This window comes from Pinus tabuliformis, chromosome 2_2 (genome assembly GCF_031772625.1).
Source record: "Pinus tabuliformis cultivar Carrire ecotype Pingquan chromosome 2_2, CPIR1, whole genome shotgun sequence".
Taxonomy (NCBI): Eukaryota; Viridiplantae; Streptophyta; class Pinopsida; order Pinales; family Pinaceae; genus Pinus; species Pinus tabuliformis.
In genome coordinates, this window is record NC_142300.1 from 517246725 (window position 1) to 517318813 (window position 72089).

Below are 72089 nucleotides of genomic sequence, written 5' to 3' on the forward strand. Positions count from 1 at the left end.
CATCACTTTTCATACAGGGAACAATGGAAAATTATTCATCATAGTACCCGATATTCATGGATAGCAGGATACCTTTTTCACACAGGGGTTGATCAGCAGATTCGGTGATGTATATTTGAGGATGAAATTTATGAGATATTGAAGGCTTCCCATGATGGCCCTTATGGAGGACATTTTTCAGATAAAATAATGGGCCACAAGGTGTTGTAAATGGGATATTATTGGCCTTCTATGTTTCAGGATGCTCGAGACTATGTCCAAAGATGCGGAAGTTGTCAACACATGGGGTAGCCTGGAAAATCCAATGAAATGCCATTGCAGCGAGAGGTAGTCCTCAAGCCTTTTGAGAAGTGGGTGGTTGACTTCGTTGGGCCATTTAACCCACCTTCTCATTAAAAGGCTCATATTATGGTCTGCACTGATTATGTGACTAAGTGGGTGGAAGCTAGAGCTGTTGCGAAAGCAACGGAACATGTGGTTTCAGATTTTCTTTTTGAAGAGATTTTTTCTCAGTATGGTACTCCAAGGGAGTTTGTTTCAGATGGAGGGGCATAGTTCACATCCCACATGATAGCAATTCTTATGCAGAAATATGGAGTCAAACACAGGGTGACAACTCCATACGATCGCTAGGCAAATGGACAGGTAGAAATTACAAACAATGTGTTGGAAAATATCTTGACAAAGAATGTAGCAAGCCATCATTGGGATTGGTCCCAGAAACTTCCTGAAGCTCTCTAGGCATGCTGGGTAGCGGACCCCCAGCATAATGGTTTTGGGGATCAAGGCCCACAGTTTTGGGTAAAGTATGGTAAAGGTTCCGCAAAGTGCGGAGCAAGAATTATAATGGGGTAAAGTCCAAGGGTAGTCTGCCCTAAAATGTTATAGGTTAATATAGAATTTATCGGCTTGCCCATGGTCCACGGACCATGGAAACGTATAAATAGAGCAAGGATCTAGGTTTATATGACAGTTTTTTGTGGGTAATAGCTTTGATGTATGGGTTTGTGAATGTGGAAAGCGCTCCAAGTCTATAAGTCCGAGTCATGGGTAGAGGTTAGAGTAGGCTCTACAGCTATGTGAACAGAGGCCTAGTAGAGTCTGTAGCTATGTGTGCAAACCCCTGCAATTTTGTGCGCAGGGTGGAAAGTGGAATGTACTAAACTGAAGATTAATAAAGATAAGTTCTCTGAATTATTCTGTATCTGATCGCAGATCTGAATGTTTATGCTTATGCTATAATTTTATGAAGTATAATTAAGATTTATAACTATGTGCACTGGGTTTAAATGTTAAATGTTTGCTTAAAGACCTTAAAGAATAAATCAGATCTATAATAACAGTAATAAGACTAAGGATCTACAAAATTCCCCTTCGTGGATCTTCGCAAAGGCCAGACTGCTGCACGGAATAGTAGAAGTGCGTACATCGGGTTGTGAATTCTCTAGACCGCATCAAGACATCCCTAGGGTGTGGAAACCTAGTTCCAGCACCCTCCCATACTGCCTCAGGTGAGACTTCAATCTGTGCTCCGCGGATTTTTGCCGAAACGGTCGGTAGTACGGGATTTGTTTGGCTAAAAACTCTTCTGAACCTGGGTCAGGGCCCAATAAGCCAAAAGATGGTTCTATTGTCGGGACCGGGATCTGCCTAAGGGATCTCTGATGTCAAGACGTTGGAACCCTATGAAGAAAGAAGTTGAAGATTGGTGGAATCGGATGGTTTATCACTGAACTTGTGATAGACACAACTGTCAGCTACAGCAAAGCCAAAGGACTTTTTCTCGAAAGATTGTGAGTAGAAGGAGCTTCAAAAGGATTGAAGGGTTAATTTCACCACCGCGAATGAGTGAGGAAGAGTGTGCATAGGTCTCTCCACAAAGTGTGGTTTAGCATGGCGAATGAGGTCAAGTTTCCTGTATTCAAAGGAGTCGGAAACGAGAATCCCGATCAGTTCTAGTTTGTAATGAAAGCAGTATGGGAAGCGCACGGGGTTACGGATGATAACATTAAAAAGGCCACATTGGTAAGTGCATTGCAAGATCGCGTGCTGACTTGGTATATCAAACACTCAAATGATCACCTGAATGTTGGAATAGAGGAAATCCAAAATGCATTGAACAGAGAGTTTAGTCCACCGAAATCGCAGACATTATCGATTATAGGATTCAACGAGATCACGATGATTCCAGGTGAAACACCCTAGGATCTAGATCAATGGTTGAAAGGTATGATCCGCGAGGCTAACATGATGCTGACGGACACACGGCATCGGGTGTTGTTTGTGGCATCGTTAACACCACACCTGAGGACAACACTTTCGCAACAGAAGCTCTCAACCCAGGCAGAGGCATTGGAAATAGTGATGAGGTTGCACGAAACACCGATACAGGATCCAGGGTTGGGAATCCAACAAATCCATGCACAATTACAAAACCTATGTTTAGAGATGCAGAGTTTAAAGAAGGGTAGGGTGCCATGGCCAGAAGTGCACGAAGAAGTGTGGTGTATAAAATGTAAGGGCCAGGGACATGATAAGGATCACTGTCATGTATTCGTGACCTATTTGGCAGGAGGGGCACTGATGCCATTAAGACTAGAGATGTTGGCTGGTCTGAGTACGTCCGCCGCTCTTTGGTGCATGATTTCTCAAGTAGGAGGAAAGCATGCGACGAACAATTGTCACCTATTGTATAAATATACCCAGACTCTGCAGCAACTGTACTGTAATTTCTGTAGATCAGTGGGTCATGATGAGTGAACATGTCGAAGTTATGAAATAATGATGGATATAACTCTAGCCTATTGAGTGCATACGGAAACGCGAGGGCCCGATCTAGCTGCAGCAATAGCACGGGGTGGCTTCCAAGGGCGTGCTCAAGGATGAGGAGGGATGGGACTAGGACAAGAGTGCGGATAGTTAATCTGCTACAACTATGGAGGACTCGGGCACTACACACGTGACTGTATGAATCTGACAAGAATAAGTTTCCTGTACTATGAATAATTTGATCATGAAATGATAAATTATCCAATGCTGATCGCCCAAATGTACGAAAAGGGGGTGTTGTAGCCCACTCTGATGCAAAACGTCCAGATGATGAGATCCAAACCACGTGAAGAGGAACCCAATGTGAATATGATGCTTAGAAGTGGCACAACCATAGGGGAAGATAAGGGGAAGAAGCCTAAAGAAGACACCTGGGTACATAAGGCTCCTATAAAGGAACATGAATTTGATTTAAACCGTACAAAAGAAACATTTATGCAAGCTAAGAAGAGCTTCACGGAGGTCTCTACTTCAGGTAGTATGGATCAAGCAGAGATGGATCTGGACCCCTCGCTACTAACTACATTCTTAGAGACATGTATGAAATTGTTGCATGATAATAAGGCAGTCAAAGGGCTACAAGAATTAATCGCTAGATGCGCAGGGTCCGGGGAGCCGCGCGTAGTCCGAAAATTGGGGAAGCATGCCCTATGCACCGGACGGGAAATGAGGTTGACAGTGCAAATTGGTGAATGTGAGATGGACCAAGTAATCTTAGACTTGGGGTTGGACGCGAATGTATTACCGAAGCAGACTTGGGAGCGCATGGGCAAGACCACGCTATATTGGCCTCCCATTCAATTACAAATGGCAAACCAACAAAAGATCTTGCCCATTGGAAGATTAATAGGAGTAACAATAGATATTGATGGCACGAGCATGCAGACAGATTTCGAGGTAACAAAAATTGTGGATGACAGTAACCCTTACCCTGCATTACTCGGAATAGACTAGGCAACGAATATGAATGGAGTTATTAATCTAAAGAAGCGGAAGATGATTTTTGAGAAAAAGTCCCTACCTGTGATGATGTCATTGGACCCTACCGAAGGACAACGTTACGCAGAGCCCGTGCATGACAATGGAAGCGATGAAGAGCTAGATTGTATCTACAAACTAATTGTGCAGAACCAGGATCAGTTACACCCTACTATAGATGAAAGGACCCTGTGCAGGCTTGCGGAATCCTGCCTGTCAGAGGCCGACGAAAATGATGAACAATAGCACAATCGGTTGAGGGACATGATGATGCTAAATTCTAATATGATGACCAAATCCCTGCATTGCGTAACTGCCCAGGCGCGATATCTACCAACCTATGATGGACTAACAATGGTGGGAGAATTCTTGCACCAATATGAGAGTGCAATACTAGAAAAATAGAGGTTCAATGCATTAAAATGGGTGTTGCGCGCAACTCCGGCATGGTGGTGGGGAACACATGAAGGGAATTTTGAACACTGGAAGGACTGCAAAAGGATGATGCAACTGAGATTTGGAAAGCTAGAACTACGAATAACCGAGAAATACGATGGACACGAGCCTATGGAGAGGAGCCCCAACCTGAATGGGTACATTTATTTTATCATACCTTGGATGTCATCCCCAGAAACTGGTATACTGAGACAGAGCTTTGACATGGTATGGGTAAATGGGATATCTTGCGTGAAGGATTTTTATTAACATTCTTATTTGAGGACCAATGGTTGGATATCGTTGACGATGCACTACAATTTTTAAAGTCCACTATCTTCAAATTACCGCAAGAAACAGAACAAATCGTTAAACCGGAATGGACACATCAGGTAAGCCATGCCTTAGAATGTTACAACTTGCAAGTGGAGGATGATGATGATGATCCTTGAAACATTAACATTTCTGAAACAGAAGGGAGACTCGAAGTTCGAGGACCAACGATCGAGGATCCTGACATCACAACGCCACTAAAAATGAAACAAGTGAATATTGGTACAGATGAGGAGCCGAAGTACATGACTCTGGGGGACTATTGGGATGATGCCATGGTGGATAAAGTCATCGAGTTACTGCACGAATATCAAGACTTATTCCCGACCAAACTAACAGAGTTGAAGGGGATTCTCGGCGATCTGGGGGTGTTGAAGATAACTCTGAAGCTAGACGCGAAGCCGATTAAGTAGCATCCCTACCGTTTGAACTTGAAGTATAAGGAAAAGGTCCGTGAAGAATTGGACAAGATGCTTGCAGTAGGAATTATTGAACCTGTCGAAGAATCTGACTGGGTGAGTCCTATGATAGTACAAGAGAAGAAATAGAAGGGTGAAATTTGAATCTGCGTGGATCTCTAAAAACTGAATGATGCCTACGTTCATGACCCGTTCCCAACTATGTTTATAGATGAAGTCCTGGAGAACGTTGGTGGTCAGGAAGCGTACTCGTTCATGGATGGGTTCTCAGGATATCACCAGATCAAGATCACACCGAAAGATAGGAGCAAGACCACCTTCGCGACCGAATGGGGATGCTTTCAGTACATTGTGATGCCCTTCGAGTTGAAGAATGTGCTAGCGATATTTTCACACGTAGTAGTGGATGTGTTCAAGGAATTCATTCATCAATTCATGGAGGTTTATTTTGATGATTGTACTGTATTTGGGCTAGTCAAGAAACATGTGGCAAGCTTACGATTGATGTTGGATACATGTCGACGACACCAGATTGAACTAAATCTTAAGAAGTGTAAGTTCCTCGTGCCTTTCAGAAATTTTCTTGGCTATGTGGTCTGCAGACAGGGCTTGATGGTGGACCCTGCAAAATTGTTGTCATACTCAATCTGCAAACACTGCGTAGTGTCAAACAAATCCATACCACGTTGGGACACACTGGGTACTACCAAAAGTTTATTAAGGGCTACGCACAAATCACGGCACCAATGGAACAATTGTTAAAGAAGGATGCTACATATTGTTGGAATGAGGATTGTAAGAAGAGTTTGGAGATTCTAAAGGAAAAAATGGCCTCCACCCCCATTTTGGTTTTCCCAAAATGGGACATTGAATTTCATGTACATATGGATGTGTCATGTATCACACTGGGTGTTGTACTCACATGGAAAGGAGCGGAAGGCATCGATCACCTAATCACGTTCACGGGTCGGTGACTATCTAAAGTAGAAAAGAACTACTCCACCACTGAGCGCGAGGGATTGGCGATGGTATATCCGCTCCAGAAATACTGCCACTATCTACTTGGTGGGCATTTTAAAATGTATACCGATCACTCCGCATTAAAATACCTGGTGAACAAGCCTGTGTTGGGGGGGCGCATCTATAGATGGTTGTTACTGTTCCAAGAGTATGACTTCGAGGTTGTCGTGAAGCCAAGATGCCTAAACGTAGGCCCAGATCACCTGTCTTGAATTGAGAATGATGAGGAGCCCACAAATTTAGAAGAAGGACTACCTGATGCCCAACTCTATGCAGTACATGTCGTGTATGGTCACTTTTAAGATATAATTCACTTCTTAACCACAAGGACTGCACCACAGGGGTACTCAATTCAGCAGAAGAAAGAATTGGTGATACACACGGCAGACTTCACTGTTATCGCAGGACACCTCTACAAAATGGGAAATGACGAAATATTATGAAGATATGTACCTAAATTTGAATGGGGACAGATCCTCATAGAAGCACACGATGGGGTTGTAGGAGGACATTATGCGGGACGGGTGACAGCGCAAAAGATTCTTCGCACCAGACTATGGTGGCCAACTCTACATCAAGATTCAAAAGCATACTATCTGGCCTGTGACGTATGTCAATGGACTGGGAAACCATCGTGCAGGGATGAAATGCCACTCAATCCACAAGTGATGCTGCAACTATTCGAGAAAAGGGCGATCGATTTTGTGGGGCCCACCATGCCTCAGGGAAAGACGGGTGCGTGCTATATCATCACCGTGACAGAATACTTGACTTGATGGGTGGAAGCACAACTGGTTAAGGACTGCACGGTTGCTACAGCTGTGAAATTCTTGTTCGAGAATGTGTTGACATGGTTTGGATGCCCAAAAATTCTAATGAGCGACCGCGGAATGCACTTCCTAAATGAAACTATCAACACACATACTGAGGAATTCCATGTATATCATCAACAAAGTATGTCGTATTGTCCATAAGGGAATGGGACAGTGGAAGCTTTCAACAAGATTTTAGAGACTGTGTTGACTGAGATCTACAACGTGAAGCACAACGATTGGGATTTGCGCGTACCTGTTGTGCTATGGGCATACCGAGCTACTTGCAAGCAATTAATGGGTTAGAAACCTTTCTGATTAGTCTACAGCATGGAGGTCATCATGCCAATGGAAAACATTGTACCTAGTTTGCAAATCGCAGCAATAACAAGCATGGCAGATCGTGGAGCATTTGAAGAAAGGCTCGCTCAACTGGAAGAACTAGTGGAGGAATGGTTTTTGGTAGGATTCCATCAGCGATTACAAAATCAGTGTGAAAAGGCTTCGCACGATCTCCATATCAAGTTGTGCACATTCAAAGAAAACAATTTAGTATTACTATATGACAGTGAGCTCGAGAAATTCCCTGGAAGGCTCTAGATGCATTGCTTAGGACCATATGTCATCAAAGAAGTCACATATAGAGGCACAGTCCAGCTCAGCAAACTTAATGGAGAGTCCTTCCCTGGAAGAGTAAATGGTAGTCCCCTGAAGCTCTACATGATCCGGCTGACTGCTTGACTAACCGACCGAAGTATATTCTCACCTCTCCGAATAGTTGAAAGAGAGCAAGGGATGATAAAGCAGTCTGTGAGGGAGTTGTGCGACAACAAGGATGCGCGTAGAATCGAGATGTCACAAGGGTCACGGTTGCATAGAAGGGGATGTGCTGCTACATGGACAAGTAAGGAAGTGACTATTTCCATCATTGTTCATGATAAGATGTCTGAGTTATGGTGAAAAGGAGTGGGCAGTGGGCCATTAAGTTACAGAGTACGAGCAATCTATAGTCAATCTAGCATTAATGGGCCAGAAAAGGAGGGAATGACTGAATTTGAATTTCGACAAACCTATAAATCACAGTGGGGCACCTATCGTGCAAATTATAGTATCTAGAGGTTAGATATGGAACCCATGAACCCTGATGGTGGAAGACTGAGCCAGGTGTTTCCAAAAGAGATGCAGGACTTTCTGAACAGTGCAATGTCGAAAGTTGGGGGCGCCATGCTGCGCTCAACACCAATGGTGGGAGATGTACTGAAAATTGTCAGAAAAGTAGTAGGACCAATTCGGATGCTGCTCCATAAACCATGGTTTGGAAAGAAATCTATGAAAGTTACGGGAAAGACGATGGATTATGAGACAAATGACGGAATTTTGCTTACAAGTTCATCTCTGACAAGCCTTGAAGATTGGGATCTCATGAACATCAACATCTTTCTTGCAAAATTGCAACACAAGGTGCAACAGATATTGAGTACATGGGACCAAAAAGTGGAAACTTGTTGTATCTGCACGAAGAGTTTATGGCTCTGGCGTCTCAGCTAGAGCTAAAATCCTAGGAGGATCCACTTTGTGTTAACCGAGCAGAGTAGAATGAGCATCATCAGTTCAACGAACTAGTAGGGGCAATGGAGTAGGAGCTTGAAGAAGCATGCAAGAAGTAAGGATGGAATGACGAGGTGCAGTATGTCACTCACAGGGATGGTGAACCGTGAAGCCTTGGCCATGTGTCTCGCCGCACCGACGAGTGACTCAAGACGAGTCACGATGATTATGTTGGGGGGTTTTTGGGTAGTAGACCCCTCACGTAATGGTTTTGGGGCTAAAAGCCCACAGTTTTGGGTAAATTATGGTAAAGGTTACGCGAAGTGCATGGAGCGCGAATTGTAATGGGGTAAAGTCCAAGGGTAGTCCACCCTAAAATGTTATAGGTTAATCTAGAATGTGTTGGCTTGCCCATGGTCAGCGGACCATGGAAATGTATAAATAGAGCAAGGCTCTAGGTTTATAGGACAGTTTTTTGTGGGTAATAGCTTTAATGTATGGCTTTGTCTGAGTCTATAAGTCCGAGTCGTGGGTAGAGGTTAGAGTAGGCTCTGGAACTATGTGCACAGAGGCCTGATAGAGTCCGCAGCTGTGTACACAGACCCCTGCAATTATGTGCACAGGGTGGAAAGTGGAATGTATTGAATGGAATATTAATAAAGATAAGTGTCTCTGAATTATTGTGTATCTGATTGCAGATCTGAATGTTTATGCTTATGTTATGATTTTATGAAGTATAATTAAGATTTATGACTACGTGCACTGGGTTTAAATGTTAAATGTTTGCTTAAAGACCTTAAAGAATAAATCAGATCTATAATAACAGTAATAAGACTAAGGATCTAAGAAACTCCCCTTCACGGATCTTCGCGAAGGCCAGACTGCTGCACAGAATAGCAGAAGTGCGTAGATCGGGTTGCGAATTCTCCAGACCTCATCAAGACATCCCTAGGGTGCGGAAACCTGGTTCCAGCACCCTCCCATACTGCCTCGAGTGAGACTTCAATCCGCACTCTGTAGATTGTTGCCGAAAGGGCCAGTAGTATGGGATTTGTTTGGCTAAAAACTCTTCTAAACCTGGGTTAGTGCCCAATAAGCCAACAGGGCATACAGGACAACATGGTAGAATACAAACAGGTTTTCATCATTTGAGTTAGTCTATGGGAAATCCCCCTTATTTCTAGTAGAATTTGAGATCAGCACCCTCAGGACAGCTTTGGAAGTAGGATTGGACTTATCATAGGCCCAAAAACATCGGCTGAAACAGTCGTGTGAGTTAGATGAAATCGGTTCATTGGTTGTCTAGAAAACTACTACAATTCAACAGCAGAGAATTAAATGGCACAATAAATTTATCAAGAATAAGGTGTTTCATAAAGGAGATTGGTCACTGATCTATGACTCCCATTTTAAATATTTTAAAGGAAAGCTTCACACTCACTGGATGGGAATCTATGAATTGGACACTGTGTTTGCCAATGGTACAGTCATATTGGTTACAATAGATGATACTTGTACTTCCTTCCTAGTGAACAAACACCGTCTGAAATTATACCACTGTCCAACTTCTAAGGATACCTTCATCAAACATCTCTCTAATAAATCCGGTTTGATGGTTGTTGGTGTGGAGAATGCTTCCTCTACATTCTCTCCTTAAAATAATACATATATATATATATATATATATATATATATATATATATATATATATATATATATATATATATATATATATATATATATATATATATATATATATATATAGATATATATATATATATATGTTGTTACTACTCACTTGTTTGTCTTTTGCGGGAATAACGATCGAAATCTGATGATGAGGAGCTGACAAAAATTTACCAAGTAATAGTTGATGTTGTAACTCCACCATTGTTGTTACTTTGCTGGTTCTGTTACTCCGCCACTTCCACTACTCCTAAATTTTTTTCTAAGTGTCGGGTGTTGTTACTCTGCTGGTGTTGTTACTCCGCTGGTGCTGTTACTCTGTCATTGCTATTACTCTATTTCTATTGTTACTCCACTTTTTTTGTTACTCTGTCAGTGTTGTTACTCCACCACTACTGTTACTTCACTGGTTACTCTACCATTACTCTGCCACCAGGTAGGTCGTGAGGTATATCTCCATCGACTTTTGCGGATTCAATTAAAATATTCCATCGATGAGACATATAAGTGTCATGGATGGATACATTTAAGTTAAGGGGGTCCTGTCATAAGTAAATGATAGTGTATTCAAAACCACAATAATGACATATCACGTATCATTATTAAATCTTGTGCGAATGGTACACCCATAAATTCCATGATTTCGTAATAATTATTTTAATGCATTGGAATTTGAATTACAAACATTTGATAACCAATCAGTCTTTTCAATCCACATGAATTAATTATCGTAATCATTTCATCACACTTACCATGATTCGTCATCATTCTCTGTGTTTTTCAAAAAATTACCAACCGCTTTCACCGCCTTTTACCCTATGTCCCACCATGTCGTTACCATCACTATTAATTTGGTTGTTATTACGCTCTCCCCAACAGCCGACTGCGTCCAAGTGTTGTTACTGTTTCTACAACAATGGGTGGGTTGGTTGTACATCACGAGCCGAAGGATACCACCTTGGTCTGTAACAATAGAGAAGTGTGGCAGGTTTTTTTCAATGCAGGCTGAGACATCTACTTTAACAGGTTGCAGGGATTTTATGAGGGGATTACAGTGGAATTTGCACTCAATTTCAATGAGAATTTCTCTCGAGTTAGAGAGATAGAAATCCCTATTATAGAAGAAGTTATTGTAGAAGTCAGTGGATTGCCTCAGTAGGGATAGAGCTGGTTTTCACGAAGAACTTCCCTCCCAGAGTTCCCGAAAGTATTTCTGCAGGCTGGTGAGGGAGTCATTCAAAAAGGTCGGGGGTATGAATGGAACTCTTGGCCGCATTCGTGGGGAGATGTAGTAGGTTTTATTATGAAATACATAACTTGGGAAGGATGGTTCACCACTGTGTTCAAATACCATTTCAAGGTGTTAGCTTGTCTTCGATCTCCATAGTTAGAAGTATTCTCTTTGAACATGCCTTTCCTTTTTCTGAAAATCCTCCAATTGATGGCACAGTTTTCCCGGCATTTGCGACAGGTTGTAGCAGTCATCACTAATCACGGGCTGGTTCGATTACTAGTCATGCATGCATTGACCCAATATCAAATTCCCTGGGTGATGTTTCAGGAATCAACAGAAGATGAATTAGCAGCTACAATAGTAGCTAGAGAAAAGGAGTGCGAGAGAATGGGGGAACCAGTAGAGGATGAATATGTAGACCAAGAAGAGCCTGAAGAGATGGAAATGGAAGAAGAGGAATTGGAGCAAGAAAGGGAGCTTGAAGTGGAAGAAATAGTCAGTGCTACAGCTGAGGCTATTACGCAAGAACCAGCCTCGACTGTGGAACCAATGGAAGAGGAAGAACTAGAGTAGGAAAGGCTTGAAACAAAAGAGACAGTCAGTGCCACAACCGAGGCTGCTGTTAAGCTATGGAAAATGTATGTATATCTTAGTTATTTCATCATTATTTTCTTTAGTTATATTCCTTTTATATCCTAAAATGATAATATATCAAAGGATTATGGTGAAAACAAGGAAATTATCTATTATCACAAATTAGTTGATTGTTGTCCTTCTTCATACAGGAAAAAGACGAAATGGAACAACTGCCATCCCTAACCAAGGAAAGGAAAAGGAAGAAATGGAACAATTGTTGTTCCCTAGCCAGGAAACAACGTACAAGTAGCAAGCCAAGGATAGGAGCATGCAGTTATGGATAAGAACAAAGGATATCACAACATCAGTGCAAAACACAGGAAGTTAACTGAAGATGGAAGATTGCGCAAATCCCTCAGGATCTCTTGATCCTGAGGGATTGCTGTTACTATTTTATCTTTATTATTGCTTGGCCATTATAAAAGGCAGCGATTGTAAAGAGAAAGGGGATTGGAGATTATTCAAAAATTACTCTTGTATTTTTACTTTAATCATCGACTCTCATTGTTGAAATAGAGTATGAACTGGTTGTAACTATTTTTCAAATTATTAATATATAATACAGTTGTTGTTCCTTCACTCATACTGAAGTAATCCAGCGGTGTTCATTGGCAGCTAAGGGCCCAACCCTGGTGGATTCACTTGTTTTTCATGTATTATTGTTTTACAATTTATGCCATGTGATGGTTTGGTTTGATTTCCATTTATTGTAATCACATTGCTTTGCTATTTCATATTCTCAGACTTACTCTGTTTTACATGCTACAGAAGTATTGGTTGAAGTTGTTATTTAATTACCTATTTCAGTATTTCCTTGTTATGATTTCAAATTTAATCATTTGAGTTTAGCATTCTATTTCCAATTTAGTAATTTAGTTCAGCATGTTATCTTGAGATTCTCCACTGTAAAGAGCATTGGCTATTGTTGTCTACGCTCTCAGACCGAGATCCCTACTGTTCAGATTAGAAAATACTTTTGGAATATCAATCAGTTAAAAGAGAAATGAGTTATTGTTACTGTATTCTTGACTGATACTTGAATGAATGTTTGGTTTGGTTTCGTTAGCAAGTTAAGCTTTCTTTTAATTGTAATTTGAGTTCACTAGTTGCATCCATTTACTCTTGTATTTGAAAGCATTGTGCTGCAATTTAGAAGTATTACTCTTGAGTGAATAGCTGCCACACATTGTGTACACTCTTGAAATAGAAAGTCTTACCCGGATTGATAACTAATGTGAAGATAATTAGGAGTTAAAAAGACACTTTTTATACCTCAACATTTTGGCGCCATTTGCGGGAAGAGTGTAGCCATTTCTGAAGAGTAGTATACATTTGATGTTTGTCTGTTAGGAGAGAATTGGGTATTAAAAATGAAAGGTAAGAACCTACGTACGGAGCATGTAAAATCCTTGCTCCCCCACCCGCTTTCCAGCAGAATTGTTAAGAACTTAGGGTAGAAGTAAATATTTGAGTTGTGTGTATGACTAAGAAGAAAAAACTTGAAAACAATCCAAATCCACTACCCAAATCCAACAAAGCTAAGGGACCGGTGACCCTTGGTCGATTAACCTTCATAGATGACATCATTAAGAAAGTCGAATCTCAGCCATCAGTAGGTCCTAGGAAAGTTGCTTCCAGACAACCTACTAGCTCCCTTCGGGCCACAAATTCACCATTTGTAGCCTTTGCTAAGGTACACAGCAAAACATAAGATACTGAGCAAAGATTTCAAGAAATTGAAAATTCTCGACCAATTTCTTTACAAGAAGGGAATTCTGGTAATCTACATGAAGGAGGAGGAGAAACAGGGGAAACAGAGGAGCCAAGATCCCCTTAGGTAATAATTCAAATAGGAACACTCAACACCCTAGATAAAGGGAGTGTCGTTAAGTTCATTCAAGAAAAAACCAAGGAAACTGAGGAGCCAAGATCTCCCCAGATAGTATTTCAACAAGGAACACTCATTGTCCCAGACCAGGGAAGTGTTGTTAAGCTCATTCCCATCCCTTCTAGCAATCCTAGGAACAACTCTCTAGAAATCCCAGAAGGGTATTGACACATATTCGATCAAATGGCCCAGAACCAACAAACACCTCAGACCTCCACACTATAGTATCCCATCGTTGATACAACGATCAACGCACCTATGAAAGCCATTCCTCTCCAGAATATTCCTACCTTTCATGGGCTGACATCAGAAGATCCAGATGCATTTCTGTTTGAGTTTGATGTATTGTGTCGGGGGTATGACTATACCACTGATCCCCAAAAACTAAATCTATTTCCCTCCACATTGAAAGGGGCAGCTTTACGATGGTTTATGGGATTAGGTGGGGGCACTATAAATGACTGGGATCATATGAAAACTATTTTCCTAAAGAAATACCAGAACAATTGCAGATTCAAGGAATCAAAGGATGAGATATTTCAAATGATAGCAAGACCTAGCAAAACACTGGAGGAATATGTAGAACACTTTCAATACAATCTCCAGAGATCTCCCTATGCATCTTTGCCCTTGCCTGATAATGTGTTAAAAACTACATTAATTAAAGGGATGAAAGAACAATGGATTGAAACATTAAACATTATGGGTAAAGGTGACATATATCAGGAAAACTTTGTTGACACCATTAATTTGTGTATTAGGTGTTCAAAAGGCAGCACAAGACTGAAGCCAGCAGAGCATGACATGATCACTAGGGATAATAAAGTCTTTGGTGGAGGAATAACTCACAAAAAAATTGACAATATGTTAGAGGATTCCAAAACTGATATCCTAGGGACTATGATAATGCAATTGGACATTATGCAAAACAAACAAAAGAAAGTAGAAGCAGAACAAAACTTGGTGAAGCATAGCCACAAAGAGTGTCTGCTAGATACGGTCCAAATCTGCGCCATCTGTACGAAAGATCACTCAACATAAAGCTACCCATCACTCCCAGGACTAAAAGAAGTCTACAAAGAATCAAAAGAAGAAACAGAACTGGTTTACCTACTAAATCAGCTCCGCTAGTGGCAATCGCGACAAATAGGTATGCCCATTGTTCCATCCTCTTCTTTTCAGCCTCCTCAATATAATGCTCAGCAATATAATGGAATGTGGCAAAATCCGCCACCTATCCCCAGCTGGTCACAACAGCCATTCCCCATGACACCATGGCCAAATCAAACAAATCAAACCAATTGGCCGAACTTTCCTTATTGTCCACCATTTTTTCAAATAACACATATTCAACACAATGGTCACCCTCCACCTCACAGAGTCAAAACTGGCAGTCGAACTGGCAGAAACCTACAAATCAGCCAACAGGAACAATCCCCCTATCTCAACCCACACTGCTAGCACCTTATACATTGCAACAAAACCCCCAGAACAACTTAAGACCACAGCTCCCAGCCCAACCCAACCTGAACCCCAACAATAGACCGGTTCAGTCTGTGCAAATTATTGAAGGACCAGAACCAGAAACCAAGTTAAGGGAGTGTAATGACCTTCAATTAAGATCTAGGCATATAATAGAATCAGAGGGGGATAAAAATGTTCAAATTGAAAATCCATTACCTATAGAACAAACACCACAAGAAGAGAATCTGGTTAGACAGAAAACTCATGAACAAGAAACCACCTCTTCTCCACTATTCCCAGAATGATTAATGATACCTTGCCCAATAGAACACCCTAATTTTGATCTTCTTAGAGAATTGAAAAATTTGTGTATAAAAGTACCACTCCTCCAGGCTATTCAAGGCATCCCAATTTACGCAAAAACTATTAAAGAATTATGCATGAAAAAGCCAAAGAGGAAAATAACAACAAATCCAACTATTCACGTAGGCGGTACCTTATCTGATTTATTATCAAGAAGAGAAGCACCTACAAAATATGAAGACCCAGGCAATCCAATAGTTATCGTGCAAATAAATGACTACTCCTTTCCTAATGTAGTAGTCGACTTAGGAGTAACAATTAATATTCTTACCACAACAACTTGCCAAAAGCTCGGCATTACATCCCTAGACCCAACCACAACCTTGCTGGAATTGGTTGACTGCTTAGTAATTAAAGTAGAAGGCACATTATAGGATGTAATGGTGTCAGTGGATTCCTGGGAATACCCAGTAGACTTCCTCATCATCAATCCCAGAAACCGATTAGAAGGACACCCACTCACTTTCGGTAGACCTTGGTTGGCAACCCGGATGCCTATATCAGCTACCGAACAGGCAGCATGACCATAACAAGAGGAACAAATGTAAAAAATTTAGCCTTATATCCTCCTTCAACAGCCAAGTTTAACAATAATCAAAACCAGAAAACAACCTGTATCATATCTAATTGAAAACATTAGATCACCCCAACCATAGAAGATGCTTTCGAATTTAAAGATCAAACAGAAGATGACATCATCAACACCTACATTAACCAACCAGAAATCAGATCCGAACTCAAACGTCACATGATCGAAGCAACATTCGATAATGAAGTAGAAGAAGATCCCCTAAAAGATACTAATGATAAATCAATACCAACCACCTCTATTTATAATAGCAAAACCATAGAAATTGAGCCAGGAAAAACTTTGAACAATAACAAAAACCTGACTGCTGACCAAGAGCAAAAGCTGGTTCAACTCCTGAGAAAATATAAAGAAGCCTTTGCATGGGATTACCTAGACATGAAAGGAATTGATCCCCAGTTGTGTATGCACCACATCTATACAGAAAAGGATGCTAGACCCGTTCGCCAACCCCAACAGAGATTAAATCCTCATCTTAAGGATATTGTGAAAGCTAAATTGCAAAAACTTTTAGATGTAAACTTTATCTACCCAATATCTAATAGCAAGTGGGTCTCTCCATTAGTAGTGGTGCCAAAAAAGAATGGAAAGTGGTGGATATGTGTTGACTATAGAGAACTGAATAAAGCAACCCAGAAAGACCACTTTCCCCTTCCATTCATTGACCAGGTCTTGGACACATTGGCAGGGAAGAAATTCTTTTCTCTCCTAGATGGCTTCAGTGGATACAATCAGATTCAAATTGCCCTTGAAGATCAGGATAAAACTACCTTTACCTACCCTTGGGGAACATTTTCTTACAGGGTCTTACCCTTTGGGATGTGCAATGCACCTGCCACATTCCAGAGGGCTGTACTCAGCATTTTTTCAGATTTGATAAATGAAGGGCTCAAAGTGTATATGGATGACTTCACACCTTATGGGGATGACTTTGAGCCATCATTACAAACATTAGAAAAAGTGTTGTAAAGATGCATTTCCACCACGCTCTATTTAAGCCATGAAAAGTCTCAAATGATGATAACCGAGGGACTTATCTTAGGTCATTATATCTCAACAGCTAGAATACAAGTAGATCCAGCTAAAATTCAGATAATTCTCTTAATATCTACCCCTACCACACAAACAGAGCTACGCAATTTTTTGGGATTTTCTGGTTATTATAGAAGATTTATAAAGAATTTTTCTCAGATTGCTGCACCATTATATGCACTAATAGGAAATATTGATTTCATTTGGACAGATAATTGTGACAGTTCTTTTGAGGATTTAAAAAGGCTTGTATCAACAGCCCCAGTGCTAAGGGGCCCAAACCGGGATTTGCCTTTCCAGATTTCATCTGATGCTTCAAACACAGCAATCAGAGCAGTTCTTAGGCAGGAAGAAGATAAAAAGCCATATGCAATATATTATACTAGCAAAAATCTATCTCCTACTTAATTAAACTATACTGTGACTGAAAAAAAAGATATTTTAATTGTAATATATGCTGTAAATAAATTTATACATTATATAACTGGATATCTTGTAGTTTTATACACAGATCACTCTGTCATTAAATATCTAGCAAATAAACCTGTTACAAATGGAAGAGTGACAAGATGGTTGATTCTTTTGCAGGAATTTGACATCACAATTAAGGATCGACTTGGAAAAGAGAACCCTGTAGCTGATTTTCTCTCATGAATGTCAAATCCAGCTGATGCAGTAGCAGTTGAGGATCGATTTCCTGATGAAAATTTATTTTTTGTTACTGTCAGAACACCATGGTGTGTAGATGATGAAAATTACTTGGCAATAGGAAAATTACCCAAGCACCTAACACCTAATGAAAAAAAAATAGTGCAGCGCAGTAACCGATTCTCTTGGATTGGGGGCTACTTATTCCACACAGGGGCATATATGCACATTAGAAGATGCGTCTAGGAAGCTGAAGTGTTTGACATTCTAAAAGCATGCCATGAGGGGCCGTGTGGTGGACATTTTGCAGACCGCAGAACCAGTCACAAAGTCTTACAAATAGGTTATTACTGGCCCACTATCTATAAAGATGCTAAAAAGTTTGTTCAAGCCTGTGATAGCTGCCAGAGGGTGGGATGCCATGGATAATCTAATGAGATGCCTCTGAACTCGTAATTAGTAATCGAGCCGTTTGAGCAGTGGGTGCTAGATTTTATTAGTCCTATTCACCCATCATCCAATCAAAAAACATACATACTAGTTGTAACAGAATATGTTACTAAATGGGTTGAGGCAGAGGCGCTACCAAGAGCTACTGAGGATTCAGTGACACATTTTATTTTCCAATTATTTGTGTGATATGGCCTGTAGAGAGACATAATTACAAATGGAGGACTGCAATTCGTAGGTAACAAGATTGCTGCAACATTGAAGAATTACCATATTCTCCACAAAATTACAACTCCATACCACCCACAGGAAAATGGCCAAGTAGAAAGTACTAATAAGGTAATTGTGGCAATATTTACAAAGACAGTTGCATCACATAGACGTGACTGGGCTTCCAGATTTCCAGAAGCCTTATGGGCATACCGCACAACATGGAGAAATACCACAGGATATTCACCATATCAGTTAGTATTTGGTAAAGAACCCATCTTCCCAATCGAATTCGAGATTCAAACATTAAGAACAGCCCAGGAGGTGGGTTTGAATTTAAATGAAGCCCAGATCAATAGATTACAACAAATCAATGAATTAGATGAAATCAGGCTATCTGCTCTTCAACACACTGCACTAATCCAACAGCAGAGAGCGAAATGGCATGATGCCCTTATTATAAAGAAGATCCTCTACGAAGGAGATTAGGCACTCCTATATAGTTCCAGGTTCTAGGATTTCCCCAGAAAACTCCAGTCCAGATGGTTAGGACCTTATGAGATACAAAAAGTGCATGATAGTGGCACCATTACATTGGCAATCATTGATGGATCTAGCTATTCTTTTAAAGTGAATGGTCATCGAGTGCGACTGTATCAAAAACCGCTTACCAGGGAGTTCTTTTGTCAACAGTTACGGGAAGATTCCAGCATGAAAATTTTTGCTAAAGAGGATAACCCATCCTCAGCATCAATCCACTGAACAACTCATTTGTTTTTTTAGATTTTGTATATAGAATTTTCTTTCTATTTTGCTTGTATAAACTGTATTTTTTGTACAGATTTTGATGCTATTCCATTTAAGGAACAATGATTGTTCCTCTTAAGGAACATCAATTGTTCCATTTAAGGAGCAACATTTTTTCTCTTTATTTAATTTTTGTGCTGTTCCATTTAAGGAATAGTTGTTGTTCCTTCTAAGGAACAACAACCGTTCTATTTAAGGAACAACATATTTGCGTGTGTTTTCTTATTTCTGTTCCATTTAAGGAACAACTGTTGTCCCTGTTAAGGAACAACAACTATTCCATTTAAGGAACAACAGTTCTGCATTTGTTTTCTTTATGCTGTTCCATTTAAGGAACAGTTGTTGTTCCTCTTAAGGAACAACAGTCATTCCATTTAAGGAACAACAATTTTGTGGATGTTTTCTTTCTTTTGTCCATTTAAGGAACAACAGATTTGCGTGTGCTATTCCACTTAAGGGAACAACAATCTCAAGTGTTTGTATTTTTTTTGTTCCATTTAAGGAACAACAATCTTGTGTGTTTGTATTTCTATTGTTTCGTTTAAGGAATAGCTGATGTTCCTCTTAAGGAACAACAACCATTCCATTTAAGGAACAACAATTGTGCGTGCATTTCTTCCTTCTATTCCATTTAAGGAACAACTGTTGCTCCCTCTAAGGAACAACAGTCGTTCCATTTAAGGAACAAAAGTTCTGTGTGCATTTGTTTTCATTTTTCCATTTAAGGAACAAATGTTGCTCCAACTAAGGAACAACTGCCATTCCTTTTAAGGAACCACGGCTTCATCATTTTTTGCTTGTTGTTGTTCCTTCTAAGGAACAACAATTTCACTTTGGTTTGTTTTAATGTTGTTCCCCCGAAGGATCAACACTTTCCATGTTATGTTTAAGGAACAGTCGTTGTTCCTCTTAAGCAACAACAATTTCGTGTGCCATTTTTTTGTCTTTTTGCTGCTCCTCTTAAGGAAAAACAATTTTGTGTGCGATTGTCTTTTTGCTTTTCCTCCTAAGGAACAGTGGCGTTCCTTTTAAGGAACATCACCCTTTTTGTGTGCATTTTTTTGTTGTTCCTCCTAAAGAACAACACACTTTTTGAGAATATTTTCTTGTGAATATTGTTTCACTCTTCATGATCCTTTAGAGGCAAGAATACAAACATTTATGCAAGGATACAAAATTTAAAGGTTATTGGAATAAGCAAATCAAAGAAAAATTATCATCTTTAATGAGATTTCTTTGTATTGATTAGTAAAGGGGAAGACACAACTATCTATATCACTTTGCTATCCTTATTTTCACTATAACTCCAATTGATTGATTACTTGTACCATGTTGGTTCTTCCCTAATTCTCATAATTCTCTTTGCTTATTATTATTGAATGAAAATAAGGGCATATTTTTTTCTATTGATATGTTTCGACTTCTTCCACCATCCCTACTCTTAAGGAGTGTTGAGCCATCCTCTATATATAAATATGAAGTGCTATACAAAAGAAAAGAAAAAGAAGGAAAGAATATATATATATATATATATGTTTACTAACAATTCTATGATTTGTCAGATGAAGGATAGGGGGTCTCATCATGAGCCAGCCTACCATGATCATAAGGAACTAGTAAAGTGGCATTCCCACTATGGCCACCACACCAGGGATATGATCCAATGGACACATCAGAAAAAACAAAAGTCCTTGGAACAAGAGGTCTCATCACGAGCCGGCCTGCCCACCTTTCACTCCTTCCCAGTGAATGGCATTGTGATCCATCTGGTTACCAAGCTAGCACAATGGCCTCCACTCTAACATCACAAGGCACTTTCCTAAGTATACATAAAGGAACATGGTTCCAAAAGGTGAAAAACCAACTCTGTCAAGCTTATAAACACCTATGGGCAATAGAGCTATGCTGATGGTATTGGAGTCATATTTTTCAACATCAATAGTATTTATAACCCCTTTTATTATTTCTTTATCTTTATTTCAAAATAGATTATGTTCCCAATTCCTTTTGAACCTTTATGCATGAAATATCATTTAAAAAGTCAATCATAACAATTTAAGTGGAATAATGACCGCATAGCATTTTACCCACGTCAAATGTCCTTTCCCCTTTTCAAATTACTCCATGGCATCTCTATATGTATTCGTAATTCTCATGCTATGCATTGATTTCAGCAACTCGATATTTTTTGTGATCTTGTCATAAATATGTACAGCTTACCATTTTTACCACTTTACAATTGTCGTCAATACATCGTTCCTACATTTAACCAATCGAAGGTGACCTATCATTTTTCAGGGGGGCGTGGGTGACTTCCAAAGAACTTTTGTATACATGTCAGTCTTTTATTTGGTTGTACCGACCTACATGATATCCCATAATAGCAAGTTCTTAATGGTATCTATGTTAAAAAAGTATTATCTGAATTTAACAATTTGTTGTTCCATTGCTAGCTCTATGTATTTCTGTGTTACCCGTGTTAAAGCTAACAGAGTGCAGAATTCAAAAAAAATGGGAGGACGATCTGTATGTAGCGAGCCAAAGACGTTAGTTGTTTTCGATGCCGCCCGAGAAATTATATTGTGAGCTAGATGGGTCGCATATTTTACGCGACTGCAGCAACCCAATGAAACCATGGCTATCAAATTTTTACAGAATTTGCAGGGTGATCATTCTATAGTAAGAGGAAGGCGAATGACAGTAACAGATGCAGTAATAGCGGAGGTGTCCAGATTTCCAGTAGTCGAACCCATATGGACGCATAAAAAATTGAAGCTACAAGATGCCATTGCCACCTTTCGGGATGAGGGATAGAACCTGACTGTTAAAGGCAAAGGAGTTCAACCTTAATATCTAGGAGCACCATGGACAGTGCTGGCTAGAATCATTCAGAGCTATATCACATGCGACGGAAGAAAAGAAGTGGTAAGACCATGCCACCTCAAATTATTAGCAGTTTTAAAACAGAAATGTTCTGTGAACTTGTCTGCATATTTGAAATTCTTGTTGCATGACGCTGCTCAAAGCATAAAGAAATATCGGCATATAGAAACTGTTGTAAGTCACCATTGTTTGATTAGGTTGATAGTCAACTACAATCTAGCCCAACAGCAAACCAGTTGGGAAGAATTAGTGTTTACTATAGAAGGGGGGTTAGCCTTACCTGCCCCAAAAAGGAGAAGGACTAGCAACATAGTAAATAGACCACAAAAATGTAAAAGATATGTCGAGGCAAGTTAGGGAATAGCTGAAAACCTTCTAGGGAGTAGTAGCCAACCCTTAGAATTATCTAGCCCTAAAAACGAGCAACCTTATAGCTGGAAGCAAGGGATAACCTATTGTCAGAACTTGAGGAGGAAACAAAGCATACTAGTGAAGAAGAGAGGGATGAAACAGAACCTCCCTTAACTCCCTGCACAAGTCCACCACAAGATTTACGACATTATGCTAAATTGCTTCAGATTTTGGCCAATATGAGTGAATGTGTACACCCTGAAAGTCCGCTCGGCCTCTATATTGAAGCAACACAATTAGGGGAAAAATCTGCCCAAAATTGGAAAATATCATAAGAAATAATTGGTGAAGCAGAAACAGGGGCAGAAGCCATTCAGGAAGATGTGGACCAAGCTAGGGATACTACTCCAAAAGAACCTAGTCAAGTCAATTTAAACACAGAAGATGTGGGCCAAATGAAGGAAATAGAAAACACAGTCAGGATAAAGACATAGCCCTTGGATAACAAAACCCAAACGAACAACTGAGCTCTGTAAGAGTAGAAACAGTTAGTGAAATATTTGTTCCTCCCAGAAAGAAGAAAAGAGAAATTAAGAGATTGAGAAAGGAATAGCAGAAGCTGCAGAATTTAGTGAAAAGACTCAGACAAAGGATAAGGACATTAAAAAGGAGGAAAATTTCAAGAAGAACCCCGAAAATAGTGAATTCAGCCATTCAAACTGAATTCCACGACACAAGGGTTACTAGGACTCAAACCGAGCCCATATTCATTCAAATTAATAAGGAACAACATGCAACCATTACAGAAGCAACTACCCAAATAGAGAATGTACATTTTTGTAATGTAGTTGTTCAAATGGAGGCAATATCCTCCAACAGTGCGGCCACCCAGACAGAAAGACCAATTGTCCATAATAAAAGAATGCAAACTTTAAGCATTCCATCCCATGATAAGAGTATTCAGACTACAAGTCCTCAGTCTCATAATAAGAACACCCAGATAGATATCCAAGCCAAAGATGTTTTGATAGACAACGATCCTAGTATAACAACTCTTCAAGAGGATCTGGCACAGGCTCGACTGACCATAGAAAGGATTGAGGAAGAGACTGTTCCCCAACAGAGGTACCAGGAATTACAAAGGCAATTGCAGGAAATCAATGCGTTAGAAAGTGAGGCCTTCGAGAAATGTCAGAGGGCAGAAGAAAGAAATGAGGAAATAAAGATCAAACTAGAGGCAGTCATGCATCAAAGGGATACTCTCTGTTCCCTGTACACATATATTTCAGAATGCAGGTCCCCTGCCAAGAACTATGCTTTATTTTTGTTAGAAAGGTACTTACAGTTAAAAGTTAAGGTTGTCACGGTAGGGAAATCCATAGAATTGAAAACTGTGGATGATTTCATAAACTGCTATAATCACCATGGAGTGAAAGTTCAATGATTACTCAGTGAGTTTTATTTGCACAATTTTGTATTGGAAGAAGAAATGGAAAAGAATTCAGGCCCTTTTGTGGGGGATATACAATTTCAGGCTTTCATTTCATTTGATGTTAACGAGTTGAAATGGTTCAAAGCCCATAATACTTTCCAGAGGCAGGAAAATGGGTTGGACCTTTGGGTCAGGGTTGAATCGAAAAACCCATTGCAAGTGCTGGCCAACCATAGAATTTTGATGCTAAAGGAATGAGTAATCCAAGTATTGGGGCCCATTCACAAAGAAATTGTCTAGCAGGGGTAGAGTATTTTATCTCTGTCAAAGACAACTCCTTCACAACAGCTAAATTCAGATGGAAAGTTTCCAATTGTAATGTGCAGGATAGACAACCATTCAATTACAAAAACTTTCAATTGGCCGCAAATCGCTTTGTTACTTATAGAAACCTCATCTTCATGGAAGGTCCATTCTGTAGATTTCGTAGTCCTATTGTCTGGTATCCTGCAGAAGACTATAAAGCTATATATGAATTACCAGAAGGATAGCTAGGACACATTTTTGAAACCTTGGCCAAAAATCATGGTTTCAGACCACTTCATGACATTCGTTCCCTAACCTATTCCTTGACTGCTTTGCATACAAATTACATGGTTTTCATGAGGGCATCAAAATGGGTAAGGAGGGGAGTGTGTTGAGCTATGGAAAAGGTATGTATATCTTACTTATTTCATCATTATTTTCTTTAGTTATATTCCTTTTATATCCTAAAATGATAATATATCAAAGGATTATGGTGAAAATGAGGAAATTATCTATTATCACAAATTAATTGATTGCTATCCTTCTTCATGCAGGAAAAAGACAAAATGGAAAAATTGCCATCCCTAACCAAGGAAAGGAAAAGGAAGAAATGGAACAACTGTTGTTCCCTAGCCATGAAACAATGTACATGTAACAAGCCAAGGATAGGAGCACACAGTTATGGATAAGAACAAAGGATATCACAACATTAGTGCAAAAGACAAGAAGTTAATTGAAGATGGAAGATTGCACAAATCCCTCAGGATCTCTTAATCTTGACGGATCGTTGTTATTATTTTACCCTTCTTATTTCTTGGCCATTATAAAAGGTAGTGATTGTAAAGAGGAAGGGGATTGGAGATTATTCAGAAATTACTCTTGTATTTTTACTTTGATCATCGACTCTCGTTTTTGAAAAAGAGTACGAACTGGCTTCAACTATTTTGCAAATGATTAATATATAATACAGTTGTTGTTCCTTCTCTCATACTGAAGTAATCCGACGGTGTTCACTGGCAGCTAAGGGCCTGGCCCTGGTGGATTCACTTGTTGTTCTTGTATCATTCTTTTACAATTTATGTTGTGTGATGGTTTGGTTTGATTTCCATTTATTGTAATCGCATTGCTTTGCTATTTTGTATTCTCAGACTTACTCTATTTTACATGCTGCAAAAGTATTGGTTCAAGTTGTTATTTAATTACCTGTTTCAGTATTTCCTTGTTATGATTTCAGATTTAATCATTTGAGTTCAGCATTCTATTTCCAATTTAGTAATCTAGTTCAGCGTGTTATCTTGAGATTCTCCACTGTAAAAAGAATTGGCTACTATTGTCTATGCTCTCAGACTGAGATCCCTGTTGTTCAGACAAAAAAATACTTTTGGAGTATAAATCAGTTAAAAGAGAAATGAGTTATTGTTACTGTATTCTTGACTGATACTTGAATGAATGTTTGGTTTGGTTTCATTAGCAAGTTAAAGCTTTCTTTTAATTGTAATTTGAGTTCACTAGCTACATCCATTTACTCTTGTATTTGAAAGCATTGTGCTGCAATTTAGAAGTATTACTCTTGAGTGAATAGCTGCCACACACTGTGTACACTCTTGAAATAGAAATTCTTACCTATATTGATAACTAATGTGAAGATAATTATGAGTTTAAAAGACGCCTTTTATACCTCAACAGTTGTTAAACAAGAACCAGCCTAAACTGTGGAGATGATGGAGGAAGAAATTATGGACACAGTAGATGGGATTGACACAATGATACAAGAATCCACTTTCATTAATGAAGTGCAAGGGGAAACAATTCCATCATCATCTGTTTAGGAAGCGTCAGATACGGGTGGTGGTGCCACACAAGAACCACCACCAACCCTTCAGGTCTTGGAAAATGTAGAAAGAATGAGTCCTAAGGTTGACACTCTTCCACAAGAACCAGTGTCAACTGCAGGCCAGGAGTTAACACAAGAAGGAGCCTCGAGCCAGAGCAGAATTGTCGCAAATGAAGGGAAGGAACTCAAGGTCACAGGCAAGGTCGGTATAGACCAGGAAGAGGACATATTCCATTCTCCTTTTTGTGCCACCATACCAAGAGGAGAGAGAGTGTCTCATTCTCCCCAATGCTCAGAAAACGAGGTTGATGTTCCTCCCATTTTAAAATTTGATGGTTCGGTAAAAGGTTCGGCCATTGTTAATTTGTTGGTTGTTGATTCTCAGCAAGGCCATTTAGAAGAATAGCAGGAGGAGGAACACCTTGCATAAGAATGGGAACAACGAATGGATGAAGTAGGTGTTGTTTAGGCGATAGATGTCCCAAAACCTAGAATGGAGTAAGAAGCAATTCATTATGAGAAATGGCAACTCGGTAAGGAAACCCTAATTGGTGGACTGGTGGATGCTCCTCCAAGTGATCCACCACCTGTTGAACTAGTTGTAGGGCTAACTGAATTAATTGTCAAGGAAGAAGCAATTACTTTCGAGGAAGGGGAGCTGAGCAAGGAGAGCTCGGTAGAGGGACCAGTGGATACTCCTCTAGGTAATCCACCACCTGGTGAACCAACTACAGAGCCAAAAGAATTGAATGTTAAGCAGGAATCGATAGAACTGTGTGATAAGAGGAGGCCACCCCTTAAAAAGGAGTATCAGCTATAATTCAGAGAAACGATGCAGTTGAAAGCAGAGGTTCAAAGGCTGATAGGATAGGTGCATCGACTTAAGAAGCAGGTGAGAAAGTATAAATGGTAGGCTAAGAAGCCTAAGGTTATGGTGGCTGAAGCAGCAACACAAATGGACGATGTTCCCATGATTTCTGCTACCACCCAAACAGGTCCTATCAAGCATTTGTTCGAAAGCCGTGAATTCGCTTTAACAACCAAGATTCAAACTTGGAAATCTACCATGGTCCATTATCAGAATGAGGTGAAAAGGGTCCAAGAGCAATCGTCCGAAGCTATCTTTGAGTATGTAGAGCGAGTGGACATATTAGGATTGAGGTATGCAAAGCAGTAGCTCAAAGTAGAATGGTTGGAAGGACAAGTGCTGGAATTGAAGACTGACAAAGAACATATGTTCAGCTTGGCACAACAGGTAATGGCATGTCGCCCTCCTGCTTCTAGTTATGCCTTGTTCTTGCATAAGAAATTTCTTTTGTTTTGTTTGGAAAGTATTAAGAAGGAGGTCAGTCATGGGATCGAGGACTTAGTACAATTCCTCCGTATACTAAGAATCCATGACTTGGTAACCCAATATCTGATGTGTGAGCTTTATTTGCATGGATACTTCCTATGCATGGACAAAGAGTTTAATCCAGTCCCATATGTGGGGGAGATTCATTTAAGGGCTCCTACCTCCTATACTATCAACCAGATAAATTGGCAGAAGTCTTCTAATACGTTTGAGCCGAATCAAAACACGAAGTCTCTTATGATGAGAGGGGAGCACGAACGCTCCGTGACTATATATAATAAGCAAACCACCTTTTTACAGATTGATGGAAATAGAGAATGGATGCTAAGGACAAAAAAGTGGTGTATTTACCTTTTTGTCAAACAAATAGTCATTTTTCAAGATGAGGCCCTTAATAGTTTCCAGAAGAGGTGGATGATGTCACATATAGCTATCTGGACCAAGGAACCTTTTGGAGCACCAAATTTTGCACGAGCACTAAGTTGTGTGCCAAGATATGTAGCATGCATCAAAACATGTGGGGTCTAGTGGATGGGACTCCGATTCAAGTTCCTCATCATTTGGTTGCCAACAGAGTATTACACCCCAGCTTACAATGTACCAGGCGATTGGTGGAAGGATTTTCTTCTCACAGAAGGATACAAACCCCCAGGAACAAACATGGCAGATGAGTATGATCTTTCCTAGCTCCACACTGACTACAGTCGTTCCAACCCAGACCTACGGAAGCGGCGAGATGCATGAGAGCATGTAGAAAGCTAGTTGGTGGGAGATGTTGGGCAACAAATCTGCCTATCTTTTCCTTACATTTTCACCTTTCCCTTCATCCTTTTTGCACCAAATGATGTGCATTAATTGTGATAAACCTACAAGGTAACCCTCCCTTCTAACATCTCTTGGAATATTTAATTCTTGAAGTAAGGTCAAGTTGGTTTTGCCTATGTGAACTACTAAACTTTGTTATTTTTGCAAATTCAGGTGAACAGATATAACATTCATAGCTCACAGCAATAGTCTTGCATTTACAACAGTTGTTCAGCAACGCTGCAACATCATAACGAAATCTTAGCTGCTTCTAGGACTATTTTGGATATTTATTGTTCTCTCTCTTGGAAATTAGTTGATGTTCTAAACAATTGTATATTTTTGGGCATTAGTTGCCAGATTTAGGGGATATGTCGTTCCCATGTATTTCTATAAAAGGGGTTTTGTTCCTATGCGAGGGGTTAGCTGTGCAGACACAATATTGTAATAGTTTTTTATATATTAATTGATTCAGATTTAAACAAGAATGAAACAAATTACAGATGTAACCATAAATATAGAGATGTAGTAGAAATAATGGTTCATTTCATTAAAGTAAAATACTGAAATATGCTTACAAAGAGAAATGGAAATAAACCAACTAGGGCGATGATCGCTTATCTCTGAGAAGAGATGTGGAAGCTACATGCCTCTAAACTGTGTTACAATGAGGCTCGAATGCCTATTTATTTTTGAGAAACAATGGAAAACCCTAAACATCCAAAACCCTAACCCTAGGAGATGAAGTGCCAAACTATGGGCCCTGTTTTGGGTAAATTGGTACATCAACTTCCTGGTGTCATAACTTTGGCATACGATCTCCATTTGACACACACAATAGCTCTTTAGAAAGATCTATCTGAGGACTACAACTTTGGGAAGAGAAACATCAGTCTATGGACTGATGTTGCTACGAGATTTCCCAAAAAATGTCGTTTAGGGCCTTAAAATGACTCTGGAAGTTCAGGACCTGAAAAGACTGCTAAAAATAGTAAATTGTGCTATAATAAAGGAAACTAAAAAACTGAAAGAGACAATTGTGGGGGTCCAAGTGGATAGGTGGGTGGCCACCAACATCCACCTGGATCATTCCTCCCCCCTTAGGAGGAAATGGTCCCCATTGTGTTGAGCTCCTCCGTGAGATGAGGAAACTTCTTCTCAGTTGCGTCCCTAGTGAGCTATTCTACAACCTCTGATGTGTCTAGTAATGGTGGGAAGAATAGTCAAGGGTGGTCGACATTGAAAATGAGGTATAAGCAAAGGAATGGGGGCATGCTATTCTCCAAAGCATTGTTTCCCACAGCCTTGGTATGGGCTCTTGTAAGGTGTTCTTTCTGCCGATGCAACCAGACTTTGTCGCCCACTTGAAACTTATGTGGTACCCCTATGGGTGAGGAGAAGTTGTTCATGTGTCATTTCATGAATGTATCCCTCTCCTGTTGCTGCTGCATGGAGGAACCCTTTGCGGCGGTCATGGATGTGACGACAATCTTCCACTTACTTTGGGAGCGAACCAGACAGAAAATGAATTTCTTAGTCAGGGAGATGATCTTGCTGCATTTCTTAGCAGTGATCAAAGAGGTGGTTGTAGGTGGGCTACCTCCGATATCCTGTATAATGAATTACCCAAAGAAATAATAATAATGTGAGGCCTTGAATCATACACAACATGTCTCCTCCAAAAGTATGGTTGGCCTAATGGTACATCACAAACATCAAGAGGTACAACATCACACAATACCTCATTTATGAAGGGCTTGATGCTGTAGGGAAGGCGGAACTGCTAGCGGACTCGGATATCTCATCCTTGGTGAAGCCACCCGATACTCTACAGTTTCGGGTGTGGTGTAGTCGGTAGGCCCAAACGGTTCACTACCTCTACTGAAATTAGGTTCTTTTGGCTGGCACTGTCAACAATGAATTGCAGCAGTGAACCCTTCACCCACATCTGTGAGTGGAAAAGACGCTCCCCCTCCTTTCGATCTTTGGACTCATTCTTCTAGACCTTGGTGGTGGAAAAAGTGGTGTTGGGCTCTGCATCAATGGTTTGCTTCCCTTTTTCATTCCCCTTGTCAAGTTTTGACTCAGGGTTGGAACATGCATCTAATTCAGAAGCCTTCAACTCAGCCACCACCGACTGCTTGGTCTGACACACACTTGTGTTGTGAGTGGGGCTCTTATGGAACTCACACCACTTTCCTGTGTCCTTCTTTGACTTCGTGGTTTTTTTATTTTCTTGCAGCTTTGATGGTTTGTCTTGGGTCACCCCGCCTTCGCTTTGTCCTTTGTTCTTCGGATTCACAGATCCAAAGTCTCACTTCTTTTGTTTAAAATTCTACTCGTTTTTTACAGTGTATCGATATGCCGTGTCAAGCGAGGATATGTTTAGGAACTCCATCTCATCCTGGATGTACCTGTGTAGGCAGTTGCGGTACTTGAGTACCAAATGCAGCTCAGAGTCCTTGATACCCAACTGTGTACGAAGAGTATGAAAATTTTTTGTGAACTCCGACACATCTTGGTCCCTTCCTTGCCACAACATGGTCCACTTTATGTATTTTTCCTCATAGTTTTTGACGGGGTAGTACTACTCCTTAATGGCATCCCAAAATGAATTCCAAGTGGGTGCGGCTGAAAACAGCGAGCCCATACTTTCATCCTTCTGCTCGCAGTAGGTTTCCCACTAGTCCTTGATGTGGGGGGCTACTTTGATAAGAGCGAAAATAATCTTTTCCCAACTGGAAAAATCATGAACAGAAAAATACCCTTCTAGCAGATTTAACCATTTATCTATGGCATATGTGTCTATTTGACCCTTGAAGACAGGGATTTCAAAATTAACTTGTACCTTAAAGGGTGTGGCGTTTCCAGAGTAGTTGTTGAAGTTGATGCATCACCTATGGGTAGATGATGAAGGATCTAGGAAAAGTTGTCCATCATCGCGTCCCTTTGTCACTTGAGGGATTATTCGAGCATGATTTTGATATGATCTCCTACCCCAACGTCTTTCTTTTCATCTGCCATGAGAGGCCATTCGGATTTTCAGTAGGCTGGTCTTGCAAAGGTTCGACCAGTTCAAGCCCTAACTCCTTATATCCCGACCTCGTTGGGGACATGCAAAGAAAAACAGAGAAAAAGAAAAACGCTCTGATACCACTGATCCAGATTTAAACTAGAATGCAACAAATTACAGATATAACCATAAATACAGAGATGCAGCAGAAATAATGGTTCATTTCATTAATGTAAAATACTAAAATATGCTTACAAACAGAAATGCAAATAAACTAGCTAGGGTGATGGTATCTTACCTCTGAGAAGAGATGTGGCAGCTACATGCCTCTGAACTGTGTTACAGTGAAGTTCAAAGGCCTATTTATTGTTAATAAACAATGGAAATCCCTAAACATCCAAAAGCCTAACCCTAGGAGATGAAGCAACACACTATGGGCCCCATTTTGGGTAAATTGGTACATCAACTTCGCGGGGTTGTAACTTTGGCATATGATCTCCGTTTGACGTGAAAAATAGCTCATTAGAATGATCTATCTGAGAAATACAATTTTGGGAAGAGAAACATCGGTCCATGGACCCATGTTGCTCCCATATTTCCCAAAAAACGTCGTTTAGGGACTCAAAACAGCTCTGGAAGTTTAAGACCCAAAAAACTACTAAAATAGTAAATTGTGCTACAATTAAGGAAACTGAAAAAATGAAAGAGACAATTGTGGGGGTCCAAGTGGGATAGGTGGGTGGCCACCAACATCCACCTAGATTATTAATCAAATATGAGCAAGTTTTTGTTCTCTTCTTAGCTGTGAGTTAACACATCCCTGATTAGAGAGTTGCACCCGCTCTTCTGATCATGTGCTGTGTATTTCCTTTGTGTGTGATGTTTCTATTATGGTGCATTAATTTCTTACTGCTATTATAGATCTTTATTGATTGCTGTGAATGCCTTTTTAAGTTCTACAAATTATTTTTTAATTATTGTTACAACGATGCTTGATTCTTAGTTATGAATCCTTGTTAGATTTCAGATTGTAACCTTGCCCCTGCATATACCTTGCACGTTACCTTTGAAATTGTATGCACTCAGATTGAAGAATTAATGTGGAAAAGGGTAGAATAGCGTATTCACACCCGGACACTAATAGACTGCACGTAATGAACATCCTTTAATAAAATGTGACACACTTTCAAGCATATGAGGCCAATAACAATAGCTATGTAGATGTGCCACCTTCTTACTTATACCGAAATGACTAGCAATAAGAGAAGTATGTGTCTCTCTTATGATGTTGACTCTTTCTCCCTGTGGAATATAAAGCTTTCCAAGATGTTACAACGAGTTATCATGGAAATGATAATCCAATTCCTCTACTTGGTTACCTTGACTCAATCTTGCATAATGCATATTTCTCAATACAACTTTCATGCAGAATTGAATTATGCTTGAGTAAATTAGTTGCACTAGCAATAGGCCTAGAAAGCATATCAACAACTTTATTGTAGATACATTTCTTATACTTGATTACCAAGTGGAATTTTTGATGAAAACCCATCCATCGGAAGTTCCTTGATTGTTGCTACTTTGATTGAGATTGCAAGTATTGCAATGGTTGATGATTAGTGTGAATGATTGTTTCCTTACCCATCAAGTAGTGTTTCCACTTTTTCACACTTTGCACCAATGCATATAACTCCTTGTCATATGTAGGATAGTTAATCAATGCACCATTGAAATTTTCCAAATGAAAACAGATAGGCTTACCATGTTGCATCAGGACTACACCCATGGCGTAGTCACTAGCATCAGTATGAATCTCAAATGACGGTATCAATTATGAAAGTGTCTGGCACTGAACTGATCTTTTCCTTCAAAGGCCTTTAGTTTTTTTCCTCCCCACTGAAAAACCTTTTTCACACTTGTCAATGGATGCAAAGGAGCTTCTATAGAAGAAAAGTTAGCAATGAATTTCGTCCAATATTGGGCTTCTCCCAAAAAACTTCTTACCTCAGTAACTGTCTTGGACCTTTGCCAATTCCAAATGAAATCAACCTTGGAGGGATATATTTTCAACTCACCTCCTCCAACAATATGACCCAAGTAAACTAAAGAAGTTTTTCGAAACTCACACCTTGACATCTTAAGATACAATTGTTCTTTCTTTAAGACATCAAGTACTTTTCTCACATGCATGACATGTTCATCACGATATTTACTGAAGATTAAGATGTCATCTAAGTATACTATAACAAATTCATCAAGAAATGGCCTCAACACATCATTCATCACACACATGAATGTAGTAGGAGCATTACATAAACCAAAAGGCATAACTAGCCATTGAAACAAACCTTGTTTTGTTTTGAATGTTGTCTTCCAAATGTCTCCTTCAACAATTATAATTTGATGGTAGCCGCTCCTTAACTCCAACTTAGTAAAATAATTTGTATCTTTCAATTGATCAAGTAAATCATCTATTCTAGGCAGTGGGTAACGGTTCTTTACTGTAATTTTGTTTAATGCACAGAAGTCAACACAAATGTGCCATGTTCCATTATTATTTGGCACAAATACAATAGGTTAACCACATGGTGAAGAAGATGGCTTGATGATCCATTTATCCAACAAATCTTGAATTTTCTTTTTAATTTATAAACTATCCATCACGGACATCCTGTACATGCCAATGTTAGGAAGAGGACATTCTTGCTACAACTATATCTCATGTTGGATTTCTCTCTTGGGAGGAAATCCTTTTGGTTCCTGAAACATATCATCATATTAGTTAACTACATCAACAAATTCAGATTTAAATTTTGAATCACAACCTTTAAAAGCTTCATTATCAACATCATTTTTGGGTTTGATCATTAGAAGCACAAAATTCTTGCTTGAATTCACTAGTCTTTTCATCTGCCCTGCATTAACAAGTGAAAGATTTAGTTTTTTGCTATGAGCTTTCATAATATATTCTACTACATCTTTAAAACAAATGGTATTTGTTTTCATGTCTATGGAAGATAGCTTTTATGTCATAGAGGTACGACTGCCCAAAACTATACCACATATGTCTAATGGCACAACATCAAGCTCCACTTCATCTATGAAATTTGGAGTAATGGCGAATTTCAGTTTACACGTTTTAGTAACCTACAATTGTGCATTGTCACACATCCATCCAAGTGGATGTGGTTTATAATGTGGAATGGTTTCCAAGTTTAAAATTTTGACAATATTTTCATAGATAAGATTGGCTTGAGAGCCACTGTCAAAAAGCGTATCAATTTTGCTATGTTTCAAGATCACCCTTATGTGAAAAAGTTATATCCTCCTATTTTCATTTGGAGTTTCATTGTGTGAATTTAAAGTACTAGTGCTTGAAATGGATTATTTTCCTTTCATACCGATGGCTGTAATTTAGTTTCATCACCCGAATCGGATCCCAAATCTTGTTTAGTGATTACAGTTGTCTTTTGTTTTCCCATGTTGTTGAATTTATTTGGTTTTATTTCCGGATGAAGCTTCCAAATATGAGCTTCATTGTGACCCTCTTCAGAACAATGTTTGAATGTTAATTTCTCTCCTTCCTTCTTAATAGATGCATTTCTCTCTCCCTTCCCTTTGAAACCCTTTTGTTTTCCTTTACCCGTAAATGGATTTTTCCTACCTTCTTCTGGAGTGTTAGCTATATTATCAGCATTAAACATTAAGATAGTATGCCTAAGGTAACCGTGTAAACCCCTATTCACTTTAACAATGTGTCTTATGATTGAAAATCTACACCTAACATTAGAGACCTTTGTCTGAATTCTTGGGTGTAATATTGCACATTTTGACCTTTAAGTTGCCTAAAGTCCTTCCAATTCATGACAACTTTCTGAATATAAGCTAGAGGGTAGAATTATTTTAATTGCAGAAATGAAATTAAACCAATAAATTGAGATCTTGCCATGTTTTTTTATCTCCTCTTATGTCTTTGATTCCCACCATACTAGTGTTGCACCGTCCATTATCAAGGAAGCTAACTGAATCTTTATGTCATCCTCTTGAAGGTTTTGAATTTTGCAATATACCTCCAATCGAAGAATCAAATTATCAAGATTCTCTTCATTCACTTCACCTTTATACATGTGTAGTTCAAATTTAACATCAAGTCTTAATAAGGGTGATTCACCAGTTCCTTTTGAGGTATGATGAAGAGTATGAGTAAGGGTTGTGTTAGTGGAAGAGGGTGAAGATGCCTGTGAAGAAGAAGATGAAGAAGATGGTGGAGAGGGTGGAGGTTTACCTCCATTTCCATTACCTTCTTCTGAATAACCTTCTCCTCTGGGGGTTTGGAGCAATCACCTTGCAGTTTAGTATTCCTCTCTTCATAAAGGACCTTCACCATCTTTGTCATATCAAAGAAAGCCTTTTTGAAGACCTTCTCATCTTATTACATGTTTGTAGGTTCTCCCTCATGATACATGCTCACTGGAGTCTCAACTGCAACTTGAGGAAGAACTGGTGTTGGAGATTGTGGCAACCTTTCCCTCCTTCCCGTTGACCCAACTTCAGGGCTTCCAACCAACTTCCCTTCTCCTCTTTTGAGTTTTAACCTTGTAATCATGACATAAACTTGAAAATAGTTAAATTCTTCTTGCACAAAGAAAACCTAGTGCTTTGATACCAAAATAATTTAATTAAGAATATTAATTTTTCTATGCTAAAATCCTTCGAAGATTATAAACAAAATGTTATTCATGTGCTTAAGGATTCATGAGTTTATTGCAAGTGAAAATGAGATTTTATGTTAATTTTCTGAGCAATTTTAACATAAATAAGAAACTGAACAACAACATATAAACATACAGAACATCACCAACAACACATCACTAATAGGAAAATGATGAAGGAGTTCGCCCCTCCTGGGCTATGTCTCCTTGGTCCAGCTTTCTATGGTTTCTGTCTCTCTATTATGCTCAAATGTGTAAAAAGATGTGTTTACAACGGTCAAATGCTTATGTAACCTGCTCTAATGAGTCCATAATGTCCAAAAATGGCTACCTATCCTCTTTTTGCACCCAATTTGGTCGAAAACTGGAGACATTATGACCTCTCCTAGTTTCTCCATTATTCACTCTACAAATTGACCAAAATTTGGCATCGAACCCTCATTTTCACCCAGATTTCCGCTAACGGGCCACCAAATCCACCTAAATCCAAGCGAATTTGTCAGATAGTTAATTTAGCCATCAAGGCCTAAAACTTATGAGATTAACTCATATGGGGGCCATGCACCTAAGGGCTAGCCCCCGACATTGGCCCTTTTTCCTCTGATGGTTGGATAACCCTTGGTGGTTAGGCATAAATGTTGGTGGCTAATGAGAGTGGTGTTCACATTGAGCGGTTAAGTCCACACCAATCCCCAAACTATGCAGAATTAAGCTTATAAAACATATGCTTACATATTGGTTAAGTAACATCCACGTGGTGAATTGGCAATGGGCTTTGTTGTGTGTTGGGAGGTTGTGGGTTCGACCCTCGTTGCCTCCTCCCGGAATATGGAAACATTATGTTTGGTCATCGTTCCAACTAATAAAAACCACTAAAATCTGACCAGTCAGAATGTGCCACTTAGCACAATTTCATTAGTCGAGAAGCCCTTTGACCAAGTCAACATCCACATCACCTGCTCAGTCAACGCCACGTCAGCAGTACAGACTGCTGACTAGGTTGTCCTTTTTTTTTAATTTTCTTATTTGGGAAAGTGAAAAGAACTTGTTTCTAGAGTCATACAGAGTCTGTTTTGTGTGAAACAAGTTGCACCAGATTATGGATGAAGAGCACTACGCAGTTGTCCAAGTTCCACACCAATCTGAAAATTTTGAAATTTGAGCTATTTTTTGAGCACTTGATCAGTATGAGACCTGTGTACTTAGTTATGTTGTTAAGACCTATCATTTTCATGTTTGTGACATGTTTTATGGAATTCTTGTCATGGCTACTAGGGGTCCAGTCTAGTCCTTGTTTATGTTTTTGCAAATGTGTCATTGTTTTGTTGTGTAAATTCATTTCTGAAGGTTCAATTGAGTTATGGCTAGTGACCTGGGCTCTGGGCCTAAAAAAGTGGCACAAAATCCTAGAGACACAAGCATAGGACTAAGGAGAAAAGTCCCTATCCACACCCATTCCTAGTTGTGCGAGCAACTAGGGCCTCCCTAATGCACCCTTGTCCATATTAAGGGAGCGTTCGGAGGTTTAATGGTCTAAAAACTTAGTGGGAACCATGGACTCATCATGGGGATGAATGGGAAGGCTTCTAGGAGTCCTATAGCAGGTATAGAAGTCTTTTTTTGTGGGTTTCTATTGATTCCATTTCCTTAGGGTCACCTAGGAGGTTGAATCCCATTATAGTGGCCTCTCATCACATATTTACCCCATTTGGCTAGTTACTTGTGTAGATGTTGGATGATGGTGTTACATAAAAATAGGCAAGTTAATTAGGTTGAAGCCTTTAATAGGTTGTAGCCTAAAGAAATTGATGTAATCTAAAGTCATCGCTTTAATTTGTAGCATAATCAAAATAAATTGTGGTTTTCCCACTTGGGTTTCCACATTAATATCATGTGTCAAGATTTCATGAGATTTGTGTGTTATTATTTATTACTATGTTCCTACAAATTTTGACTTTGAGAAAGGAAATTTTTAAAATTGTTAAAACATCAATTCACCTCCCCCCCCCCAATATTTTCCTAGTTTCAAACAATTGGTATCAGAGCCAAGTTCCTTTAAGAACAATATAATATCTTTAAGGTATATTAGAGATGATCTATAACCAATATGGAGGTCATACCAGCAAGGCTCCTATCATTGATGGAATAAGCTATACATTCTTGAAGGTAAGGATGAAGACTTACTTACAGTCTCTTGGTGTAGTTGTTTGGGACATAATGTAATATGGTTATACAAAGCCGCCAACCATGCTTACCAAATATGATAAGATTGAACTCACTTATAATACCAAGGAAATAAATGCACTCCTTCCTAGACTTCATGAATCTGAATTGGTCAAAGTTATGGATTGCACCACTAGACATGCAATATGGGACAAGATCAAAAGTTGCTATGAAGGAAACAAGGTAGAGAAGGATAAAATTCAAGGCTAGAAAATGATGTTTGAATCCATAAATATGCATGAGGATGTGGAAATAGTTAATTTATTCCTACGAGTGGATGAAGTAGTTAATACAATAGGAGGATTTTATGAAAAGGTCATTCAGTCAGTTGTGGTTCAAAAAGTGTTGAGGTCACTTCCTAAAAGACTTAACTCTAAGGTGTTAACTATTTACGAAATGTGAGATCTCCACATTCTAACATTGGATCAATTGCGTGGAACATTGACTCGACATGAAATGAGGATTTCAAAATGAATAACTATGTCAAAGGAGGCAACTTGTAGGCTAACACAAATTCCAAACAAGATCAATATGACTCAAGCTATGAAATAGATGAAGAGGAGGAAATTTTTTTCCAGAAAAGTGAGAAGTGGATATGGTAAATAAAAATTTAAGTTGAAGTTTAAATGTTTTAACTATGGTATAGTAGGCCATTATGCATATAAATGTCCAAAAAATAAACATAAGACTGAACATGAACATACAGATAAGTATAAAAAAGTACAAAAGGATAAGAATATAAAAAAGAAGAGTTTTTATACTCAAGATTGATATTAGTCCCTCAAAAGATGAAGATGAAAAATCCTATTATGAGGAAAGAACTAAAGGAAGAATAAAAGAGTTCAAGCTCATGGCTTTAGACACTCTGGAAGAGGAACATATAGAATGAAGAAGTGGTTGATGTAGACTTGGAAGGTGAATTTATCAATGCTTTAGAAGAAATTAAAATACTAAGGAAAAATAGTAAGATGCAAAAGGAGATGCAAACTTTGAAAAATAAAAATATAACTTTGAAAAATTGGCACATCTTTTTCTAAAAATTGAGGAAGAAAATAAAATTGAAGATACATTGTTGGAGAAACTGAAAGAAAAAGGAAAGGAATTTAAAAAGCTTGAAGATGAGGTAGTCTCCCTTAGAAAAGAGTTATCAAAGTCTAAGGAACAACTTAGTCTAAATAATATTTTTATCATAGGGACTAGTAAATTGGAAGAAATTCTAAAAGTTCAAAGATCCCCTCATATCAAAACTAGTTTGGTCTATGAAGGAGACTCAAGGTCAAAAGCACCTGAAGGAAAGGAATCCATCAGATTTTTTGAAGAAGTCAAGGGACCAAATAATAGTGAAAAAATAAAAATAAAAATTCTCACAAATCATAGGAGCAGTGAAGAAAAAAGAAGGATAGAAAGATAAAAATAATTGAAAATAAAAATTAGCAACAACAATTAAATGCAATAAAAAACCACAAAATTCAACAAAGAACTCTCAAGCCTCAAAGAAGACAAATAAACCAATCAATCAACAAGAACATTTTTCTCATGTATGAGAATATTTTTTATGGTTATTTCTTTACATGGAAAAATTATGGACAAAAATTTGCAAGTTGTAGAGCATGTAGAGCATGTTTTAGAAATGGGCAAATGAGAAATCAAAGAAACAAATCCTATAAGCCAAGTAGGAGACTTTCCAATTTAAAATAAATGTTCTTAGGGAAAACAATTGTTTTTCCCCTTTGTTTGATTTTATTAAATGCTAAAACTTCCATAATTATGGGCATAATGTAGTTGACTGCAACATCATAAATTTCAAACCAACTCCTAACCTCAAGCAAGCCAGAAAAGAGCCCAAGATACAACAGTAAAAATGGGAAGAAAGTAGTGAAGAATGTGGCATTCTTTTGTATGCCCAAAATGAAAATAATCATTAGTATTATGGAAAGTGGGTGTTCAAAATATATGGTAGGTGCCAAGAATAAATTATTGTCTCTAAAGAACACAAAACACGTAATTTTAGTTTCGGTAATGATGCTCCAAGTAAAATCATGGGAAAAGGTGTAGACAGTAGGGTAAATGAAAAAGGCAAAGCTAAGAGTGTGTTATTTCTAGATGGACTTAGCCACAAGTTTTTGAGCATGAGTCAAATGTGTGATCAGGGATATGATGTCTTTTTACAATCCAAATATTATGAAATAAAAAAATCACGGATGGGAGAAATCATTTCCAAAGCTACCACAACTAAAAGCAATGTATATATTTTAAATGAAGAGAATGAGAAATGTTCTTTAGTAATGTATGATGAGAGATGGTTATGGCACAAAAGGCAAGGACATATAAACTTCAACCATATTGTGAAGTTGGGTAAAAAGGAAGGTGTCAGGGGCTTGCTAAAGATCTCCAAACCAAATAACACAATTTGCTTGTCATTTGTTGGGTGTGGAGCCTAATTATCTTCTTTTTTTAGAGGTATCACTGCATTAGACCACAGTTCGTAATGTGGCGGCAACACAACCTATAATATTTTCACTGAAAGGGGGGTACAGCGGGGGGTGGTAGTGATCGTTAGGATCCCCCCCCCTTGACAGGGGATCAGGGGTAGTTCCCCTTAAGCTAAAAATAGATGTCAAACTGCCTTGTAAAATGTTGTAATTTCGTAGTCAATATGGGTCGTTCATTAGGCAGAGATCTAATGGTAGAAGTTATGTTTAATTTAGGGCTTTTTTCCCTAGAAGGAAACCCCTCACTATATATGAGGGAATTGTATTGCGTCTATGTATATCTATATTCTAAGTGAGAAAGAGAGAGGAGATTGCGTGAGAGCGAAGATGGAATTACAACGGATCTACTCTAGGTTGTATCTCTTTAGTTTGTTGGATAATATAAAAGGAAGGACTGGTTGTTTCCCATGGACATAGCCCAAATTGGGTGAACCACGTATATTCTGTCTCTCTTGTTTTATGTGTTTATATTTCTGCAATATATCTTATGTGTTCCATTGCTCTGTACTATATAATTTTCTAACAACTTGTATCAGAGTCGAAGGTTTATTTGACTGATAAACTCGCAAGAGAGAAGGGTTCTTGGTTCGAGTAGGAGTAATGGGGGAAGATGGAGGTTTAGGGTCAAAAATTTTAACAGTGAAAACTACCAACTATGGAATATGTAGATGGAGTATTATTTGTACCAGAAAGAACTGTACCAACCATTGAGTGGAAAGACAAAGAAGTTGATGAGTATGACAGACACAGAATGGGATATTCTTGACAGAAGGGCACTTGGAACAATACGGTTGTGCCTAGCGGCGTCGGTAACCTTTAATATTTCAAAGGAAATGAAAACAGAGGATTTAATGTCAGCATTGACCAAACTATATGAAAATCCTTTGGCCTCAAATAAGTTATTTCTTATGGAGAATTTATTTAATATGAAGATTTCAGAAGGTGGATCTATTGTTGATCATTTAAATGAATTTAATACATTACCAGTTAGTCAAGGGGTAACTTTTGATGATGAAGTTAGGGCTCTTTTATTTCTGTTTTCGTTGATAGAAAGTTGGAATGGTTTAGTTATGTTCATTAGTAACTATGTCTCTAGATATAGTATGTTGAAGTTTGATGATGTTGTTGGTGCAATCCTTAGTGAGGAAATGCAATGGAAAAGCTCTGGTGAGACATCAGGTAATGCTTTGATTGCAGAGACTAGGGGAAGAAAAATGGAAAGAGGAAAGAGCCCAGGATATCTCAGTAAGTCAAGGAAAGGCAGATCCAAGTCCAGATCGGGGATAGTGTGCTAGAAATGTGAGAAGAAAGGACACCTAAAGAAAGACTACAAGTCTCGGAAGGGAAAAGAAGGAGACGCGCAACAAGAAAACAATCATGAAGAGAATGTGACATGTGATGTGTTGCAAGATGCTTTGATTATTTCATTAGAAAATATTATTTATGCCTGGGTGGTATATTCAGAGGCCTCATTTTATACCACACTTGATAGGAAACATTTTCATGATTATGTTCAATTATATTTTGGATAGGTTCGATTGGGTGATGATAAACCCTGTAAAATCATTGGAATGGGTACAGTTTTCATAAAAGAGCGGAATGGAAATAAATTGCTATTAAAGGAGGTAAGGTATGTTCCAGATCTGAATAAAAATCGAATTTCAATAGGGTAGTTGGGAGGTGAAGGTTGTGTTACCTTTACAGATAAAGCGTGGAAGGTCACTAAAGGATCCCCAGTAATAGAAAAAGGAGAAAAGGTTGGTACATTGTATTTATGCAATGGTATTTCTAATTTTTTTAATGCTTTAACCTCTACAGGAGAATATATGACATTGTGGCATCATAGGCTTGGGCACATGAGTGAGAAGGGGATGCAGATTCTTCACTCAAGAAATTTATTTCCATGTTTGAAGCATGTTGATTTAAAATTCTGTGATAATTGTGTTTATGGAAAACAGATGAGAGTCAAATTCCTTAGAGTTGGGAAAGAAAAGAAGAGAAAAAAATTAGAGCTTGTGCATACAGATGTATGGGGACCTGATCAAGTATCATCTCTCAGTGGCTGTCATTATTATGTTACTTTTATTGATGATGCAACCAGAAAGACCTGGATTTATTATATTCAAAATAAATTTGATGTATTTGATACTTTAAAGAAATGGAAAGCTTTGGCTAAAAATGAGACAAGAAAAAGGTTGAAGTGTCTTAGATCAGACAATGGAGGTGAATATTGCATAAAAGAGTTGGATGGGTACAGTTTAGAGAATGGAACTCGCAGAGAGAAGGCATTTCTAGGAACACCACAAGAAAAAGGTGTTAGAAGGATGAACAGGATAATCATGGAGTGTGCAAGGTGTAGGAGATTGTATGTAGGATTGCCTTTACAATTTTGGGCAGATGCTATAGATACTGTTGTTTATCTAATAAATAAAGGGCCTTCAAGTTCCTTGGATTATGGTATTCCAGAGGAGGCATGAACAAGTAAAAAGTTAAACTACTCATTTTTAAAGACTTTTGGTTGTGAAGCCTTTGTCCACATTAATAAAGAAAATAGAACAAAGCTTGAGGAAAAAACATAGAAATGTACCTTTATTAGATATGGTGTTAAGGATTTTGGTTATCTCTTTTATGATTATGAAAAACTCAAAATCATTAGCAGCATAGATGTCATATTCAATGAAAAGGTTTTGTATAAGGATTAGCTGCAAGAAAAGAAATAGGAAAAATAAAATAGAGAATACATAGTGCTTGATGAGATCACAGAAAAAGTGAAGGTGCTTGAAAATCATAATGATCGACAGCTAGAACAAAAACAAAAACCACAACAACAATAAGCACTTGAAATGCCTGAAAGAGGTGTTAGAGGATCTACCAGGATAAGTAGACCCCCTGAACGATACTCTCCTTCATTATATTATGTATTGTTGACTGATTCTAGTGAACCAGAATGTTATGAAGAAGTAGTGTAGGTAGAAACTAGGGAGAAGTGGGAGCAAGCCATGAAAGAAGAGATGGAATCCTTAGCACATAACCAGACTTGGGACTTAGTCAGGTTTCCTGCAGGTAAAATAGCATTGCAGAATAAATGGGTTTATAGGTTGAAGGAAGAAGATGGAGGTAGAAAAATGTACAAAACTAGATTTGTGGTGAAGGGGTTTTCATAGAAAAAGGGTATAGACTTTGATGAGATATTTTCTCATGTTGTTAAAATTAATTTAGTTAGAACTATTTTAAGTCTAGTAGTAGCTTAATATTTGCATCTTGAGCAGCTAAATGTAAAGACAACCTTTCTCCATGGGGATTTAGAGGAAGAGATATATATGCAACAGCCACAAGGGTATGATGTAAAAGGGAAGGAGAAACTAATGTGTAGGTTGAAGAAGAGCTTGTATGGCTTAAAACAGGCTCCAAGGCAGTGGTATCTAAAACTTGATAGGTTTATGTCTGAACAACGTTATATTAGATGTCACTCTGATCGTTGTGTTTATCTCAAAAGGAAAAATGATGGCAGGTATATTATATTGTTATTGTATGTAGATGAGATGCTTGTTGTAGGAACTAACATGCAGGAAATAAATGTGCTCAAAAGAAAATTAGTGAACTCATTTGCAATGAAGGATTTGGGTGCTGCAAAACAAATCCTTGGTATGAGAATAACTAGAGACAGGAAGAATTGAAAATTAACATTGTCTTAGAGTGAGTACATAGAAAAGGTGTTGAAAATATTTAATATGCAGAATGAAAAACCAGTTAGTATACCTTTGGCTAGCCATTTAAAACTAAGTAAGGAGGTGTGTCCCAAGACTCGGGAAGAAATGGCTTATATGTCTAAAGTTCCATATGTATTAGCAGTTGGAAGCTTAATGTATGCAATGGTCTGCACAAGGCCTGATATTGTACATGTAGTGGGAGTTGTAAGAAGGTACATGAACAATCCAGGAAAAGAAAATTGGATGGCAGTGAAGTGGATTCTCAGGTATTTGAGAGGTACCACAAATAAAGCATTATGCTTTGGTGCTTCAAACATTGCTCTACAGGGATATGTTGATGCAGAAATGGCGAGTGAAAGAGATAACAGGAGGAGCACAATAGGGTATGTGTTTACTGTAGGTGGAACAACTCTCAGTCAGGTTTCAAAACTGCAAAGTGTTGTTGCACTCTCAACAACGGAAGTAGAGTATGTTGTTTCTACAAAGGCTAGTAAAGAAATGATTTGGCTACAAAGTTGGGTAAGAAGTAGGAGTTGGGCAGGTTATACAGTGACAGCCAGAGTGCCATACATCTTGCAAAGAACTCTGCATTTCATTCCAAGACTAAACATATACAACTCAAGTACCATTTCATACGGTCAGTGTTGGAAGATGGACAGTTGAAGCTAGAAAAGATACACACTAGCCAGAATCCTCCAGATATGTTAACAAAAGTTGTAACTCAGAAAAAACTGAGATTCTGCTCAGTTTCAATTGGTCTTCAAGTATGATGAAGAAGATGAGAAACAACTAGGTCCAAAGTGAAGTCATTTCAGTAAATGAAGCAACAGTGGAGTTGTTATAATCAGTCTCCAAGTGGGAGATTATTGGGTGTGGAGCCTGATTATCTTCTTTTTTCATAGGTATCACCGCGTTTGACCCTAGTTCATAATATGGCAGCAATGCTGCCCATACTATTTGCGCTGCAAGGGGGATATAGGGGGTTGGTAGTGATCTTTAGGAGCCCCCCCCGGCGAGGGATCAGGGGCAGCAACCCCGAAGCTAAAAATAGATGGAAAATTGCCTTCTAAAATTTTGTAATTTCGTAGTCAATATGGGTCGTTCATTAGGCAGAGATCTGATGGTATAATTTATGTTTAATTTAGGTTTTTTTCCCTAGAAGGAAACCCCTCACTATATATGAGGGAATTGTATTGCGTCTATGTAGATCTGTATTCTGAGTGAGAAAGAGAGAGGAGATTGTGTGAGAGTGAAGAGGGAATTACAATGGATCTATTGTAGGTTGTATCTCTTCAGTTTGTTGGATAATATAAAAGGAAGGACTGGCTATTTCCCATGGACGTAGCCCAAATTGGGTGAACCACGTATATCTGTGTCTCTCTTGTTTTATGTGTTTTCTGTGTTTATATTTCTGCAATATATTTTATGTGTTCCATTGCTCTGTAATATATAATTTTCTAACATCATTTTGGTAAGAAAATTCAAGTTCCCTTTAATAGAAAAGAAAAATTATCTGCCAAGCCTTTACAACTTGTCCACATGGAATTGTGTCATCCTAGAAGAATTCATACTTCAAGTGGTGAGATATGTTTTATGTTGATTTACATGATAATTAAATTCACTGCAAAGTAAAGTGTATAAGATTAGTCAAGGGTGGATATTGTACTTCTAACAGGTTTGATGACTATTGAGGGTACTCTGGAATATAATGGTGTATATGAATGGGTGAATGTACCAATACAACAATTGGAAAAAGAAATTATGGATGAGAGGAATACACCAAAAAGGTTTTTCTTTGAAGCTATTTATACATAAATCATTATTTTCAACAAAAATATTTTTAGGCCTATTGGAATAAGGAATTGTTGAGAGGGGGGCCAAATCAGTAATTAAGAAACTCTTTTTTCTTTTTCTTACTAAGCTTATAGTCCCTTCTTATGTTCTTTAACTTGTGAGAGAATTCATCCACAAAATAGTGAACCAATGATATTTCAGACACACATTCAAATAACATTCACATGAGAAACACACATTTGACACAGTGTTTTTCACGTGGAAACCCAGAGGGAAAAAAACACCAATTTTTTATTTGTTTTATGATGTAAATTAAGCACCCACTTAATTACATATGTTTGTTTGTGAGCACCCACTCAAAGGTGGCACTGGCCCCCTTTGTTTAGCAAGCACAAACTTGCTAAGAGACACCAACCTGCCTTAGGTTAGAAAGCACCAGCTTGCCAAGAGTCACCAACCTGCCCTTGCCACTGTTCTACTATTTCATACAATTTTCAAACTTAAAATAAAGGCATACAATTATAGAAGTAAAATACCAATAAATGGCTATCTGTAGATTCAACTTCTACACTCTTATTTTTATGCTCACTTGCAGCAAACCTCCTCTTATTGTTCACAGAAAAACTTCCTATGCACTCTTCCTTCACTGTCAAGGGCTCTTCACTGAATTCTCTCTAGCACAAACCTAATCAGTCTCCACACAACAAACTCACTTCTCTTGTTGCACTATCAGACAAAGTCCTCTTAGGTGCTTCAACCTCTCTATCACTATGCGCTCCACTCATAGATCAATAGTCTCACACATGTTCTCAACTCCCAAATATCTCAATGGATGTTCTTAGTTTTGTTCCTATGCTGCACTGAGCTCAATGTTGTTTATGCAGCTATCCACACTACCTGAGAGTGTACCCCTGGCATGGCACTCCATTCTTCTGTTGCATCACTTTTTACCAATTTTGTTTCTGCATTAAAACATAAGAATGGGATTCATTCACTTCACCATTTCATTATGTGACTCTCCATGTTGAGAATTTAATCTTAGTCTACCTACACATTCCACTGAGACTCCACATGCCTACTTATGGCTCACAGAACTTGACTATACTTCTGCATGACTTCTCTTTTTTTAATTTATTTCTACAATACATGCATGAGATATCATAGATGGCTTTATTTGAACATCGAGACAAGCCCAATAGTTCTTTGATAGTAGCCATTACTCTTGTGACCAATTCCTTTATTCTGCATTCAATTGTATAGTTGTCGACCCATATGCCTTTAACTCTCTGTATTACACTATATCAGAGCTTTACCTTATCAAAGCTTTATTCTTAAGAGGAATTACAAAAAAAAATGAATTCTGATGTCCTTGGCCCTTTTTGTTTAGCCCCTTTTCGCATTTCAACCATAGGATCAGGTGCAGTGACCTGAGGCTTAGCCTTAAGGTGCTAAGTCCTTTAGCATTTTGTTCGACCCCTTTTTCCTTTTTTAATGCTTTGTGCCCTTGTTTCTATTAGTTTCCTCTTGACCATGTGCTAACACTTGTCAGATCCCCTCTCATCAGAACTTATTTAATAGACAACTGCTATAAAGTTTTGATATCCTCAATCCTCCAATCGCCGACTTCCGATATGATGTCATCACTACCATGTGACACTTCCTGAGTGGTGACACATGTCACCATTATATGGCATATTAGGCCTACTCAAAACTCAAAAACTACCGACCACGTTTCCTACCATACTGCCACGTCATGCTGACATCACCTACCACTTGTCCCTTATCGAAGCCAATTTGATCTTGCCAGGTGTCCTTATCGGAAACAATGACATGTAGCCATGTGTCCTTATTAGAGCCAATCATATGCCTCCATGTGTCCTGCTAAAGGAGAGAGAAAAGGACTCCCCCACCTTTGGTTTTGCGATGAGTTCCTCTGTTATTTCCCTTTTGGCATTCCCGAAAGCTTCTAACACAATCAGAACTTTACCCATATCACAACTTTTTAAAGGGTTCACACTTGGAAAGTTTTGATCTCTGATCTTTTGATCTGTTGATATGTGATACAACCTACTTTGAGATTACAATGCGCTGATCTCTGGGATTCTGATCACTGATATGGCTGATTTCATTGGACCTTTGATCATTGATCACTGATAATGTGATCACCGATATCTTTAACTTTCAATGTTGCAATGCACTGATTTGCATGTATTCCTTCCCACCTAAGGCTTCAATTCCATAAACTTCAGTAGGCCATAACTTTTGATTTAGGAGTCCATTTTTGGACTTCCACATATCCTTGGAAATATTATTTAGAGAACTTTCCAATTGCAAGGGTCTAATATAGGCTTTGATTCCTTATGCTTCTTGGAAGGTGACTCCAGAGTTATCTTCCCATTTACTCTTTGCCCAGTTGAACACCAACTACCATGATGATCATTTTATGGATTCTTCAGTAAGCTTGTAGCTACCATGGAGTTCCATCCAAACACCTAATCATCATGTTGAACCTTGTTTGACATCAACACGAACACTTACATAGCCACCTATACACCATCAAATGTCCAACAATCTCCCCCTGCGGCATTGATGGAAACACCATAAGCTCCCCCTCAGGCTTGGAATGGTCTACTTCGATGCTAATCTTCTCCCCCTTTAACATCTGTGGTAAATAATACTTCACAATCACCCCCCTAAACCATTGTAGTCTACTCTCCCATGAATTCCAAATGTTGAGTAGCTACCACCACCTACCAAAATGAAGTCATTTGGAGGGAGGAGTCACAACTCCTATTTGTTGTTTGAGATACTCGAATGGTTCCCTTACCACTGGCTTGGTAAATATATATGCCAGTTTCTCTTAGTGGGTACACAAAAATGTTTGAAAATGTTGGCTGCAACCTGTTGCCTCAAGAAATGATACTTGATAGGAATATGCTTAGTATTTAAATGCATGACTGGAGTTTTAGAGATGCTTAGTGCACTTGTGTTGTCACCCATTATTGGAATGGGATCAGACAACTCTACCTATATATCTTTAAATGTTTTCTTCATCCATAGAATCTGCGTATAGTAGGTAGCAGCAGCAATATACTCTACTTTGACAGTCGACAGAGAGACAGAGCCCTATTTCTTACTGACCCACGACACGAAGCATTCACCTAGAGAGAAAGTTGCACTAGAAGTACTCTTCTTGTCATCAAGACTTCTAGCCCAATATGCATATGTGTAGGCCTTCAAATTGAAATCTTCACTCTTAGTATAACAGAGTCCATACTCTATTATACCTTGAAGATATTTGAGGATCCTCTTAATAGAAATAACATGGATTTCTTGTGGAAAATCCTGAAATTTGGCCATAATCCCCATTGCTTACATGATGTATGGCCTCGAAATTGTCAGATACAGTAAGCTTCCTATTGACGTGTATTTAGTCTGATTTACCAATGGTGTTCCATCTTCTTTGTAAAATTTGCAACATGTAGTCATGGGCGTGCTAACAAGTTTGCAATCTTCCATTCCATTTTTTTTCAGAGTTTCCTTGAGATATTTGGATTGGAATATAAATACTCCTTATGGAGACTGAGTAAATTTCAAACCCAAAAAGAAGGACAGTTTGGGACATTGCAAACTCTATTTGCATAAAATTTACAAATCTATGCCCCAAATGTTCCATATCAATGCCAAATATTTTACCATCCACATACATAACCGCTATTAGTAGATGGTCACCTTTAGATTTTACACAAATATTATTGTGAATTGTGCCTTTCTTAAACACTTGTTGCTGAAGATACCTATCCAACCATTCATACCAAGCTTTGGGGGCCTGTTTCAAACCATACAGGGCCTTCTTTAGTTTGCATATGATCCCTTCATCGGAGGAGAGTAGAAATCCTTCTGACTGCTCAATGTAAACATCCTCTTCTAAATCTCCATTGGGAAAGGCAGACTTCACATCCATCTTATATACCTTGATATTATTATGTATGGAAAGAGAAATAAAGATTCTTATAGCTTCTAGTTGAGCTACTGGTGCAAACGTTTCTTTGAAATCTACCCCTTCTATTTGTCCATACCTTCTGCAAACCAATCAAGCTTTGTTCTTGATTACTTGACCTTATTCATTCATTTTGTTCTTGAAAACCCACTTGGTTCCAATAACTTTTTTCTCTCTCAGCCTTGGAACAAGCTCTAGTGTGTCATTATTTTCAACCCAGTTAAGTTCTTCATTCATGGCTTTTAACCAGAACTTATCTTCAGTTGATTGACATAGATTCTTCAGTTCTATCTATGATAGCAGAGCCAAATTTGCATGATTTGTACTACCCACAAGTTTCCTTCTGGTCTGGACACCTTGTCTTTGATCTACAAGAATTTGACTCTCAGGATGTTCCTTCTATACATACCTAGAGGGTGTCTTTGGCCTTGAAGACATGTTTTCTTCCTCACCTTCACTGTCTGAATCTATTTCTTTTAGATAGGCGGACCTCAAATGTTAGCTTTATTCATCATCTGAGTTCATTTTTCTTCTAGATAATTCATGTTGTGAGCCTAATTCATCTACTATTACATCGATGTAATCCTCAATATTCTGTGTCTGCTTGTTGTAACACTTATATCATTTGCTTCGAATACAGTATCCAAGCAATATTCCTTTTTCAGGATGTCAATCAAACTTCCCAAGGTTATTCTCATTCCTTTTAATGAGGTACTTGGTCACAAAAACCTTGAGGCGTTTGATTGATGCAGGTCTTCCCTTTCATAATTCATAGGCAATTTTATCACTATTAGGCCTGAGTTGAGATCTATTTGACAAATATACTTATGCCTAGGCTGCTTCTCCCCAGAAGTTGTGACACAGTCATACTTCATCTAACATTGCTCTGGCCATTTCCTAGATTGTTTTGTTCTTGCTCTCTACTACTCCATTTTACTGAAGGGGTATAGCCACTTAGTACTACCTCCTAATGTTGTTCTCTTCACAAAATTCATCAAAATATCTTGAGGTTTACTCTCCCCATTTATCTGATATTAAGAATTTTATCTTTACATCTTTCTCATTTTCTACCTGAGATTTAAACTTCTTCAAATTCTTTAATGCTTCTGATTTCTCTTTTAAGAGAACAATCCATGTAGCCCTAGTGAAATGATCAATGAGAAACATGAAATACCTTCTTCTTTTGAGGTCTTTGCTCTAGTTGGGCCACAAATATCTGTGTGAATGAGCTCTAGAGTTCTGGATGAGGTGAACTCTCTCAATTTGAAATGAGTTCTAGTCTGCTTACCAAATTGACATGACTTACATATTGTGTTATCGGGCTGTGACAGTCTTGGTAATCCTCTCACTTCTCCCATCTTCCTTATTCTTATCAAACTATCAATATTCACATGCCCAAGCCTCTTGTGCGACAATCGTGCCTCACTTATTTTTCTTAGATAACAATTAACCTTGGAATCATCAAACACATATACATTATTATGGGTTCTGATTTATTTCCCCACCAGTTTTCCATTCTTTATGTTATGAATCTCACGATGTTTAGATCAAAATATCACATCATATCCATTATCACACATTTGGATAACACTCAATGGATTTTTCTTGAGAACTTCTACATACAACACATTATGTGCTTCTATTTTTTATCAAGACTCACTACACCTTTACCCTTTATTCTTGCTAGATCATTGTTTCCAAAGGTGACATTTCTTCCTCTGTCCTTTTCGCTAAACAACATAAGAAAATTTTTATCCCCAGTCATATGTTTGGAACAACCACTATCCACATACCATTTGTTTCCTTAGTTATTAGCTGATAAGGAAAGTATCCATGCCTTCTTTAGTCTTCCATTTCCAACTCCCATTATCCATTTGAATAGCTGATTGTCTATAATATTCTCACTTAGATAGGTGTTCAAACTTGCATTTGCACTCACTTGATTTGTGCTCAAAATTATTACATTTGAAGCATTCTACTTCACTTAGTAGGGGAGAGAAGACATTCCAATTTCTAAGAGAGGAATCTTGAGACTTAGAAATCCGGTGTGTATTATATGTGAGATTTTCATCTCTTTCAACTTTCATCCTTCTACAATCAATGGCTTTATGTCGAAATATATCGCACTTATAGAAGTGACCATTAAAAAAATAGGCATGCCTATTGTTAAAATAATTATAATATTGAGAAGGAAAATACCTTGGTCATCTAATTGATTGGTTTGTTCTCCATTGACGATCTCCTCTTTGTCTCACTTCTCTTTTATCTTCATTAATTATTTCATGATGCTTCTTCTTATGACTCTATGGTTCTTCAAATCCCGTGGACCTAAATTTTATCTTCCCAATAGAATATTCTTGTGTCTTAGAGTATCCCAGACCGGTTTTGATTCTTGAAGGCCTCTGACTATTCAATATTTGATCTAGTTTCCTTGTCCCTTCACCAAAATTTTCATTTAGAACCTTCTTGGTCTTTGTTTTCTCAAGGTCAGCTCTAAGAGAGATAACCTCTGCTTCAAGACTCTAACAATTATCTTCCCCTTCCCGAATCAGATATTGAAGAACTTATTATTTTTGTTTGGCCTCCTCCAGCTCTACTTTCAAAGACATAATATCATATTTTCATATATGTGACCTCGTCTCCTTTTTTAACTTGAGAACCTTCAGTTTCAACTACATGTTCTCCTCTTCTAGTTTCTCACAGTTTCCTTGATTTTCTTTTAGTAAAAGGACTAGACTATCCTTGCTCTTGATATCTACTTCAAGATTTTCCTTTTTATAGGCATACTCCTCATTATCAGAGTTATACATACCTTCCTCTGCAAGCTCTAATTGTTCCTTCAACAAGTTCTTATTCTTCTTCATTTCTTTCTTTAATTCCTTGAGGGAACTGAGAAGTTCCCCCTCATGGTCTACTATTCTTCCTTCTTCTTATTCCTCTTCATATTCCATAATACCTTGATTCTTGGATTCTGTTTCAAAGGCCATAAGAAGATACTTACTTGACTCATTCTCTGATGAGTCCTCACAGTCTGATTCTGATGCAGAGCTATCTTCTTTGGAGCAGAACCCCTTCTTCTTATAGGGATTTTTCTTCTGATGTATCTGAGACTTGTTTCCAAATTTTACATCCTATTCCATTTTATCCTTTTCTTTATAAGGGAAATTAGAAGAGAAATGTCCAACTTTTCCACAGTAAAAACACTTGAAGGGCGACTTAACTTTATATTTTCTTGAGCCACGCTTCAGTCTTTTGGCTAGTTGAGCCAGCCACTGATTAGATTCATAGTTGGAGCAATCTTGATGACCTTTGTGCTCCTTTCCCTTTCTGTATACTTTGAACACCGTTTCCTTTGGTTCGGACATTTTGATTCCTACTCTCATCTCATAGGATGTGAGAATACCATGAAACCAATCCATCTTGAGATCCTTTAAATTAGCCATTTCCACAATAACTGAGATTTTGCCATTAAATCTCATGGCTAGAGATCTTAATATTTTTTGAACGGTCATATCTTCCTTCACTTCTTCACCAATTCCTCTAACCATATTAATCAATTTGTCAACTTTGAGACAGTATTCTGTTATGCTTTCATTCTCAAGATTTCAAACCTAGTTCTAAAAGTTTGAAGTTTCACTTGCTTGACTTTGTCATCTCCTTCATGAAAACGGTTAAGTTTTACTCACATTTCATTAGTAGAATTACAATGCATATATTTTTACAAATTTTGATTGAATAAGACCAGTGGGAATGGCATGATTGACTTTACCATTCCTCAGATCTATTTTTTTCCATCTGCATCGGTGGGAGAAATATCAGGGACATTGTAGTCTACTAGTACTGAAATCCAAACATCTACTCCCAGGGACATAAGATACGCTTCCATTCTCACTTTCCAAAAGGCATAGCTAGTCCCATCAAATATTGGTACTCTACTTGAATAACCTTATTGACTCTCTTGCCTAGACATAATTGCTTATAGATCTACTATAGAATGTTTAAACGGTTTATGAAGGAACCTAGGCTCTGATACCAATTGTTGGAATAAGGAATTGCTGAGAGGGGGGATGAATCAGTAATTAAGAAACTATTTTTTCTTTTTATTACTATGCTTATATTCCCTTCTTATGTTATTTAACTTGTGAGAGCATTCATTCATAAAACAATGAACCAATAATATTTCAGACACATATTCAAATAACAATCACATGAGCAACACACTTTTGACACAGTTTTTTTCACATGGAAACCCAGAGGGAAAAAACAACCAATTTGTTGTTTGTTTTATGATGTAAATTAAGACCCAATTAATTACATATTTTTTTTTGTGAGCACCCACTAACACGAGGCACCGACCCCCTTTGTTTAGCAACCACCAACTTGACAAGAGACACCAACCTATTTAGTATGCAGGCACCAACTTGCCTTTGGTTAGCAACCACCAACTTTCCAAGAGGCACCAACCTCTTCAGTATGTAGGCACCAACTCGTCCTTGCCACTTTTCTACTATTTCATTTTCAACTAAAAACAAAGGCATATAATTATAAAAGTAAAATACCAATAAATGGTTGTATGCAGATTCAACTTCTACACTCTTCTTTCTATGCTCACTTGTAGCATACGTCCTCTTTCTTCTCACAAAATGACTTCCTCTGTACTCTTCCTTCACTTTCAAGGGCTCTTCACTAACTGCTCTCCAGCACTACCCTCGCCATTCTCTACACAACACACTCACTATTCTTGCTGCACTATCAGAAAAAGTCCTCTCAAGTGCTTCAACCTCTCCGTCACTATGCGCTTTAGTCATAGCTCAATACTCTCAAACATTTTCTCAACTCCCCAGTAGCTCATTGGATGTTCATAGTTTCATTCCTGTGTGGCATTGAGCTCAATGTTGTCTCTATCACCATCCACACTACCCGAGAATGTACTCCCATCATGGCACTCCATTTTTCGGTTGCATCACTCTTTGTCAATTCTTACGCTACATTAAATCATAAGGATGGGCTTCGTTCACTTCACCATTTCACTACGTGACTCTCCATGCTAAGAATTTAATCCTAGTTCACCTACACATTCCACTAAGACTGCCATGCCTACTCATGACTTGTAGAGCTTGACTGCACTTCTACATGGCTTCTCTATTTTTCATTTATTTCTATAATACATGCACGGGATATCAGAGATGGATCTCTTTGAACATCAATAAAATCCTACCAGTTCTTTGAAATTAGCCATTACACATGTGACCAACTCCTTTGTTCCTCATTCAGTCCTGCAACTACCGACCCATATGTCTTTAACTCTCTGTATTAAATTATATCAAAGATTTGCTTTATCGAAACTTTATTCTTAAGAGACATTATGAAAACAATGAATTCTAATGTCCTTGGCCCTTTTTTTTATGCCCCCTTTTTCATTTCCACCATAGGTCCGAGTGCGGTGACCGAAGGCTTAGCCTTACGGTGCTAAGTCCTTTAGCATTCTTTCAAGGACATTTTTCCTTTTTTAATCCTTTGTGCCCTTATTTCGATTAGTTTCCTCTTTACCATGCGCTAACACATATCGTAGCCCCTCTCATCGAAACTTCTTTAATAACCAACTATTATAAAGTTCTAATATCCTCAATCTTCTTATCTCCAACTTCTGATATGATGTCATCACTGCCACGTGACACTTCCTAAGTGGTGACATGTGTCACCCAAATATGGCCCATTAGGCCCTCTCAAAATGCCAAATTGTCTACCACGTGTCCTATTGTACTGCCACGTCATGATGACGTGAGTTGCCACTTGTCCCTTATCGGAGCCAATCTGATCTTGCCATGTATTCTTATCAAAGCCAATCACATGCTGCGATGTGTCCTTATCAAAGCCAATCATATGCCTCCATGTGTCCTGCTAGAGGAGAGAGAAAAGGGCTCACCCACATTTGGTTTTGCAATGAGTTCCTTTGTTATTTCTCTTTTGGCATTCCCAACGGATTTTGATGTAATTGGAACTTTACCCATATTGTACCTTTTTAAAGGGTTCACACTTGGAAAGTTCTGATCTTCAATCTTTCAATCTACCAATATGTGATACAACCTGCTCCGACATTACAATACGCCAATCTCCAAGGTTGCAATCTCTTTCGATCACCGATATGGGTGATGTCATTGCACCTCCCATCGTCGATCACTGATAATGCGATCAACAATATCGCTAACTTCTGATGTTACGATGCACTGATTTTCCTGACCTCAAATATGCTTGTATTCCTTCATGCCTAAGGCTTCAAGTCCCTGAATTTCAGCATGCCATAACTTTTGATCCAGGAGTCCATTTTTGTACTTCTATATATCATTGAAAATCACATTTAGAGAAATTTCCAATGGGGTTAGTCTAATATAGGATTTGAGTCCTTCTGCTTCTTGGAAGGTGACTGTAAACTTCTCTACCCATTTAATATTTGGTGAGTTGAACATCAACTACCATGATGATGATTTTATGGCTTCTTCAGTAAGCTTGCAACTACCATGGAGTTCCATCCAAACACCTAATAATCATGTTGACCCTTATTTGACATTAATTCCAACACTTAAACAACCACCTATACACCATCAAATGTCCAATAAGGCCAAAAAATGACAAGACCTCCTATGAATTGTGTCATGGAAAACTAGAAATTGTAAAGAAAGCCTTTGGAAACAAGTGGTATTAAAAATAATGATGAGAATATCAATAAGTTTGATGCAAGTTCCAATGAAGGGATGTTTATAGGATATTCTACTATGACAAACGGTTATAGAAACTACAATAAAATCTCAAGAAAAATAGTTTACAACATTGGTGTAAGAGTGTATCATTCTATTGCTCTCAAAGACAAGAGGAAAACATATATCATTCATAATGAATAGGGAGAGAATGAAGATGATGATGAACAGTTTAAGGAAGAAGTCAATAAAGATGCAGAAAGCCCCTATACAAAACATCCTTCATGTTATGTTCAAAAGCATCATTCTTCTAATCACATTGTAGGTGATTAGATGCAGGAGTCCAAAATATAAGAATAGCGATGAATCCCCCCGAATTAAAGAAAATGTTGCTATGTTATATATGATTGAGCCAAAATATTTCTCTCAGGGAATCCAAAATGAAAATTGGTTAAACAATATGAATGAAGAACTACATCAAATTGAGAAAAATCAAACTTTTGAATCGGTTCTATTAGGTAGTGGATCACCCCATAGTAGGTTTTTGGGGCTTAAAGCTGAGTTTTGGTCAATGTAATGTAAAGACCGTGCAAAATGCAGGCGTAGAGCATGAGGATCTAGGGTTTTCCGCCCTAAAATATTGTAATTTAATATAGAAGGTGTCAGCCTACCCATGGTCCGCAAACCATGGGAATGTATACATAGAGAGAGGCTTTAAGTGTAGAAGGAAGTTTTTAGTCTTGGTCTTAAGTGATATGGGTTTTGAATAAGGAATTCAATCTGAGTCTTTAAGTCTGAGTCTTGGGTTGTAAGAATAGGAAGAGACTTTGCAGTTGTGTGCGCAAATCCCTGGTAGAGTCCGCAGCTATGTGCGCAGACCCCTGCAACTGAGTGTGTAGGGCGGAGTTGGGATTGTAACTTAATAGAGGTTTAATAAAAGATAAGTTGATTTTGAAATATTGTGCATCTGCTCATAGATCTGTATGATCATTCTTCTGTTATATTTTTATGCATCTCTTTATAATTTATGATTGCGTGCACTTGTTATGAATGTTGAATGATTGATGAGAATATTAGGCCCACAAAATTAAGTTAAGATCTATAATAATAACACAGAAAGGATAAAAGATCTAGATAGCGCCTCTTCACACTCTTTATAGAGTTACGCAAAGGTCAGACAGCGGCGCAGAGTAGTGCAAGCATGCAGGATTGGTTCGTGAACTTCCAAGACCTCATAAAGACATCCCTAGGGTGCGGAAACCTAGTTCTAGCACCCTCCCATACTGCCTCGGGTGAGAACTCAGCCCGCGAACCATAGACTGTTGCCGAAAGGGCCGGTAGTTTTGGGATTTGTTTAGCTAAATCTCATCTGAACCTGGGTCAGGCCCCAACAAGCCAACAAATGGTTCTGTTGCCAGGACCGGGATCTACCTAAGGGATGTCTAATGTCAGAACACTAGAATCCCATGAAGAAGGAAATTTAAGAGTGGTTGGACAAGAAACTTCATGAGTTCGTGACGCATCAGAATAGAACTTTGCAGATATCTGAGAAAAGGTGGCTGGATCACTACGTATATACGGAAATCCACGAGATCCTCTTCACATACTTCTCTTTTGAACTATACAAGTGGATCGCGAGGCTAGCTGACAGCTAGGGAAGGTACAAGCTTGATCAACCGATAGTGTGGGCTCCGAAGTTAGTGCGCAGACTAGAGGCACCAGAAGATAAGATTGCACGAGCTGTGGACCATTTGCTCAACCAGATAATAGGGGGATTTATCACGAAGTTTGCGATAGACATGACCATGAGCTATAGCGAAGCAGAACAACATTTTATCAAGGGACCACAAGGTAAGTGCATTAAATCCCTGAATACCTGGATTAAGATGTTGTTATGTGAAAAGTGGGTTATGCGAATACATTGATGTTTGGAATGACGTAGAGTGGAAAGATCTACAAAGGTATCGTAGGATTAGGAAACAGTGCCTTAATTTCACATTCACAAGAGAGAGAGGAAGAGCGCACTTGGGTTTCTCCAAGAAGTGTGGTCAGTTTGATAAGGCAACACATTCCTCAGTTATCACCTCCACTTATGCCATCACCTGCTTCACCTACTTCACCTCCATCTTCACCCATTCCACCTCGACCAAATCCACAATTCAGCATGGCGAGCACGATCAAGCTACCCATATTTAGAGGAGTAGGGAATGAGGATCCGAACCAGTTCTTGTTCGTGGTAAGAGCAGTGTGCGAAGCACAAGGGGTCATGGATGACAACATTAAGAAGGCTACATTGGTGAGTGCGTTGCAGGATCACACTCTGACTTGGTATATCAAGCACTCGAATGATCACCCAAATGTAGGAATAGCAGAGATCCAGAATGTGTTGAACAAAGAATTTAGCTGGTTGAAATCAGAGACACATTCAATCATCAGATTTAAAGAGATTGCGATGCTTCCAGGCGAGACCCCCTGGGATTTGGATTAGAGGCTGAAGAGTACAATCCGTGAGGCTAATATGATGCTAATGGATGCACAACATCGTGCATTGTTTGTGGCATCTTTGAAACCACACCTGAGGACGACAGTGTCATAGCAAAAGCATTCAACCCAGGCAAAAGCATTGGAAATGGAAATGAGGTTGCATGAAGCACAGGCATGGTCAAGTGTGGCACCCGCACTATGGTGCATGATCTGTTAGATAGGAGGAATGCACATGATGGACAACTGTCACTTGTTGTAGAAGTATACATAGACTCCCCAATTTTTTTTTTTGTAATATTTGTAGATCGGTCGGCCACGATGAGCGTACTTGTTGCAGCTACAAGTTAATGATGGAGCCAATCCCAGCATATAGAATGCAAACAGAAACCCAAGGCCTTGACCCAGCCACGAGGATGGAACGCGCTCAATTTCAAGGCCGAGGTTGAGGACAAGGAGGAATGGGTCCACGAAGGGGTCACGGATAGTAAATTTGTTACAATTGGAGAGGACCAGGGCACTACGCTTGTGATTGTACCAACTCAACGAGACTGTCTTGTTCATACTTTGCTCAATTCGATCGTGAGGCAGTAGATTGTCGTATGTTGATCGTGCAGATGTGTGAGAAAGGGGTACTTCAACCTACTCTGACTTAGAATATCCAAATGATGAGGTCTGAACTGCATGAAGAAGACCCCAACATGAACATGATGCTTAGAAGTGGCGCGACCACAGGGGAAGACAAGGGGAAGCAGTCCAAAGAAGATACATGGGTTCACAAGGCTCCTACAAAGGAACCTGAGTTTGACTTAGAACACGCAAAGGAGACATTTATGGAAGCTAAGAAGAGCTTCGTGGAGGCCTCTACTTCAGGTAGTAAGGATCAACCAGAGCCAGGAATGGATCCTTCTATGGTAACTACCTTTTTAGAAACATGCATGAAATTGTTGCGCGGCAATAGGGTGGTTAAACGATTACAGGAGTTGATAACTAGGTGTGTAGGGTCAGGGGAACCGTGCATAGTCCAGAAAATGGGAAAGCACGCATTGCACACCAAGAGGGAAATGAGATTAACGGCATAGATTAGCGAATATGAAATGGATCAGGTAATTCTAGACCTAGGTTCGTATGCGAATATGTTACCAAAGCAGACATGGGAACGCATGGGCAGGACCACATTGTAGTGGTCCCCTATTCAATTACAGATGGAAAACCAACAAAAGATCTTGCCCATGGGAAGGTTGCAAAGGGTGACAATTGATATCGAAGGCACGAGCACGCAGATGGACTTTGAGGTGATAGAGATTGTTGATGACAACAACCCTTACCCCAGGTTGTTAGGAATAGACTGGGCCAATGATATGAATGGAGTCATCAACCTGAAGAACAGAAGATGATATTCGATAAAAAGTCTCTACGCGTAATAGTTATGCTAGATCTAGCCGAAGGAGCATGCTACACTAAACCTGTGTGAGACGATGATAACAGCGATGAGCTAGATTGCACTTACCAGATAACGATGCAAGACCATGATCGGATGAACCCAACAGTAGATGGGAGAATCTCATGGGAGCACGATAGCTCCTGTACTTAGAATTCATATGAAGAAATAGAATGCTGGCAAAACCAGTTGCACGAAGTATCAATGCTAAATTGCAACATGAATATTAGATCACTGTGGTGCATGACAACCGAAGCAAGGGAACTACCAAACATATGATGAGGTAACAAGAGTGGATGAATTCTTAGACAAAATGGAAAGTGCAGTGCCAGAATAGCAACGGTATGGTGCATTGGAATGGGCATTGCGGGCGACACCCGCACGATGGTGGAATACACACCAGAAGGATATTCGAAACTGGCACGAATGTAGAATATGGATGCGCTTATGATTTGGAAGTCCCCAGCGATGAACACGAATTGAGCAGCCAAGACGAAGCATTTTGCATGCCCACTTGTTTCGATGGGTGCAGACATGTGCTATGAAAGCACCTCCCAGACTAAGGATTGAAAATCAGAACCTGATGCAGCAGGGAAGGTGATGCACTCCATAAATATTCCGTGACGAAGCATTCAAAAATCTATGTGGAGTCATGATCAAAGTTCACCGAGCGAGAAGAACTGACTGGGACCTGCGCATACCAGCGGTTCGATGGACTTAATGGACCATAAGAAAAAACCAAAGCACATAAATGACCCCAACATTGACAAGAAGAGATGAAACCAAGAGAGAAGAGAAGAATCCCCAAACCACAGCTCCCACAGTTGGGATAGGATGCGAGGACCTAGGTAAAGGAATTAGGTAGTTACAAGAAGCCATTTGGCGAGGGAGCTTGAAACTTCGCGAACTCGACGAAGATTGGGCACGGCTGAGGAAGAAAAGTGTGACATTAGATGAAGAAATCAGCGAAATGGAAACTGAAGGCATGCAAGCGAGCCACGAGAAACTAAGCATGATGGGACCAAGTCTAGCCATCCATACTACTACATTAGAAGGAGTTGTGACCCTGCTACCATGGCTGCGACCGCACCTTACTAAACAGGGGAGTGTACCATACAAAGAAGAACGCGACGCACTAACGGACACAAGGGTATTTGAAGGGTGCCCGCAGCCCGGGCTAGTAGGAAAATTGAAGCCTAGTACCAGGGGTGCGACCACCTAACTATCTATAGGAAGCATAGTCTCAGCGCTCTAAGTAGTTGAAAGAGGGCGCGGGACTATAAACGAGTTTTGCAGGAAAGTTGCGAGGGAAGGAGGTTCTGCGCAGGGCCAGTTTGTCATAGGGGTCGCAGTTACACGTAAGGGGTTGCGCTGCTGCATGGGTAGGCTGGTAGGTTACCATTGATGTCACTGTTCATGATAAGAGGTCCAATTCAAGGCAGAAAGGAATGGGTGGCAGGCCATTAAGGCAGGAATTAAGAGTTAGATTTAGGATGATCTGCTGCCAAGAAGGTATTAATGACTTAGAAGTGCAGGGAATGATCGAATTCAAATTCAAACGTTACTATAAAATCCCTTAGGGTAGCCTCGAGGCAACACTTGGTTGTTTAAGATTTGAGCTAGTACAAAGCATTGAGCACCAAGCAACCTTGCCACCCATGAGTACGCGACCAAACGGATCTAGTGTAGAAACGATGACGGTTACGAGAACCAGAGTGTGACTCTTGGAAGCTACCGTAGGGGCCCTTGTGACCTAGGAGGAGCCTGGAGAGGTGGCCACTGCACCAGAGGTTCCAAAGTCACCACGCATGTCACGACCATAGAAAGACAAGCAGACAATGGGGTTAGTCCAGGTATCACCATGGAACCCACGATTTAGTAAATTGTCAATTGCAGAGAAGGGAAAAGTTGTCACTGTTGAAACAGATGAGGAGGAGGAATATTTGTAAGCCTTGATGACCCAAATTGAAGCATAGAATGATGAGGCAGAGAATGTTTCCCAAGTACCTTCGGTGATAAAGTTACCCCCCTACACCCCCCCGTGGAAAGGGACAACCAAGATACCAAAGGACCTGGAGGCCACGAAGAGTGCGCTCCAGACCCCGCTTCTTTCAGATGAAATAAGGTTTGAAGGTCCGCCACTAGGACGGTCACCTAATATAAAGTTCAAATATTGGGACCTCGCGGACAACGAGAAGTTCCCACGGTTGGTCGCGCAGAAATTACTATAGTAGAAATATTTACGCGGTGTAGAGAAGGCTGGGTTACTCCATCTGTGGTGGATACCCCACTACCACCGTGCACCCATCACAATTTTTATCATCCGATAGCTACTATGTCTAGTACATGATGGGTATCTCTGGTTGGAGGAGCCGATTCCCATCACAGCCAATTTAATTCACTGGATTTCTAGGCTTCCCATCAACGGAAATAATCCCATAGCCATAGTAGGAAAGTGCAGCGACATGGCCTTCTGAGAAGCTATGAAGGCCAAATATAAGCTAGAGAAGAGGAAACGAGGGTATGTAATAGTGAGCATCAAGGACCAAGGGTGTGCATAGCCACCCAGCTACTGGTCGACAAGCTCGTGAGGAAATGCCACGGAGACGAGGTACCAGCATCTATAATTCCACTGGAGCAGTGTGTAGAGGGGGACCAGTTCAACTGGGCATAGTTTCTCTACGATGAGCTTTTGACAAATTGTAGCCCAAGAGCAAGGTAAGACCTTCCATTACACGTGGTTTCTCTTATCCATATTGTTGGTTGCAGGGGAGCTGCTAGAGGACAACCAGTTTCCCACCATTGAGAGGAACCTACATGAAGTCGTGAGGTACACCTCACTCTGACCAAAGAAAGACGCGATGAGGGTTCATGAGATCAAAGTGTTTTGGGTGTTCATGGAGGCGAGCATCCAAACATGGATCAACCGCTGGCTATGCTTGTCCCCGACAGTGTATAACAGTTTGTAAAGCACAACATAATTCAAGGCGGATATGCATAATCTGTATATCTGGGCGCGAAATGATCCAGACCGAACATGGGTGAAGCTTCCATTCATTGCAACGGCGATGAAATATTTGATGTAATGGCGACATGGTCTCTGGAGTGGTGCATTCTGGACTTGGCAGAACTGGAAAAGCTCGCAGCACAGAAGCGGAAGAAGGAAACCAAGTTGTGCATCACGAAGCTGGTGGAGAGAAAGCACTAGGAACAGGAAGCAGATATGCAGCAGAAGGTAGCTGAGGTAGCAGCGAAAGTGCAGACAGCACAAACCACAACCGCACCCATCGAAGAGACTAAGGAAGGCAAGGAAATGTCCACGGAGCGGGACATATAGGGGGAGGCTGAGACTGAGGAACGCATGGACCCTACAACAAAATCAACCCAACTCAAGAGGTCACATGTCTAGGAGAAGCCAACCGCATGGAAAAAGATAGAGGCAACGAAGACCTCTAAGGGATCCCTACTTGACAGTGGCAAACCAGTTCGTGATGTCACTAACGATGATCTTGAAGAATTAATGACGGAGCAGAAAACTATGTTGGGGGTGCTTAGAACACAGTTGCAGGCATTACAAGTGCGAGCCCTAGGAATGATGACACCACACCTTGCTGAAGGTGCATCCGAAGAAAGCAACTATTGCACACCCGTATAACAAGCATTTTGGTGTTACCAGAAGGCATAGTCTTAGTAGAAGCCGAGGGTGACATGAGGGGCTGGGGGTTGAATTTAGCCACCCTTCCTAGGGAAACCCTATACCAGCTGCAGGATGGGGTAACTACTGAGCTTCACGCCAAGGAGGGTCGCACCCTCCAAGTCTTAATTAAGCAGAAGTTAAATTTTGAATAGCTCAGCCTGTAGCACAACAACTTGGTCACACAAAACCAGGGATTAGAACAGGCCATGGAGGAGGGTTGTAGCAGCATACTGGAGTTGGTCGTGCCGACAGCACTCCCCACAGTGGATAAGATTCACCAATTAGCAGCTGGAGTCTGCAAGACCCAGGAGGAGGCCGCGAAGGTTCAGTTGGAGTTGAACTTGCAGATTGCGGAGCTATGACTGAAGGCCAAGCCCTCTACAACCCCAAAAGTCAGAGAGCAGTGTCGCTGTGCCATTCAATTGGGGTTGGAAGTGATAGAGCACACTGTACAGGACTACACGAGATTGTTGGATCAGTCCCTCTTCATGCTCACTTCACTACAAGAAGACCCAACACTACAGAAGTTAGTGATAGAAGCGTGGGAGTTGCAGCAGGCCTATGAAAATGTTCGGGGAACTGTGCAGATGGTCACCCTTACTCAGCAACTGGCCAAAATGAGGGAAGCCTAGGCTCTAAAGGAACAGGTGGACGCCACAAGACAGAAGGAAGCAGGGCTTAAAGCACGCATCCAGACTTGGCTTGAGGAAGCATTCACGGTCACCGCCACGATCGAGGGGAAGCTGGCCCAGATGCAAGATACATATGCGCTAAGGCAAGAAGGTGCCTTTGACAATGATGCATCGGAGAGTCACGCACAACTGATATAGTGGAAAACAGAGGAATGTGTGGTAGACGTCAGTGATGTGAAGAAGTTGTTGGATGGACACTGAGCAAAGATCACCGCACTAGCCGAGTGACTCGGGATGAGCCACGATGATTGTGTTGGGGGCTTGTTGGGCAACGGATCCCCCCAAAGCGGGTTTTTGGGGCTTAAAGCTAAGTTTTGGTCAATGTAATGTAAAGACCCTGCAGAATGCGGGTGCGGAGCATGAGAGTCTAGGGTTGTCTTCCCTAAAATATTATAATTTAATCTAGAAGGTGTCGGCCTACCCATGGTCCACGAACCATGGGAATGTATAAATATAGCAAGGCTCTAAGTGTAGAAGGAAGTTCTTAGTCTTGGTCTTAGGTGATATGGGTTTTGAATAAGGAATTTGATCTCAGTCCATAAGTCTGAGTCTTGGGTTGTAGGAAAAGGAAGAGGCTCTGCAACTGTGTGCATAGAGGCCTGGTAGAGTCTGCAGCTGTGTGCGCAGACCCCTGTAGTTGAGTGCATAGGGTGGAGTTGGGATTGTAACTGAATAGAGGTTTAATAAAAGATAAGTTGATTCTAAAATATTGTGCATCTGCTCGTAGATATTTATGATTATTCTTATTTTATATTTTTATGCATCTCTTTATAGTTTATGATTGCGCGCACTTGTTATGAATGTTGAATGATTGATGAGAATATTGGGTCCACAAAATTAAGCTAAGATCTATAATAATAACACAGTAAGGATAAAGGATCTAGACAGTTCCTCTTCGCTCTCTTTATAGAGTTATGCAAAGGTCAGACAGTTGTGCGGAGTAGCGCAAGCTCACAGGATTGGTTCGCGAACTTCCCAGACTTCATAAAGACATCCCTAGGGTGTGGAAACCTAGTTCCAGCACCCTCCCATACTACCTGGGGTGATACCTCAGCGTGCGCACCACGGACTATTGCCAAAAGGGCCGGTAGTTTCAGAATTTATTTGGCTAAATCACTTCTAAACCTGGGTCAGGCCCCAACAAGCCAACAAGTTCCAAGACTAACAAATGAAAATTGCATCGGAACCAAATAGGTCTTCAAGAATAAATTAAATGAGGATGGAAAAGTGGTGAGAAATAAGTAGAGATTCGTATGCAACAATTATACTCAAGTTGAAGGTTTATATTTTGATGAAACATTTTCTCCTGTAGCTAGATTAGAGGCTATCAAAATGTTTTTATTATTTTCAGTCACAAAAATTTCAAGGTATATGAAATATATGTGAAATCAACTTTGTTTAATGGTGAGCTTAAGGAAGAGGTTTACCTTGAGAAACCTGAATATTTTTACCTGTCAATTTTTTTGATGAAGTATGCAAGTTGAAAAAGGCATTATATGGTCTTAATCAATAATCCAGGGCAAGGTATTCCAAATTAGATAAATATTTTATACAATCTAGGTTCAAAAGGGGAGAAACTAAAAATTATTTTTATATTGAATCTAAATATGAAAATCTCTTAATTGTTGTTGCTTATGTTTATGACATTATTTTTGGTAGTGATGTGGATGCACTTAGTCAAACATTTGTAGTTGATATGCAAGTTGAATTTGAAATGTCCATGATTGGAGAAATTTCATTCTCTATTGATTTACATATTACAAAATCAACAAAGGGAATATTCATATCTCAAAGCAAGTACCTCAAACAAGTGTTGAATAAATTTTGAATGAAAGAATGCTCACTTTTCAGTACTCCCATGGTCACTGGATGTAAACTCAATAAAGACAATGAGTCGCTTGATCTAGATCACACAATGTAGACGTCAATAATAGAAAAAACAAATCTTATATTTAACAACTACTACACTAGATGTTACACAAGTTGTTACTGTTGTTTCCAGATATCAATCGGCCCCCAAACAAAGTCATCTCTTAGTAGCCAAAACAATATTTAGATATTTGAGAGATACATTGGATTATGGGTTATAATATCCACAAAGTAAAATATTCTAATTAACTACATATGCATATGTGGATTGAACTAGAAATGTAGATGATAGGAAAAGCATAGGTGGAGGTACCTTATTTCTTGGATAGTGCCTACTGGCTTGGTTGAGAAACAAGGAAACATCAATCTATTTTTATACAACATAAGTCATTTACATTGCAACATTAGCTAGTTGCCTTCATATTTTATGTAAAAAGAAAACCTTATATGATATGAAGATAACTTATGAAAATCATATTCACATTATCTTTGATAACACAAGTGATATCAGCATATCTAAAAATCATGTTCTACATTCAAAAACCAAACTTAGTCCCATAAAGTACCACTTTCTTGGAGAATAGGTTGCAAATTAGGTTCTGAGGCTAGAATATATTCTTACAAAAGAACATGTTGGTGACATATTCACCAAACTCCTTTCTCGAGAATCCTTTTGGTATTTAAAATAGAAGCTGGGAGTAATTTATCTTTCCTCTCTTAACTAGATTTCTTCACAAGCAAAGAGGACATCTACCCAAATAAGCGTAGTGGTAGCCATATATTAGAGATAAAGATGCCAAGGAGAAGACAGGTCCACATAAATTTCACCTTAGCACAACATAATCATAAGGGGAGATTAGTTACACAGGGAGTATCTAAAACCCTTGCCATTGATATCAAACAATGAGAGTAAGAAAATATTGCCATGATGTGAAGATAATCAAGGGGAGTGAAAGTAAATATTTGCTTCTCAATTGTAAAAAAGGATAGTGAGAAAAACAACAACAAAATTGGAGAGTGTGCAACCAATAGAAGGATCAATGTATCCAAGTGATGGAGTTGCCATCAATGGCCTATAATGTCCACTGGAAATGTATGTTGGTGTTTCCACCAATGCAAAGGGGGGAGATTGTTGAGAAAAGTGTTGTCATTGATGTCAAGTCTAGTCATTGATTTCAAGTGAAGAGGTGAATACAAGTTCAGGGGGATTTTGTTGAGGGCTTGTTGATGATTATTAATGATGAAATGGATCCTATCTTTTGAAGGAATTTGTATATAGGAAAATTGTTCCAATACACTTGCAAAATGTTTCGTTGTATAGTCTTCTTAGACACCTTTCCAACGATATATGGAACTTGCAAAAACTCCTAAGGGATTAAGAGTTATCTTAGTTCAATGTTTAGAAATGATCTAAGGTACATGGTTCCACTTATTGACAGAAGGTGCAAAATGGAAACAATCTTGTTATTTGACATACAAGTCTCCCAACATGCTGCAGATGATTTAAGTAAAGTGTTCACTAATATTTGGCATGGTGGCATGGTTGACAGACTCTGTGCGAAGAGAACAATCTCATTAATAGACACATGAATTGAAATTGTGCCAAGAAAGGTATAGATTGACAAAATGTGTGGGACAAAAAGTAATTTTTTTCATAGTAAATAATATGAACATAATGTCTGAGCTCTTTCAATTAACAAAGGAAAACATGGAAAAACCAATGGACATGGATCCTTCCTCTGTACCAAATGAACTGGTAGTAATGACCAATGGAAGAAAATGATTGATTGACATTGATGATGTGGAAGTTAGTTGGTAGGATAGTTCATCATGATGGTGTCATGGCATGACATGGTAGCTTAAATTTGGCATGCATATTTCGCACTCTTAGTTTCCCAAGTGGCCTTTCCTTAAGTGACACATGGTACCACTCATAAGGTGACATGTGGCAAGAGGATGACATATTATGACATCTAGCAGGACATCTTAGCAAGATATCATGCAATCTCACCATTGAGGTTTAAGTTGGATGTTGATAGAGGTGTAGTTAAAAAAAGTTTCTATACATAAATAAATCTATTAATAGATGTTGGGCAGCGGATCCCCACATAGTGGGTTTTTGGGGCTTAAAGCCGAGTTTTGGTCAATGTAACGTAAGGACCCCACAAAATGTGGGCGCAGAGTGTGAGAGTCTATGGTTGTCCGCCCTAAAATATTGTAATTTAATATAGAAGGTTTCGGCCTACCCATGGTCCACAACCATGGGAATGTATAAATAGAGTGAGGCTCTAAGTGTAGAAGGAAGATTTTTGTCTTGGTCTTAAGTTATATGGGTTTTGAATAAGGAATTCGATCTGAGTGTAAGTTCGAGTCTTGGGTTGTAGGAATAGGAAGAGGCTTTGCAACTGTGTGCGCAGAGGCCTGGTAGAGTCTGTAGCTGTGTGCGTCGACCCATGTAGCTGAGTGTGTAGGGTGGAGTTGGGATTGTAACTAAACAGAGGTTTAATAAAAGATAAGTTGATTCTGAAATATTGTGCAACTACTCGTAGATCTGTATGTTTATGCTTCTATTATATTTTTATGCATCTCTTTACAGTTTATGATTGTGCACACTTGCTATGAATGTTGAATGATTAATGAGAATATTGGGCCCACAAAATTAAGTTAAGATCTATAATAATAACACAATAAGGATAAAGGATCTAGATAATGCCTCTTCACGCTCTTTACAGAGCTACACAAAGGTCAGACAGCTGCGCGGAGCAGTGTAAGCATGCAGGATATGTTTGCGAACTTCCCAGAATTAATCAAGACATCCCTAGGGTATAAAATCCTGGTTCTAGCACTCTCCCATACTACCTCGGGTGAGACCTTAGTCCGCGCGCAGTAGACTGTTGCCGAAAGGGCCGGTAGTTTCAAGATTTGTTTGGTTAAATCACTTTTGAACCCGGGTCAGGCCCCAACAAGCCAACAAATGGTTCCGTTGCCAGGACCGGGATCTGCCTAAGGGATGTCTAATGTCAGAACACTAGAACCCCATAAAGAAGGAAATTGAAGAGTGGTTGGATCAGAAGCTTCACTAGTTCATGACATAGGAAGACAGAACTCCACGGATATCCAAGAAAAGGTGGTTGGATCGTTATGTATATACGGAAATCCACGAGATCTTCTTCACGTCCTTCTCTTCTGAATTATACAAGTGGATCGCGAGGATAGCCGACAGCCATGGAATGTACAAGCTTGATCAACCGATAGTGTGGACTCTGGAGTTAGTGTGCAGACTAGAGGCTTTAGAAGATAAGATCGTGCGGGTTGTGGACCATTGGCTCGATTGGATAATAGGGGGATTTATCACTAAGTTCACGACAGACATGATCATGAGCTATAGCAAAGCAGAACGATGTTTTCTCAAGGGACTGCGAAGTTGGTACATTAAATCCCTGAATACCTAGATTAAGATGTTGTTATGTGAAAAACGGGTAATGCGAATACATTAATGTTTGGAACGACGTGGAGCAGAAGGATCTACAAAGGTACCGAGGGATTAGGAAATAGTCCCTTAATTTCACCTTCGTGAGAGAGTGAGGAAGAGCGCACTCGGGTTTCTCCAAGAAGTGCGGTCAGTTTGATAAGGCAGCGCATTCTGCAGTTATCATCTCCACGTACGCCATCACCCGCTTCACCTACTTCAACTCCATCTTCACCCACTCCGCCTCCACCAAATCCACAGTTCAGCATGGTGAGCGCGATCAAGCTACCCATATTCAGAGGAGTAGGGAATGAGGATCCGGACCAATTCTGGTTCGTGATAAGAGCAGTGTGGGAAGCACAAGGGGTCACGGACAACAACATTAAGAAGGCTACATTAGTGAGTGCACTGCAGGATCGCGCACTGACTTAGTATATCAAACACTCGAATGATCACCCAAATGCAGGAATAACAGAGATCCAGAATGTGCTGAACAAGGAATTTAGCCGATTGAAATTAGAGACACAGTCAATCATCGGATTTAAAGAGTTCGCGATGTTTCTAGTTGAGACCCCCTAGGATCTGGATCAGAGGCTGAAGAGTACGATCCGTGAGGCTAATATGATGCTAATGGATGCACAACACCACACGTGGTTTGTGGCGTCTTTGACACCACACCTGAGGACGGCGCTATCACAGCAGAAGCTTTCAACCTAGGTAGAAGCGTTGGAAATGGAAATGAGGTTGCATGAAACACCGATATAGGATCTGGGATTGGGAGTTCAACAGATCCACACATAGCTTCAAAATCTTTGCATGGAATTGTAGATCTTGAAGCAAGATAGGGCACCCCGGCCTAAGGCACACAAGGAAGTGTGGTGCATAAAATGCAAGGGTGAGGGCCACGACCAGCGTACTTGTCACAACTACGAGTTAATGATGGAGCGGACCCAAGCATATAGAATGCAAACAGAAACACGAGGCCTCGACCCAGACGCGGGGATGGCACGCGCTAGATTTTAGGGCCAAGGTCGAGGACAAGGAGGAATGGGTCCAGGAAGGTGCCACGGACAGTTAACTTGTTACAATTGCAGAGGCCCAGGGCACTACGCTCGCGATTGTTCCAACCTGACGAGACTATCTTGTTCATATTGTGCTCAATTTGATCATGAAGCAGTAGATTTTCCTACGTTGATTACGTAGATGTGTGAGAAATGGGTACCTCAGCCTACTCTGACTCAGAATATCCAAACGATGAGGTCTGAACTGCGCAAAGAAGGCCCCAATGTGAATATGATGCTCAGAAGTGGCACAACCACAAGGGAAGACAAGGGGAAGCAGCTCAAGGAAGATACATGGGTTCGCAAGGCTCCTACAAAGGAACCTGAGTTTGACTTAGATTGTGCAAAGGAGATGTTTATGGAAGCTAAGAAGAGCTTCATGGAGGCCTCTACCT